Source organism: Lathyrus oleraceus, chromosome 7 (assembly GCF_024323335.1).
Source record: "Lathyrus oleraceus cultivar Zhongwan6 chromosome 7, CAAS_Psat_ZW6_1.0, whole genome shotgun sequence".
Taxonomy (NCBI): Eukaryota; Viridiplantae; Streptophyta; class Magnoliopsida; order Fabales; family Fabaceae; genus Lathyrus; species Lathyrus oleraceus.
This window is the reverse complement of record NC_066585.1, coordinates 39,589,170-39,661,258: the sequence shown is the minus strand read 5'-3', so window position 1 is coordinate 39,661,258 and position 72,089 is coordinate 39,589,170. Positions and strand designations below refer to the sequence as shown.

Sequence of the window (72,089 nt, the reverse complement as noted above, 5' to 3'; positions counted from 1 at the left end):
CGTGTCGCTTTACCGCCGTCGCTTGCGAATTTGCATGAGGTTTTTCATGTGTCTCAGTTGAGGAGGTATATTCATGATCCGTCGCATGTAATCCAAATAGATGATGTACAGGTGAGAGATAACCTGACTGTTGAAACATCACCTATGAGGATCGAGGATCGAGAGTTGAAGCAGTTGCGGGGTAAAGAGATTGCCTTGGTGAAGGTAGCTTGGGGAGGACCAGCAGGTGGCAACGTGACTTGGGAACTGGAGAGTAAGGTGAAGGAATCTTACCCAGAGTTGTTCGCTTGAGGTATGTTTTCGAGGACGAAAACTCTTTTAGTGGGGGAGAGTTGTAACACCCCGATAATAATAAAATAATTATTTAAAATTGAGTTAATAATTTATTTATTAATTTAATTAAATAATTGGGAATTTTATTATTATTATTATTTGTTGGATTATTATTATTATTATTATTATTTGGAAAATATATAAGTTGGAAATAAGAGAAAAGAGCCTCATTTGGAACAGAAGGGTTTTCACGTGAAAAGTTGAGAAGCTGCAGAGAAGAGGAAAAAGGGCAAGAGAAAAACTGAAGAGCACGGTTGAAGAACGGAAAAGCTAAAGCTTAGAATCGCCGGATTAACTCAGGTAAGGGGGGTTTATCGTCGATTAATGGGTATTATGGGATAATATGTAGTGGGTAGTGATAAGCCGTTAAGTTAGCCCTAATTGGAACTGTATATGCTGAAATTGATGTTGGTTAAACTGTGTAAAATCTGTAAATTGAATCGGTAGTTGTGTGAGTCTTGAATGTTAGACTAGGGCAAGAACCCCAACCAAAAACTTGAATCGGTACTACCAATTTACCAAAACAAATTGTTATGTTTAGAGATGGTTTCAGATGAGGAAACGGCCGGAAAACCGGATCTGCGTAAGCTGACAGAACCCTGGAATAATGCAGAAAATCTGAGTCTGCGCGCGAGCGGTCGACCATAGGGTCGGCGTGCGCTGACCCGTGAGGCATGCGCCGACTGCATGCGTCGACGCAAGGGATTTTGCGCTGACCCGTGAGGCATGCGCCGACTGCATGCGTCGACGCAAAGGAGTTTCGCGCTGACTCCCTCCAGTTGGGCAGAGTGGAAAAATTGGATATTTAATGTGGTGTACATAATTGAGAGCTGAACTATGTTGGTACATGATGTGATAGGGAATTATACCCCTCTGTTATGAGCAGTATAAGTATTAGTAGAAAGTGCTAATACTGTGTTTAATTGATTTGCATGATAATGATGTGTTGATGATGTATGATGGCATGCATAGTGAGGTGAATGTATATATTATGCCTGTGTTGTGAATGGACTGCTGTATGGCTTATATGTGTGAGCTTATGTCCGTTGTGAATTGTTGTTGATGCTGCATTGCTAGATGATTAGCGTGCATAGCATAGCCTTCGGGGCTGTAGCTAATTCCCATGGTGAGGAATTAGTGAGTGAATCATTGTGGAGTTGTTGTTGATGTTTGCATACTAGATGATTAGTGTGCATAGTCTAGCCTTCGGGGCTGTAGCTAATTCCCATGGTGAGGAATTAGTGAGTGAGTCATTAGATCTCAATGAGTGGAACTAATGAGCTTAGTAGCCGTATCCGGAGGGATCGGTGAGCTTGAACTATATGTTCAAGAATAGTCGGTACCGCACGTGTAGAGTCTCATTGCATAATGAATGTATGGCATATAATATGAATGGATGTATTCCAGTATTATATGTGGGTGGTGTGTTGTGTTGTTGATGTTGATTGTGGTCGAGAATCTACTGTTAAGTATGTTGTTGGAACGGATATTGCTGTTGCTGAATGCGTAGTATGATTAGGGTGATTTAATGCGTTAATTACTTAACATTACATAATGTTGTATAATGCTTATTTATAGATTGAGGAACTCACCCTTACACCTATTTTTCAGGTAACGAGAAATGAATCGAGTAGAAGCTAATGCTTGGAGTCTAGAGTAGTTCTTATGGGTCATGCTCTGATAGATGTAACATCGGGAGGGGGTGTTTTAACTAAGTTGTTATTGGTTGTTGAATGATTTACATGTATTGTGTTACATGTTTTACTTGATGTAGAATTTATTCCGCTGCGAATTATGCAAAGAATCTTATTTTAATTGAATAAATGAGCATGACATGATAATATGATGAACGTTGAAAAAAAATGATTGTGTGACACCCTTCGGGGCATAATTACTCTGATGAATATATTGTTATTTTAATTATAATAATTTGGGGTGTTTAGAAGGGTGTTACATAACACATGGCATGGATTAGAGAAAAAGGATAGTCGAAATCTTACTTGGCTGTGAAGAAAATCGAGGAACAGTGGTTATTTGGATGATGCAGCTCGAAACAGATGAACACAATGCTTTGGAATGAAGGAATCTTGAAGCTATTTGGCTCAGCAAAGCTTGGAACTCTTCAAATCTCGTTTCACCATTGTTGGAGCTTGAGGAAAACAGAACAAGAGGCTGCACTACAGTTGAGGTTTGATGATGCAAAATGCTTTCAAAGGTTGGCTAGAGCATGGAATGATGAAAGAGGGCTCGTGGTCTTTGAATGCTTTGGCAGAAAAATGCAAGGTGAGCAAGATGCAAAGATGAGAGAATGAAGGTTTTCTGGTCGTGTAAAGGCTGTGGCTAGGGTTACAAATCTGATGAAAATGACTTTAAATATGACTGTTTAAGGTTGCTTAATGACATGTTAAACTTGGTTAACTTAAATGAAGCTATTTGCAAATTACTAATTTTTTGACATATGGAAGTGGAGGTGCAAGTCCTGCACGAAATGGGCCTTGAAACATGTTGCAAATAGCCTTCCAAACAATTCCCAATTGGCCAAATGTGCTGAAAACCTTTAATTTGAAAAGTCAACTTTTGGTCAAACTTGAATTTTAAATGAAACAAGTCAAAAAATGCCATTTTGATTGGCAAGGTTTTGGTGAATGATGAATGAATTTTTGGAAAGAGGGGGTTAAATGGAGATTGTAGGAAAAAATCCCATCAAATTTGGCCAAAGGAATCATGAGATATGGCCATTTGAAGTTCATGAAAATGTGAAAATGAAATGATCATATCTTGCAAACCATTCATGGGATTTGGGAGTTCTTGGACTTTTTGAAAATGGGAGAACAAGATCTTCAACTTTCATGTTGGGCAAAAATCCATTTGAAGCTTGTATCATGATGCAAGCTGAGGATCAAGAAGTTTCCATTTTTGGCAGTTAAAATTACAGGTCCACTTTCTATTTTTGGAAATTTTCTGATTGGCTTCAAATTCTTCAATGATGTTGATTGCCATGCCATATGAGGCCTATTGGGACATGAATAAGCTCTCTCAAACCAAATCCATCCATCAAAACCATAAAATCAACCACAGTTGACCAACTTTGACTTTCTAGGGTTTTTGACTGATTGTGCAGGAACTGATGGCTTCTGAACATCCAACCCTTGATTTAAATACTTCAAATGGACCTCCAAGTCATGTGAACTTGTTGGACAAACCCTAGGGCCTTGGCTCCTTGAGAAACAACCTTGCTTGCTTGGTGGATTGATCTCCTGATCAGTTTGACCTAATTCTTGACTTGCTTGCACTTGAGGCAACTGGGGCAATGCAATGCTATGCAATGGACTATGATATGCTATGACTTAATATGAAATGGTATGCACAATGATAGGTGCAAATTTGAGGTGCTACAGCTACCTACGATCCTGACATTGATTCCATGGATACGATTGCCTTTTCGGCTACAAGAGTGGCGTATTCAACACACATAGCCCACTACCATGATAAAGACACTAAGACTGTCTCTGACATGGAGCATAAAGCTTTTCTGGACTTGTGGCTGTCACACTCCTTTTTGCATTAGGGTTCACACAAACAAAGACAAAACAAGCACAAAGCCACAATATATTTATATACAATAGTAAGCTCAAGTGAGCAAAAGGAAAATGGCATAAACATAAACATGAGCTCAAATGAGCAAAGGGAAAAGACAATATGAATAAATGAGCAAGAAATTAAATTACATTAAAGTAAATTGCAAGAATTAAATGCTTGAATTAAAGTTAGTGTTAATAGTTAATGTTAGTGTTCCATAAGGCAATTTAGTGCTATGTTAAGCAATCGTAAGTGGACTAATGTAGTAGTCACACCTATCTGAGGTCGGTCAATAAAACTATAGGCAAATAAACACAAGTTAGAGACCATGACTAGTAAGCCAAGCTCCTACAACTTGCCATGCCAAAAGAAAAGAAGAATGGCCTTGTATGGATTTTAGGTTTTTTGCTTGACCAAGAAGCAACCTATCTTGGACACAAAACAATTCACTTGATCTTTGATCAAATTGAATTTGATTTGGATCAGAGAAGGTTAAGCCTCTCATATGTCAAGGCTAACCACAAATCATTAACTCATTGGTCAAAAGAAAAAGATGAAGAAAAAAGATGAAGATGAAATGGACAAAATGAGAATCCAAATCACATAACCAAAACACAATGATCAAATATGAATGGAATCAACATCAATAAATGGTAAACAGAAATGAAATGAAGATTAGAAGTCAAGAAAGGTCAACCATTTTTTTTGGTATTTTTTGGAATTAAAATAATACATAAAATAAAATGAACAAAGTAAGGTCAAACTTCAAATCCAATTCAAATCAACTTGGATAAGTCCAATTGGATCATCATAAGTCTAACATGGTCAAACAAGGTTTGACAAATTTTCTCAACATTTTTTGAAAACAGAAACTATTTTTAAATAATTAAAAATCAAGAAAAATAACACAAATGAATTAAAATCTCCAATAAATCTCAAATCAATTAAGAAATTGATGAGAATATTTTTCATAGACTTATCATCATCCATATGTGTTAAAAAAATATTTTTGGAATTTTTGAATATCAAAAAGTATTTAAAATGAATTAAAAACTATCAAAAATAAAATAATTCACAAAAAATATTAAATGGAATCACAAAAATAATTAAAAATCAGATTATGAAACTAGATTTTAAAAGAAATTTTTTACAATTGGTCTCATATTTTTGTGATTCCAAATAAAAGAGTTATGAATTTTTAAAAATAAATGGAATAAAACAAAATAAAACAGAAATTAGAAAAATAGAAAAATCAGGAATCGCACGATCCATCTCATTAATTGACGTGGACAACATCAACGGATCAGAGGCGCGCGCGCATCATGTACATGAGTCAAGCGCGAAACATAATGGATTTTAAAAAGTCAAATATAACAAAGGCTGAGATTAGATCATAGGAGTCAGATCCAAGGGCCAAGGGAGTTCCACGTGGGGACGGTGGTGGAAACCACCGTCTTCTCCGGTGAGCAAATAGAAACCGGCCACCAGTTGCAGGTTTTGCAACCTCAACCAAATTGCACGATCTTTATACCAAATTAAAGCTGGGGTGATGTACATCACCCCTGTAACCTTGGATTTCTCTCAAGATCCCTATGTAGGAGAAATCTAAGATGGAAAATCCAGATGTTCAATCTGAAATGCATCAATTCATGGAATTAAAGCCACAATTGACTTGCCTCTCACACGAGGACTTCAGAGAACCAAACAAACACAAGCAGATCACAATATATGGTGAGATATGGATCAAAACAGTTGAGATGTAAACCTTTGAAGTGTAGCTTTGATGAGCACGATCCAACCAAATTCTTGCTTGCAGTTTGTTCTTAAGGTATGGTATGAGTGCAAGGCTAAGGAATAAGTGTTGAAGATCAACTGATTTTGTTGAAATTTAAACTTGAAAAGAGAAATGAAAATTCAAAATTCCTTTGGTGTGGTTGGGTTTCCAATTCTGCAGAGCTTCAGGTTGATTCAAGGATGGATATTGAATGAAGTAAGCATGCTATTTATAGATGGAGCTGATGCCAAGAGGTGAAGAACCCGTGTGCATGAAGCTTTGGGTCCTCCATGCATGGCCCTGTACAGGCGCATGTGAGGCCCAAAAGCTGATGGTTTTGCAAGCTGATAGCATAATGAATTGATTTGGACGTGTGGTTTGAGTGGCAAATGCTTGTGCATGAAGTTTCATCATGAATTCCATAATTAGGCCTAAATGTTCCCCTCTTTGAAAGTCACTCTTAGAAAATCCAAACATAGGCATGTGAGTAATGGTTGGAAAGGTCTTGACATAAGGAACAAAAGCTATGTTGGACAAAAATCCATTTGGCGTTTGGAAATTTATGAAAACTGGTCATGAAGTTTGATGTACAAAACATGCCTTTGAAAAATTTGTCAAAAGTGGCCAACTTCAAGCCCTTCTGTTTTAATGATGAAAGCCTCAAATGGAAAAACCTCAAACATCAGAGTTGTAGACATTTTCAAGATGATCTATTTGGACATAAATTTTGCATCATTTGGATTTGTTATGAGAAAGTTATGGGCACTTGAATTTGGACTTTTTCAAGATTCAATGGCTTTAGTCCAAAGTGACCTATAATGTTTTGTATTATAACATGTATTTATTTTAGGATTATGAAATTTTGTCAAACATAAAATTTGAATTAGACATCTCAAACTTTCCAGTGCAATTGGTCTCACCTCAAAATCATAAAAAATGAAGGAGTTCGGTCCTTGGGAAGTTGACCCAAAATTAGGGTTTCAGTCAAAATGACCTATAATGTTTTGAAATGAATGACGACCTTACGAGTTTCAAATGGATTTCTGATGAACATTAAAGTTGTTCATATGGTTCCTAATACGATTTTTTCTCTTGGTGTCATCTTCATTTGACAAACACATAAAATGTCAGGTCTCAGTGGATTTCAAAATAGTTAGATGACTTGACTGGTCAACTTCTCAAGTCTAAACTTCAAATTTTAATGAATAAATGATTGAGGATACTCACATAGGTTCATATATGCATAAAATGATGAATGAAAGAACTTCCCTTGATTGAATTTGATCATAGGTTGAGGTTGCTTCATGAGCAAGGCACAATCAATGCACAGATGAATTAGGGTTTCCTTGGGAAACAAGCCTCAAATCCTTGGTTTATCTTGATCAAATTAGTAAATTGAGATACTTGGGAGACATATATGATGATTTAGAGCTTTGGGAACCATTATCATGCTTGCTTTCATCTTCATTTGGCCATTTCATTGGGCATAAGAGCCTCCTAGGAGCCTTGGATGACATGACTGCTTAAGCTTCAAAACAAAATAAGTTAGTGACATATTTTTGTGCTTTTGGTTAGAAAAAAAAACGAGAAAAGCAATAATATGAAATTCAAGCATGCTTGGTGGTCTCAAACCAACTCACACAAGTCCCAACCTAGGGTTAAGGAGCCAAGATGCTATGATCCTTGAGGCAAATGCAATGAACAATGATATGATGCCATGAGTGATCTTAGGGTCAAAATTAGGGTCTTACAAAACCCTTCTTTGTTGATGGCGCTTTCGCTTCCATGATGCCTTTGGTTTTATTCTGGTTTATTTCGATCCCTTTTTTATGGACCACAAAACCTAGAAAATCCCCAGCCTGCACACAAAAAGCACATTTTAGAGGGTTCATTTTTAGACCATATTTTCTCATTCTTTCAAAAGATATCCGGAGGTGTTCTATATGAAGTTTCCCTGAAATAGACTTAACAACAATGTCGTCTATATAGATTTGTATAAAAGTTTCTATGAAATCATAGAAGATCGAATTCATCTCCCTTTGGTAAGGTACCCCTGCATTTTTCAAACCAAAAGGCATCACTACCCATTCATAGGTGCCTAAGGCTCCAAGGCAACAAAATTCCGTTTTTGGGACATCTTCTTCGGCAATGAATATTTGATTGTACCCAGAATACCCGTCGAGCATGCTTAGATATTCATAACATGTGGTAGAATCGACCAACATTTCCGCCATTGGCATTGAGTATTCATTTTTTGGGGTTGTAGTAATCAAATCTCTACAATCTATGCAAACCCTTTACGTACCATTCTTTTTCACAACTGGCACAATGTTATTTAACCAATCGACATACCTGGCAGTACGAATGAAGTTACAACAGATAAGTCTTTCAACTTCCTCCTTGATTTTTGACAATATTGTTGGGGCAAATCGTCTTGGATTCTGCTTCACCGGCTTCTTTCCAGGTTTGATCGGCAGTTTTAATTCGACCAGCTCCCTGCTTAAACCAGACATTTCATCATAGTCCCATGCGAAGCAGTCTTTAAACTCTCTCAGCAACTAGACCACTTCAATCTTGAGTTTAGGATGGATGTTGGCACTGACGTAAGTTGGCCTTTTCATGACCCCCTCTCCCAAGTCTACTTCTTCTAGGGGATCTTGAGCCAACATCTTAACATTGGTCTCTAGCAGGTCCTTCTCGAAACTCAATGGCTCGTCATCATAGATCGCGTCAAGCCTCTGGTCTTGCTCTTCGTCTTGACCTTCGTCAGGTGGTCTTGGGTCGAAGTCTTTTCCAGGACCTACTGATGGAGAAATTTCACTGGCTTCGACAACCATGTTTTTTATTTCGGCCTCTAAGGCCAATTGCTGCTTGTTTTCGGCTATGTAGGCTGAAATCCTCTTTAACGCTGCGAACTCAGTCATCATCACTGAATTCACTTCCCCACCCCATGGGGTCAATTCCGGCTACTCCTAAATATCCAAAGTTGTCTTCGCCCACTACCTCTCTGTCCCACCAGAAACCATATTGGGGGTGGAGTGATAAGGAACAATAGGCCTTGTCATCAGAGGTGAATGAAAACTCAGCCGAATCTCAAGGGGCTATAGTGGCTAAGTACTTGTAGAATTGGCGTCTGTCGACATGATTGATAGGGGTTTTGAAATACCCCTGATCCGCCTCTATATTTTCAACAATGCCATCTGGATGCCAAATTATAATCCTCTGGTGCATCGAAGATGGGACGACTCCGACTCCATGGATCCATTCTCTCCCTAGCAACATGTTGTAATTTGCCTTCGTTTCCATAATCATGAACGTTGTGGACCTAGTGACCGTTCCCACGGTCAATCCGACTTGGATAGCCCCCCATGATGGAGCCTACTTTGCCTTCATAATTGGTTAACACCATATTATGAGGTTTGGCATCAGTGTCATATTTGCCAATTTTCGCCAACATTTGATGGGGCATCAAATTCACAGTCGCTCCACAATCTACCAGTATTTTATTAATTAGGATATTTTCAACTTTTTTGGTGATGAAGAGGGGTTTCAAATGGCTCTTGATGGTGTGGTTGGGTCTCTCGAAAAAAGAATTATGCTCCTCGACACAACCATTGTTCATTATATAGTAACATACCGGTTTGTGAGCGGCCATTTCCCTTTCGGTGATACTGTCATTATCATCAACTTCGGTGATTCAATCGAATTCTCTGGGCACCACGAATACCACTCCGACCAAGATGTCTAAGGAATCCTCCGAACCAGAGTCGAAGTTGCCAGTTAATAACTCATCTTCGGCAACCGTCTGATTTTCTCCGACCGTCTTATTTGAAATCTTGGGATCTCTTTGGGTGAAGTTAGGGCCATCCTTTTTCTTCACCATCACGTTGGTACTTGATTCAGCCTGGTCCATTTCGCCAGCTTCTCTTATGGCTTTTTGCCTTCTCTGTTCTCTTCTCCACTGGGACATTGTCATGGGATTCTTTCCTTTATAGTTTTTGGACACATGTGCGGTCCTTTTGTCGGACCGGAATTCCTGGTGATAGGCTAGCGATGAACCTCCTTCAACCTCTAATTTCTTCCATTTACCGTGGCCATGTTTCCTCCCCTCAGCCTGCTTGACCCACTTCCCATCTGATCCTTTGATGCTTGGCTTAAAGGTCATGGGTTGGAAGTTTCATCCAACTTGCTTGGTTTCACTCAACTTCACCGTAGGGCGCCTAGGATCAGGATATATCCTAGGATCAAAGAACCTTTCTGGCTTACCCGCTTGATTATTGTGGATTGCTTTATGGCCATTTTTTTGATTCATTGTCCTAACCCCCTCCTGATTCTGAGCTGCCCTTTTGTCGAAGACAGCACTGCACCTAGGGCACAACATAACTTCCGTTTTCTTCTTTTGCCACCTTCGGAGATAGTCAGACAATGTTTCTTCTTCCCGAGGGAAGGAGACCTTGTTGTATTCCTCTTGTTTACTTTCATCATCAACTTCCATTAAGACATCTCAAGATACCTCCACCATATTAACTTCCATGTGGATATCCTCAGTAGTAGCAACTTTTGGAATTGTTTTTGAAGGCCGTCAGTAGCCTTGTCCAGCTGAATGAAATTATTAGTGGTTTCTTTTGTGATCATCACTAACTTTGAATTTCCAACATCCTCGACATCTTAGGCTCCAACATTTTATTTCTTTATGTCCTCTGTACCCCTTAGGGCCAAACCGTCAAGAGGTGCCTGCTCGAAGTACTCATGTACTTTAACCATGACAGGCCCATGGGCGAAATCTTCAGTATCTTCAGTCGTACATAAATCATCAGCAACTTCAATGAAATTTACTTCCTTTGGCTCAGTATAATGAGCTTCAGCGATTTGTAGAGGATTAGAGTCGATTTTCAGCTGGCTCCGTGGCTTATCACCGAACTTGAGTCTTCCCTCCTGGATTGCATTCTGCACCAGATCCCTGAAAAGAAAACATTGAGACGTTTTCTGACCCAAAAAACTATGGTATTTACAAAACCCTCGTTTCTTTCTTTGTTCTAAAGGGGGTACTTTAGCACTCAGAGGTACTATCATTTGACCATCTTTAACCAGTAAGTCGAAAATTTCGTCACATTTTGTAACGTTGAGTGTATATGTTTTCTTAGGAAACCTGTCATTCTTTTCAGGTTCGACAGGGTTTTTCCCGTTCGAAGGGGCCAAAACTTTGCACGCATATGGTGGCCCCTGTGTCAATTCAGCAAGATCGATCTCAGTATCATCAAAGTCTGGAACTTCATGGCCGAAATCTTCGTGATCTTTCCTAAAATCGACATAGGCTACCCTTTTACCTTTGTATGTCCTAACCTTTTCTTCTTTTAAACATTCTACTTGTCGAACTCTGTCAGCCAACTGGACCATATCTGGTCGCGACTTTATGAGTCTCTCGGGGTACTAACTGCAAGCGTACAATTTAATCGCGTAGTTTTAAAAGATATCGATCCCACAGGGACTTAATGAATCGATCTACCGTTTTCTAGGGTTACTGCGTTAAGCTAAGGCGAATGATACTTTAATGATTAGGGGGAAAAAATAAAACTAAATTTGGATCTAGATAAAATATCAAATAATATGGATATCAGTATGTAGTTCGTCGTATTTGGGGAATCAAATCTTCGTTGGTCTTTTTCTTAATTTTAAAATAAGTCTTTTTAGTAGACACTATTAATTAAAAGTCTTTTCCTCAAACTCTCGCTTTGTTGAATTAGACTATGACTTTATATTTTAATGTACGCTCTCACTATTTCGTTAAGTCTAAAATCACTTTTGAAAATAATAGAATCTATAAAAACTCCTTTTGAGAAAATACTAACCGTTTAAACGCCCTCGTCTCAAACTCTCGCTCTGTTGACTTAGATTATATGATTAAACTTAAATGCTTAACTCTCGTCCTCACATTTAACTTTTAAAAATAATTTTTGAAAATAATTAGGATTTAATTAATCTTAAAAATTGTTTTCGCCCTGATTTAAAGTTAATGTTCAATTTACACTGTCGAGTAAAAAACTCAAACCGTCGTTCTGTTGATTTTAACTTCTTTATGTCTTTTACTCTCGTACAAAAACCTTGGCATTAACTTTGTAAATTGAGACCAGAAAAAGAGTGACTATATTCTGAAATAAATTTAAACCAACTCAATTTGGATTCCTTTATTCCGCTTACTTTACATACCGATATCTAAATTAATTAGCCAGACATGATAAACATGCATAAACAATAATCATGCATAAATACGGCCATATCAAACAAACAACATATATAAACAGCGGAACAGAGCATATGTAAATTAAAACGATAAATCAATTAATTAATGAACCTGGAAAAATACTAGAAATCTGGATTTTATCTCCTACGCTTCGGTGCTCGAACACTCCACCACAAGTCGGTTGGATTTGTTCTTCACAATTCTTGATCAGATAGGAAAGTAAAAACAAGGAAATAAAATACTATGATCTAACGTAAGGTTAGATCCAGTAAAAATTACACAATAGTTTCCGGTGTAGGAACTATCGTGAGAAAGTAAATTGTATGCTTCAGAAATTAAACTAGAAAAAAAAAGAAATAAATTGCTTGAAAAATTAGAATGCTGGAGAAATTGTCCCGAGAAGAGAGAGAGCTCCCATTGGCTTTTGTGAGGTTTATTTATATTGACCTCCCAAGATAACTGTTTGCTAGAATGTGTCTTCAGTATGGTTCAAAGCGTCTCCGAGTGCATGAGAGAATTTAGGGGAAACCGTCCACTCAGTTACGCACGTAAAGCCCAAAATATAGGAGTGGAATGTGTGACGTCTGTCACACTATGTGTTACGGTCGTAACACTAGGTCTTAGGACGTGGCGATCGGCACGTGCTTGTTGCGGTTGTGACAGCAATTTATTTTGTTCCAAACGTGGGCATTCAAAAATAAAATATAAATATTAAAAGAGTAGAAATTTAAATTTTAAAATAAGTGAAGGTAAAAACATAACAAAAAGAAAAACTCTAAAAATATGGAAAATTCAATATGTCAAAATATTTTACATTTATGGTTTTTAATTGAAACAAAATTGTCCAAAATGAAATAAAGCATAAAAATTAAAATTAGCCCTTTTGAGTTTATATTTTTTTTTAACCTTTTTTTGGATTTATTTTGAATAAAAAGTGAAAAGAAAATGAGTTCATTTTATTTCTTTCTTAGGTGCCAAGCAAACGAATTTCCATGGATTCATGGATTATGTAAAATGTGACATCAAAATGATTTAATGAAATTAATTTTTTTAATTTTAGTAAATAATAATAATAGAAGTGTAATAATGGATTTTTTATTTTTATATTAAAATAATAATTAACTGAAGGTAAAAACATTATTGTTTGTCTGACTTCTTTATTCTGTATTCATGTTTAACATGACAGTATGAATTTACCGCTAAAGGAGAAGGAATTTGTGAAAACCTACTGTGGTTTTAGCTTTCAGTAAAAACCTCCGTTGGTAGATTTATGGAGAATTTGTTTCAAATTCTCGTTCACGTTTGCATTTCTCCCAAAATAGCTGATAGATTTATTTGGTGGCGGGACGACGTCGATTTCTCTGTCAGAAGCAGTTATGTTGTGAATCAGAAGCAGGTGGATGGCAATTCTGCAATGGATACAACGTGTCTTGATGATTTAGACTTGATTTGGAAATTGAAAATTCCTAGCAAGGTCTAAGTTTTCTGCTGGACAATGTTGATGAAAGAATATTCTCCTTGAGACTGATAGTTGTAGAGCTTGTCCTTTTTTGTTAAGTAATTGAGGAAGATGAATTACATCTTTTTAAGTACTATGTGATTAGAAAAGTTGTGTAGCTAGGAATTAAGGTGGAGGAGCGAAATAGCTGCCTAGCATATTACCTGTTATTAATTCGCTTAAAGTTGGACAATTGATTTTTTGACAAATTACTTAGATTGATTCTGGCAGCAACTTATTCGATTCTTTGATTGAACTGAAATGTTATTATTTTCAAGGAGGACAAGTTGGCTAACTTTTAGCTTGTAAATTCTTCTAATTCAAAAAAGTTATATGATAAAGAAATTTTACTTATCAATTCGATTAAACTTAAGTGTTCTGATAAATGATATGTAACACTTTTACAAACCAAAAAAACATGTATAGAGGTCAAAATTCCCAAAATCCCAAACGATTGAAAGTGAGGGTGAAAGAAAAAAAAATACCACTAATCATTTCCCCTTCTTTCACACTTAACCATTTTAAAGTCCAAATATAATGTAATAAAAGAAATACCATTTTTCAATATTTTTTTTATCTTCAATACAAAATTATTTTAAAATATTTATATATATTAAATAATTTTGTAATTGGCCCTAAGTGATATAAAACCCGATGAATAAAAACCCATTACATGTCTCCGAACCCTAGGTAGATAAACCCTATATAAATTATACGGCGCTTCTCCTTAACTTTTATCAAACCATCATATATATTCACGTAAGTTGGTAGCTTCAACTATTAATACCAAGTCATGAACTTGATTTAAATTCTATTGGCCTTCTGCTTTACCTTCCTCAAATATGTTCTTGTAGGTATGTGAATCAACGGTGTTACCATAGGTTTGATTTAAATACTGGTATGTATTTGCACCATTTCTTCAGATCTAATTCCCTATCAATTAAATTTCACTTAATTTCATTCATATGTGATATTCTATAATCTCCTCTAAATCTTGTTCTAAATTATGGAGCTTCATTCTAACAGTTGAAGATGAGGTTTATTCATTCAGCAGAAACCTCTATGATGCAATTTGATTGGTCTCTTGTCAGAGTTTATTTTTCTTTTCCTCGACCGTGATTTCCTTGATTAATTGAGGTCAGTCATGGTTTTTATATTCAATAATTATTCTTGTATTTGTTAAGAATTTGAAGTTTGTTTTCTGGATTTTTTGTTTGTGTGATGGAATTATGATAGAATTAAAATATATGCTTGCTAGGTATGTCTGTTCTCTTAATTATGTAGTTTGCAAGATTTGATGGAATATATTTTGTTGGATTCTTGCAGTTTTAATAGATTTAAGCTTATCAAAGTTACTGAATTATAGGATAATTTTTTCTTTTGTTGAGCTTCATGAGATTCAGTATGGAATTGTGATAACAATAAAATATATGCTTGTTAGGTACGTTTGGTCTCTTCAATATGTAGTTAGCGAGATTTCTATATATATTTTGTTGGATTCTTGCAATTATTATAGATTTTAGCTTATTAAAGCTACTGGATTATAGGGTAATTGTGTGTTTGGTGTTCATTTATTTATCTTTATATTCTCTGATAACTATTCTCATTTGTGCTGTTATATCACTTTACTAATGAATTTATGATTTATGCGCAAGCTAGATTGAAAATGGTAATGGATGCATATGTAAGTGTTGCACCTTCAGGTTGGTAATGGATGCATATGCAGGTGTTGGTCCTTCATGTCATTCTATCACATTGCCAATGGATTCATGTGTGTTTATTTTTGAAATGGTAATTGATGTATATGTAGACAAGAAAAATCATTGCTGCAAACATTTCCAAGCTTTACATTTGTAACACTTTTATATTAATTTCATTTTTAAATCATGCTAATTGTAAATGTTATTTTATAATATTCGGCTAGTGAAAGTTTTACTTTCATTCATTTTATGTTGAGATAGCTTCTCGAGCATCTTCCTCCTGAGAGACATTGAAAGACAAAATATCAACTCGAATGAAAGCACTATTGAGGATGGTACTAATGCAAACATTCAAAATTCTGAAACAAACTCAGATTTTGTAAACAATTTCAATTAATGATTTCATCCATTACATGTGAAGCAAATGATGAATTGATTTTCAAATAGGAAATAAAAACGGGTAGAATGAAATAAATAAAAAACATTCTTGTTTTATGTTTGGGATTCCATATTTTGAGATTATGTAAACAAGTCCAATTAATGGACCTCAAGCATTGCATGTGAAGCAAATGATGAAAGGGTAGAATGAAATAAATGAATAAATTTCTTATTTAATGTTAGGAATGTTTTTTCTCCCCATATTTACTTACATTTTTTATGTTATTTCATTTTTTTTACGTGTGTTATGTTAGACAACATTATAGATCTCGTGCTTGTGTTAATTTCGTTGTTCTGTTAGTTTTATAACAAGATAGATGTTTAATGAGACATTGTGACTTCTGAAAAGTTACTTTTTACCCCTTCAAACAAAAACTTTTATGTATGTAAGGCATGAACACAAAAACCTGTTACATACGGAATCAACCCTATTAGAAAGATTCTAATGTACACAAATTTAATGTTTGAAAGGAAAATTCAAATACTATATGTTCATAACTATTATTTTCAAATAAAAATATGTAAAATGATACTAAAGACTATTCATATGACACAACGTAAACGTCTTCATTGCTTTCGCGAACTCCATTCCTTTCAAGCCTTTAGGCACATCTTTAGCCTATCAAGTTTTTGTATTTTACAAAAATCATTTACATATCTCGACCATATAAAATCATCCATAATAAAAAAAATTATACGCTAGTTTGATAACACAAACTCATGACAGAAGAATCCGAGAAGAGGCCAAAATATGCATTGCCATTTCAATACACTTCTACCATTCTTGAATAAAACCTCATATTCTAATGGCATAACTCCTTCATGACAGGTTGGCATAATTTTCACTTCGCTGCAAATATACAATTCTCCTTATCTTCAAAATATGCATTGGGCCAAAGATACAAAAACCCAGTTGATATTTATAAACCCATCATTACATAATTTCAAACCCTAGCCAAACAAACCCTATGTATATATTCACGTAGCATCATCTGTTAATACCAACTCATGACGACACTACTACTGAGTTTGATTTCAATTCTACGGTGCTACTGCTGAGTTTGATTTAAGTACTGGTAATATGCTTTTTAACTACTTCTTTAGAACATGTTGAGTTTAGTACAGAACTATAAATAAAGATGATATACACAACATACAACAATATTTTATTTGATAAGAACACAAATGATATATACAAAAATAAGAAGACAACATTTGTTTGATAGAAACACAAATTGTATATACAACTATAACAAGAATTATTCCACTATTTTTGTTTAAATTCAGATGTATTTCATTTGTTTCGTAGGTGCCAAGCAAATGAATTTCGATGGATTCATGGCTTATGTAAAATATAACAGCAAAATGATTAAATGAAATTAATTTATATAATTTTAGTAAATAATAATAATAGTAGTGTAGTAAAGGTAATAATAAAAGGATTTTGATTTGTTTTATATTGATTTTCCTTTATTTTTCGACTCAGATACATGAACAATGAATAATATAATAATTATTTTAAAAGATTATAAAAAAAAAAAAAAAATAAAAAAAAAAAGTAGAATTTTTAATTTAAAATTATTTAAGTGACGCTAAAAACATTAAAAAAAACTCTAACAATAGGAAAAATTCAGTGTGTGAAAATGTTTCTACTATTTATATCAAGGTTAGGTTAAAACATTTAATTATAACATTAAAAGCTGAATCAACAATAAAAGAAAATTAATAATTAATGTAAATGGATCCTAACATAATATTTTTTATTTTATTTTATGCAACGAATCAAAATATTTGAGCTTTATGGTTTTTTATTAAAACAAAATTGTCAAAAATGAAATAAAGCATAAAAAACATTAATTAATAAAAATTAAAATTACCCTTTTGACTTTTTAATTTTTCTATAATAATCACAATGTATTTTTTTATCTTTTATTTTTATATATTTTGAATAAAAAGTGAAAAAAAGTATAAAAAAAAAACAATAATTTATTTTATTTATTTCTTAGGTGCCAAGCCATTGAATTTGGATGGTTTCATGGCTTATGTAAAATGTAACAGCAAAATGATTAAATGAAACTAATTTTTATAATTTTAGTAAATAATAATAATCGTAGTGTAATAAAGGTAATAAGAAAAGGATTTTTCTTTTTCTTTTTCTTTATTGATTTTTCTTTATTTTTTAAACTAAATTACATGAAAAATGAATAATATAATAATTATTTAAAAAGTTAATAAAAAATTCAAAAGTAAAATATAAATATTAAAAAAGTAGAAATTTAAATTTGAAAATAAGTGAAGGTAAAAACATAACAAAAAGAAAAACTCTAAAAATAGGGAAAATTCAATGTGTCAAAATATTTTACATTTATGGTTTTTAATTGAAACAAAATTGTCCAAAATGAAATAAAGCATAAAAATTAAAATTAACCCTTTTGAGTTTATATTTTTTTAAACCTTTTTTTGGATTTATTTTGAATAAAAAGTGAAAAGAAAATGAGTTCATTTTATTTCTTTCTTAGGTGCCAAGCAAATGAATTTCCATGGATTCATGGATTATGTAAAATGTGACATCAAAATGATTTAATGAAATTAATTTTTTTAATTTTAGTAAATAATAATAATAATAGAAGTGTAATAATGGTAATAATAAACGGATTTTGATTTTTCTTTTTTTTATATTGATTTTCCTTTATTTTTATACTAAAATACATGAAAAATAAATAATATACTAATTATTTAAAAATATTATAAAAAAATTGGAAAATTAAATATAAAAATTAAAAAAGTAGAAGTTTTAATATTAAAATAATTTAACTGAAGGTAAAAACATTATTGTTTGTCCGACTTCTTTATTCTGTATTCATGTTTAACATGAAAGTATGAATTTACCGCTAAAGGAGAAGGAATTTGTGAAAACCTACTGTGGTTTTAGCTTTCAGTAAAAACCTCCGTTGGTAGATTTATGGAGAATTTGCTTCAAATTCTCGATCACGTTTGCATTTCTCCCAAAATAGCTGATAGATTTATTTGGTGGCGGGACGACGTCGATTTCTCTGTCAGAAGCAGTTATGTTGTGAATCAGAAGTAGGTGGATGGCAATTCTGCAATGGATACAACATGTCTTGATGATTTATACTTGATTTGGAAATTGAAAATTCCTAGCAAGGTCTAAGTTTTCTGCTGGACAATGTTGATGAAAGAATATTCTCCTTGAGACTGATAGTTGTAGAGCTTGTCCTTTTTTGTTAAGTAATTGAGGAAGATGAATTACATCTTTTTAAGTACTATGTGATTAGAAAAGTTGTGTAGCTAGGAATTAAGGTGGAGGAGCGAAATAGCTGCCTAGCATATTACCTGTTATTAATTCGCTTAAAGTTGGACAATTGATTTTTTGACAAATTACTTAGATTGATTCTGGCAGCAACTTATTCGATTCTTTGATTGAACTGAAATGTTATTATTTTCAAGGAGGACAAGTTGGCTAACTTTTAGCTTGTAAATTCTTCTAATTCAAAAAAGTTATATGATAAAGAAATTTTACTTATCAATTCGATTAAACTTAAGTGTTCTGATAAATGATATGTGACACTTTTACAAACCAAAAAAACATGTATAGAGGTCAAAATTCCCAAAATCCCAAACGATTGAAAGTGAGGGTGAAAGAAAAAAAAATACCACTAATCATTTCCCCTTCTTTCACACTTAACCATTTTAAAGTCCAAATATAATGTAATAAAAGAAATACCATTTTTCAATATTTTTTTATCTTCAATACAAAATTATTTTAAAATATTTATATATATTAAATAATTTTGTAATTGGCCCTAAGTGATATAAAACCCGATGAATAAAAACCCATTACATGTCTCCGAACCCTAGGTAGATAAACCCTATATAAATTATACGGCGCTTCTCCTTAACTTTTATCAAACCATCATATATATTCACGTAAGTTGGTAGCTTCAACTATTAATACCAACTCATGAACTTGATTTAAATTCTATTGGCCTTCTGCTTTACCTTCCTCAAATATGTTCTTGTAGGTATGTGAATCAACGGTGTTACCATAGGTTTGATTTAAATACTGGTATGTATTTGCACCATTTCTTCAGATCTAATTCCCTATCAATTAAATTTCACTTAATTTCATTCATATGTGATATTCTATAATCTCCTCTAAATCTTGTTCTAAATTATGGAGCTTCATTCTAACAGTTGAAGATGAGGTTTATTCATTCAGCAGAAACCTCTATGATGCAATTTGATTGGTCTCTTGTCAGAGTTTATTTTTCTTTTCCTCGACCGTGATTTCCTTGATTAATTGAGGTCAGTCATGGTTTTTATATTCAATAATTATTCTTGTATTTGTTAAGAATTTGAAGTTTGTTTTCTGGATTTTTTGTTTGTGTGATGGAATTATGATAGAATTAAAATATATGCTTGCTAGGTATGTCTGTTCTCTTAATTATGTAGTTTGCAAGATTTGATGGAATATATTTTGTTGGATTCTTGCAGTTTTAATAGATTTAAGCTTATCAAAGTTACTGAATTATAGGATAATTTTTTCTTTTGTTGAGCTTCATGAGATTCAGTATGGAATTGTGATAACAATAAAATATATGCTTGTTAGGTACGTTTGGTCTCTTCAATATGTAGTTAGCGAGATTTCTATATATATTTTGTTGGATTCTTGCAATTATTATAGATTTTAGCTTATTAAAGCTACTGGATTATAGGGTAATTGTGTGTTTGGTGTTCATTTATTTATCTTTATATTCTCTGATAGCTATTCTCATTTGTGCTGTTATATCACTTTACTAATGAATTTATGATTTATGCGCAAGCTAGATTGAAAATGGTAATGGATGCATATGTAAGTGTTGCACCTTCAGGTTGGTAATGGATGCATATGCAGGTGTTGGTCCTTCATGTCATTCTATCACATTGCCAATGGATTCATGTGTGTTTATTTTTGAAATGGTAATTGATGTATATGTAGACAAGAAAAATCATTGCTGCAAACATTTCCAAGCTTTACATTTGTAACACTTTTATATTAATTTCATTTTTAAATCATGCTAATTGTAAATGTTATTTTATAATATTCGGCTAGTGAAAGTTTTACTTTCATTCATTTTATGTTGAGCTAGCTTCTCGAGCATCTTCCTCCTGAGAGACATTGAAAGACAAAATATCAACTCGAATGAAAGCACTATTGAGGATGGTACTAATGCAAACATTCAAAATTCTGAAACAAACTCAGATTTTGTAAACAATTTCAATTAATGATTTCATCCATTACATGTGAAGCAAATGATGAATTGATTTTCAAATAGGAAATAAAAACGGGTAGAATGAAATAAATGAAAAACATTCTTGTTTTATGTTTGGGATTCCATATTTTGAGATTATGTAAACAAGTCCAATTAATGGACCTCAAGCATTGCATGTGAAGCAAATGATGAAAGGGTAGAATGAAATAAATGAATAAATTTCTTATTTAATGTTAGGAATGTTTTTTCTCCCCATATTTACTTACATTTTTTATGTTATTTCATTTTTTTTACGTGTGTTATGTTAGACAACATTATAGATCTCGTGCTTGTGTTAATTTCGTTGTTCTGTTAGTTTTATAACAAGATAGATGTTTAATGAGACATTGTGACTTCTGAAAAGTTACTTTTTACCCCTTCAAACAAAAACTTTTATGTATGTAAGGCATGAACACAAAAACCTGTTACATAAGGAATCAACCCTATTAGAAAGATTCTAATGTACACAAATTTAATGTTTGAAAGGAAAAACCAAATACTATATGTTCATAACTATTATTTTCAAATAAAAATATGTAAAATGATACTAAAGACTATTCATATGACACAACGTAAACGTCTTCATTGCTTTCGCGAACTCCATTCCTTTCAAGCCTTTAGGCACATCTTTAGCCTATCAAGTTTTTGTATTTTACAAAAATCATTTACATATCTCGACCATATAAAATCATCCATAATAAAAAAAATTATACGCTAGTTTGATAACACAAACTCATGACAGAAGAATCCGAGAAGAGGCCAAAATATGCATTGCCATTTCAATACACTTCTACCATTCTTGAATAAAACCTCATATTCTAATGGCATAACTCCTTCATGACAGGTTGGCATAATTTTCACTTCGCTGCAAATATACAATTCTCCTTATCTTCAAAATATGCATTGGGCCAAAGATACAAAAACCCAGTTGATATTTATAAACCCATCATTACATAATTTCAAACCCTAGCCAAACAAACCCTATGTATATATTCACGTAGCATCATCTGTTAATACCAACTCATGACGACACTACTACTGAGTTTGATTTCAATTCTACGGTGCTACTGCTGAGTTTGATTTAAGTACTGGTAATATGCTTTTTAACTACTTCTTTAGAACATGTTGAGTTTAGTACAGAACTATAAATAAAGATGATATACACAACATACAACAATATTTTATTTGATAAGAACATAAATGATATATACAAAAATAAGAAGACAACATTTGTTTGATAGAAACACAAATTGTATATACAACTATAACAAGAATTATTCCACTATTTTTGTTTAAATTCAGATGTATTTCATTTGTTTCGTAGGTGCCAAGCAAATGAATTTCGATGGATTCATGGCTTATGTAAAATATAACAGCAAAATGATTAAATGAAATTAATTTATATAATTTTAGTAAATAATAATAATAGTAGTGTAGTAAAGGTAATAATAAAAGGATTTTGATTTGTTTTATATTGATTTTCCTTTATTTTTCGACTCAGATACATGAACAATGAATAATATAATAATTATTTTAAAAGATTATAAAAAATAAAAAAAATAAAAAATAAAAAAAAAGTAGAATTTTTAATTTTAAAATTATTTAAGTGACGCTAAAAACATTAAAAAAAACTCTAACAATAGGAAAAATTCAGTGTGTGAAAATGTTTCTACTATTTATATCAAGGTTAGGTTAAAACATTTAATTATAACATTAAAAGCTGAATCAACAATAAAAGAAAATTAATAATTAATGTAAATGGATCCTAACATAATATTTTTTATTTTATTTTATGCAACGAATCAAAATATTTGAGCTTTATGGTTTTTTATTAAAACAAAATTGTCAAAAATGAAATAAAGCATAAAAAACATTAATTAATAAAAATTAAAATTACCCTTTTGACTTTTTAATTTTTCTATAATAATCACAATGTATTTTTTTATCTTTTATTTTTATATATTTTGAATAAAAAGTGAAAAAAAGTATAAAAAAAACAATAATTTATTTTATTTATTTCTTAGGTGCCAAGCCATTGAATTTGGATGGTTTCATGGCTTATGTAAAATGTAACAGCAAAATGATTAAATGAAACTAATTTTTATAATTTTAGTAAATAATAATAATCGTAGTGTAATAAAGGTAATAAGAAAAGGATTTTTCTTTTTCTTTTTCTTTATTGATTTTTCTTTATTTTTTAAACTAAATTACATGAAAAATGAATAATATAATAATTATTTAAAAAATTAATAAAAAATTCAAAAGTAAAATATAAATATTAAAAAAGTAGAAATTTAAATTTGAAATAAGTGAAGGTAAAAACATAACAAAAAGAAAAACTCTAAAAATAGGGAAAATTCAATGTGTCAAAATATTTTACATTTATGGTTTTTAATTGAAACAAAATTGTCCAAAATGAAATAAAGCATAAAAATTAAAATTAGCCCTTTTGAGTTTATATTTTTTTTAACCTTTTTTTGGATTTATTTTGAATAAAAAGTGAAAAGAAAATGAGTTCATTTTATTTCTTTCTTAGGTGCCAAGCAAATGAATTTCCATGGATTCATGGATTATGTAAAATGTGACATCAAAATGATTTAATGAAATTAATTTTTTTAATTTTAGTAAATAATAATAATAATAGAAGTGTAATAATGGTAATAATAAACGGATTTTGATTTTTCTTTTTTTTATATTGATTTTCCTTTATTTTTATACTAAAATACATGAAAAATAAATAATATACTAATTATTTAAAAATATTATAAAAAAATTGGAAAATTAAATATAAAAATTAAAAAAGTAGAAGTTTTAATATTAAAATAATTTAACTGAAGGTAAAAACATTATTGTTTGTCCGACTTCTTTATTCTGTATTCATGTTTAACATGAAAGTATGAATTTACCGCTAAAGGAGAAGGAATTTGTGAAAACCTACTGTGGTTTTAGCTTTCAGTAAAAACCTCCGTTGGTAGATTTATGGAGAATTTGCTTCAAATTCTCGATCACGTTTGCATTTCTCCCAAAATAGCTGATAGATTTATTTGGTGGCGGGACGACGTCGATTTCTCTGTCAGAAGCAGTTATGTTGTGAATCAGAAGTAGGTGGATGGCAATTCTGCAATGGATACAACATGTCTTGATGATTTATACTTGATTTGGAAATTGAAAATTCCTAGCAAGGTCTAAGTTTTCTGCTGGACAATGTTGATGAAAGAATATTCTCCTTGAGACTGATAGTTGTAGAGCTTGTCCTTTTTTGTTAAGTAATTGAGGAAGATGAATTACATCTTTTTAAGTACTATGTGATTAGAAAAGTTGTGTAGCTAGGAATTAAGGTGGAGGAGCGAAATAGCTGCCTAGCATATTACCTGTTATTAATTCGCTTAAAGTTGGACAATTGATTTTTTGACAAATTACTTAGATTGATTCTGGCAGCAACTTATTCGATTCTTTGATTGAACTGAAATGTTATTATTTTCAAGGAGGACAAGTTGGCTAACTTTTAGCTTGTAAATTCTTCTAATTCAAAAAAGTTATATGATAAAGAAATTTTACTTATCAATTCGATTAAACTTAAGTGTTCTGATAAATGATATGTGACACTTTTACAAACCAAAAAAACATGTATAGAGGTCAAAATTCCCAAAATCCCAAACGATTGAAAGTGAGGGTGAAAGAAAAAAAAATACCACTAATCATTTCCCCTTCTTTCACACTTAACCATTTTAAAGTCCAAATATAATGTAATAAAAGAAATACCATTTTTCAATATTTTTTTTATCTTCAATACAAAATTATTTTAAAATATTTATATATATTAAATAATTTTGTAATTGGCCCTAAGTGATATAAAACCCGATGAATAAAAACCCATTACATGTCTCCGAACCCTAGGTAGATAAACCCTATATAAATTATACGGCGCTTCTCCTTAACTTTTATCAAACCATCATATATATTCACGTAAGTTGGTAGCTTCAACTATTAATACCAACTCATGAACTTGATTTAAATTCTATTGGCCTTCTGCTTTACCTTCCTCAAATATGTTCTTGTAGGTATGTGAATCAACGGTGTTACCATAGGTTTGATTTAAATACTGGTATGTATTTGCACCATTTCTTCAGATCTAATTCCCTATCAATTAAATTTCACTTAATTTCATTCATATGTGATATTCTATAATCTCCTCTAAATCTTGTTCTAAATTATGGAGCTTCATTCTAACAGTTGAAGATGAGGTTTATTCATTCAGCAGAAACCTCTATGATGCAATTTGATTGGTCTCTTGTCAGAGTTTATTTTTCTTTTCCTCGACCGTGATTTCCTTGATTAATTGAGGTCAGTCATGGTTTTTATATTCAATAATTATTCTTGTATTTGTTAAGAATTTGAAGTTTGTTTTCTGGATTTTTTGTTTGTGTGATGGAATTATGATAGAATTAAAATATATGCTTGCTAGGTATGTCTGTTCTCTTAATTATGTAGTTTGCAAGATTTGATGGAATATATTTTGTTGGATTCTTGCAGTTTTAATAGATTTAAGCTTATCAAAGTTACTGAATTATAGGATAATTTTTTCTTTTGTTGAGCTTCATGAGATTCAGTATGGAATTGTGATAACAATAAAATATATGCTTGTTAGGTACGTTTGGTCTCTTCAATATGTAGTTAGCGAGATTTCTATATATATTTTGTTGGATTCTTGCAATTATTATAGATTTTAGCTTATTAAAGCTACTGGATTATAGGGTAATTGTGTGTTTGGTGTTCATTTATTTATCTTTATATTCTCTGATAGCTATTCTCATTTGTGCTGTTATATCACTTTACTAATGAATTTATGATTTATGCGCAAGCTAGATTGAAAATGGTAATGGATGCATATGTAAGTGTTGCACCTTCAGGTTGGTAATGGATGCATATGCAGGTGTTGGTCCTTCATGTCATTCTATCACATTGCCAATGGATTCATGTGTGTTTATTTTTGAAATGGTAATTGATGTATATGTAGACAAGAAAAATCATTGCTGCAAACATTTCCAAGCTTTACATTTGTAACACTTTTATATTAATTTCATTTTTAAATCATGCTAATTGTAAATGTTATTTTATAATATTCGGCTAGTGAAAGTTTTACTTTCATTCATTTTATGTTGAGCTAGCTTCTCGAGCATCTTCCTCCTGAGAGACATTGAAAGACAAAATATCAACTCGAATGAAAGCACTATTGAGGATGGTACTAATGCAAACATTCAAAATTCTGAAACAAACTCAGATTTTGTAAACAATTTCAATTAATGATTTCATCCATTACATGTGAAGCAAATGATGAATTGATTTTCAAATAGGAAATAAAAACGGGTAGAATGAAATAAATGAAAAACATTCTTGTTTTATGTTTGGGATTCCATATTTTGAGATTATGTAAACAAGTCCAATTAATGGACCTCAAGCATTGCATGTGAAGCAAATGATGAAAGGGTAGAATGAAATAAATGAATAAATTTCTTATTTAATGTTAGGAATGTTTTTTCTCCCCATATTTACTTACATTTTTTATGTTATTTCATTTTTTTTACGTGTGTTATGTTAGACAACATTATAGATCTCGTGCTTGTGTTAATTTCGTTGTTCTGTTAGTTTTATAACAAGATAGATGTTTAATGAGACATTGTGACTTCTGAAAAGTTACTTTTTACCCCTTCAAACAAAAACTTTTATGTATGTAAGGCATGAACACAAAAACCTGTTACATAAGGAATCAACCCTATTAGAAAGATTCTAATGTACACAAATTTAATGTTTGAAAGGAAAAACCAAATACTATATGTTCATAACTATTATTTTCAAATAAAAATATGTAAAATGATACTAAAGACTATTCATATGACACAACGTAAACGTCTTCATTGCTTTCGCGAACTCCATTCCTTTCAAGCCTTTAGGCACATCTTTAGCCTATCAAGTTTTTGTATTTTACAAAAATCATTTACATATCTCGACCATATAAAATCATCCATAATAAAAAAAATTATACGCTAGTTTGATAACACAAACTCATGACAGAAGAATCCGAGAAGAGGCCAAAATATGCATTGCCATTTCAATACACTTCTACCATTCTTGAATAAAACCTCATATTCTAATGGCATAACTCCTTCATGACAGGTTGGCATAATTTTCACTTCGCTGCAAATATACAATTCTCCTTATCTTCAAAATATGCATTGGGCCAAAGATACAAAAACCCAGTTGATATTTATAAACCCATCATTACATAATTTCAAACCCTAGCCAAACAAACCCTATGTATATATTCACGTAGCATCATCTGTTAATACCAACTCATGACGACACTACTACTGAGTTTGATTTCAATTCTACGGTGCTACTGCTGAGTTTGATTTAAGTACTGGTAATATGCTTTTTAACTACTTCTTTAGAACATGTTGAGTTTAGTACAGAACTATAAATAAAGATGATATACACAACATACAACAATATTTTATTTGATAAGAACATAAATGATATATACAAAAATAAGAAGACAACATTTGTTTGATAGAAACACAAATTGTATATACAACTATAACAAGAATTATTCCACTATTTTTGTTTAAATTCAGATGTATTTCATTTGTTTCGTAGGTGCCAAGCAAATGAATTTCGATGGATTCATGGCTTATGTAAAATATAACAGCAAAATGATTAAATGAAATTAATTTATATAATTTTAGTAAATAATAATAATAGTAGTGTAGTAAAGGTAATAATAAAAGGATTTTGATTTGTTTTATATTGATTTTCCTTTATTTTTCGACTCAGATACATGAACAATGAATAATATAATAATTATTTTAAAAGATTATAAAAAAATAAAAAAAATAAAAAAAAAAAAAAGTAGAATTTTTAATTTTAAAATTATTTAAGTGACGCTAAAAACATTAAAAAAAACTCTAACAATAGGAAAAATTCAGTGTGTGAAAATGTTTCTACTATTTATATCAAGGTTAGGTTAAAACATTTAATTATAACATTAAAAGCTGAATCAACAATAAAAGAAAATTAATAATTAATGTAAATGGATCCTAACATAATATTTTTTATTTTATTTTATGCAACGAATCAAAATATTTGAGCTTTATGGTTTTTTATTAAAACAAAATTGTCAAAAATGAAATAAAGCATAAAAAACATTAATTAATAAAAATTAAAATTACCCTTTTGACTTTTTAATTTTTCTATAATAATCACAATGTATTTTTTTATCTTTTATTTTTATATATTTTGAATAAAAAGTGAAAAAAAGTATAAAAAAAACAATAATTTATTTTATTTATTTCTTAGGTGCCAAGCCATTGAATTTGGATGGTTTCATGGCTTATGTAAAATGTAACAGCAAAATGATTAAATGAAACTAATTTTTATAATTTTAGTAAATAATAATAATCGTAGTGTAATAAAGGTAATAAGAAAAGGATTTTTCTTTTTCTTTTTCTTTATTGATTTTTCTTTATTTTTTAAACTAAATTACATGAAAAATGAATAATATAATAATTATTTAAAAAATTAATAAAAAATTCAAAAGTAAAATATAAATATTAAAAAAGTAGAAATTTAAATTTGAAATAAGTGAAGGTAAAAACATAACAAAAAGAAAAACTCTAAAAATAGGGAAAATTCAATGTGTCAAAATATTTTACATTTATGGTTTTTAATTGAAACAAAATTGTCCAAAATGAAATAAAGCATAAAAATTAAAATTAGCCCTTTTGAGTTTATATTTTTTTTAACCTTTTTTTGGATTTATTTTGAATAAAAAGTGAAAAGAAAATGAGTTCATTTTATTTCTTTCTTAGGTGCCAAGCAAATGAATTTCCATGGATTCATGGATTATGTAAAATGTGACATCAAAATGATTTAATGAAATTAATTTTTTTAATTTTAGTAAATAATAATAATAATAGAAGTGTAATAATGGTAATAATAAACGGATTTTGATTTTTCTTTTTTTTATATTGATTTTCCTTTATTTTTATACTAAAATACATGAAAAATAAATAATATACTAATTATTTAAAAATATTATAAAAAAATTGGAAAATTAAATATAAAAATTAAAAAAGTAGAAGTTTTAATATTAAAATAATTTAACTGAAGGTAAAAACATTATTGTTTGTCCGACTTCTTTATTCTGTATTCATGTTTAACATGAAAGTATGAATTTACCGCTAAAGGAGAAGGAATTTGTGAAAACCTACTGTGGTTTTAGCTTTCAGTAAAAACCTCCGTTGGTAGATTTATGGAGAATTTGCTTCAAATTCTCGATCACGTTTGCATTTCTCCCAAAATAGCTGATAGATTTATTTGGTGGCGGGACGACGTCGATTTCTCTGTCAGAAGCAGTTATGTTGTGAATCAGAAGTAGGTGGATGGCAATTCTGCAATGGATACAACATGTCTTGATGATTTATACTTGATTTGGAAATTGAAAATTCCTAGCAAGGTCTAAGTTTTCTGCTGGACAATGTTGATGAAAGAATATTCTCCTTGAGACTGATAGTTGTAGAGCTTGTCCTTTTTTGTTAAGTAATTGAGGAAGATGAATTACATCTTTTTAAGTACTATGTGATTAGAAAAGTTGTGTAGCTAGGAATTAAGGTGGAGGAGCGAAATAGCTGCCTAGCATATTACCTGTTATTAATTCGCTTAAAGTTGGACAATTGATTTTTTGACAAATTACTTAGATTGATTCTGGCAGCAACTTATTCGATTCTTTGATTGAACTGAAATGTTATTATTTTCAAGGAGGACAAGTTGGCTAACTTTTAGCTTGTAAATTCTTCTAATTCAAAAAAGTTATATGATAAAGAAATTTTACTTATCAATTCGATTAAACTTAAGTGTTCTGATAAATGATATGTGACACTTTTACAAACCAAAAAAACATGTATAGAGGTCAAAATTCCCAAAATCCCAAACGATTGAAAGTGAGGGTGAAAGAAAAAAAAATACCACTAATCATTTCCCCTTCTTTCACACTTAACCATTTTAAAGTCCAAATATAATGTAATAAAAGAAATACCATTTTTCAATATTTTTTTTATCTTCAATACAAAATTATTTTAAAATATTTATATATATTAAATAATTTTGTAATTGGCCCTAAGTGATATAAAACCCGATGAATAAAAACCCATTACATGTCTCCGAACCCTAGGTAGATAAACCCTATATAAATTATACGGCGCTTCTCCTTAACTTTTATCAAACCATCATATATATTCACGTAAGTTGGTAGCTTCAACTATTAATACCAACTCATGAACTTGATTTAAATTCTATTGGCCTTCTGCTTTACCTTCCTCAAATATGTTCTTGTAGGTATGTGAATCAACGGTGTTACCATAGGTTTGATTTAAATACTGGTATGTATTTGCACCATTTCTTCAGATCTAATTCCCTATCAATTAAATTTCACTTAATTTCATTCATATGTGATATTCTATAATCTCCTCTAAATCTTGTTCTAAATTATGGAGCTTCATTCTAACAGTTGAAGATGAGGTTTATTCATTCAGCAGAAACCTCTATGATGCAATTTGATTGGTCTCTTGTCAGAGTTTATTTTTCTTTTCCTCGACCGTGATTTCCTTGATTAATTGAGGTCAGTCATGGTTTTTATATTCAATAATTATTCTTGTATTTGTTAAGAATTTGAAGTTTGTTTTCTGGATTTTTTGTTTGTGTGATGGAATTATGATAGAATTAAAATATATGCTTGCTAGGTATGTCTGTTCTCTTAATTATGTAGTTTGCAAGATTTGATGGAATATATTTTGTTGGATTCTTGCAGTTTTAATAGATTTAAGCTTATCAAAGTTACTGAATTATAGGATAATTTTTTCTTTTGTTGAGCTTCATGAGATTCAGTATGGAATTGTGATAACAATAAAATATATGCTTGTTAGGTACGTTTGGTCTCTTCAATATGTAGTTAGCGAGATTTCTATATATATTTTGTTGGATTCTTGCAATTATTATAGATTTTAGCTTATTAAAGCTACTGGATTATAGGGTAATTGTGTGTTTGGTGTTCATTTATTTATCTTTATATTCTCTGATAGCTATTCTCATTTGTGCTGTTATATCACTTTACTAATGAATTTATGATTTATGCGCAAGCTAGATTGAAAATGGTAATGGATGCATATGTAAGTGTTGCACCTTCAGGTTGGTAATGGATGCATATGCAGGTGTTGGTCCTTCATGTCATTCTATCACATTGCCAATGGATTCATGTGTGTTTATTTTTGAAATGGTAATTGATGTATATGTAGACAAGAAAAATCATTGCTGCAAACATTTCCAAGCTTTACATTTGTAACACTTTTATATTAATTTCATTTTTAAATCATGCTAATTGTAAATGTTATTTTATAATATTCGGCTAGTGAAAGTTTTACTTTCATTCATTTTATGTTGAGCTAGCTTCTCGAGCATCTTCCTCCTGAGAGACATTGAAAGACAAAATATCAACTCGAATGAAAGCACTATTGAGGATGGTACTAATGCAAACATTCAAAATTCTGAAACAAACTCAGATTTTGTAAACAATTTCAATTAATGATTTCATCCATTACATGTGAAGCAAATGATGAATTGATTTTCAAATAGGAAATAAAAACGGGTAGAATGAAATAAATGAAAAACATTCTTGTTTTATGTTTGGGATTCCATATTTTGAGATTATGTAAACAAGTCCAATTAATGGACCTCAAGCATTGCATGTGAAGCAAATGATGAAAGGGTAGAATGAAATAAATGAATAAATTTCTTATTTAATGTTAGGAATGTTTTTTCTCCCCATATTTACTTACATTTTTTATGTTATTTCATTTTTTTTACGTGTGTTATGTTAGACAACATTATAGATCTCGTGCTTGTGTTAATTTCGTTGTTCTGTTAGTTTTATAACAAGATAGATGTTTAATGAGACATTGTGACTTCTGAAAAGTTACTTTTTACCCCTTCAAACAAAAACTTTTATGTATGTAAGGCATGAACACAAAAACCTGTTACATAAGGAATCAACCCTATTAGAAAGATTCTAATGTACACAAATTTAATGTTTGAAAGGAAAAACCAAATACTATATGTTCATAACTATTATTTTCAAATAAAAATATGTAAAATGATACTAAAGACTATTCATATGACACAACGTAAACGTCTTCATTGCTTTCGCGAACTCCATTCCTTTCAAGCCTTTAGGCACATCTTTAGCCTATCAAGTTTTTGTATTTTACAAAAATCATTTACATATCTCGACCATATAAAATCATCCATAATAAAAAAAATTATACGCTAGTTTGATAACACAAACTCATGACAGAAGAATCCGAGAAGAGGCCAAAATATGCATTGCCATTTCAATACACTTCTACCATTCTTGAATAAAACCTCATATTCTAATGGCATAACTCCTTCATGACAGGTTGGCATAATTTTCACTTCGCTGCAAATATACAATTCTCCTTATCTTCAAAATATGCATTGGGCCAAAGATACAAAAACCCAGTTGATATTTATAAACCCATCATTACATAATTTCAAACCCTAGCCAAACAAACCCTATGTATATATTCACGTAGCATCATCTGTTAATACCAACTCATGACGACACTACTACTGAGTTTGATTTCAATTCTACGGTGCTACTGCTGAGTTTGATTTAAGTACTGGTAATATGCTTTTTAACTACTTCTTTAGAACATGTTGAGTTTAGTACAGAACTATAAATAAAGATGATATACACAACATACAACAATATTTTATTTGATAAGAACATAAATGATATATACAAAAATAAGAAGACAACATTTGTTTGATAGAAACACAAATTGTATATACAACTATAACAAGAATTATTCCACTATTTTTGTTTAAATTCAGATGTATTTCATTTGTTTCGTAGGTGCCAAGCAAATGAATTTCGATGGATTCATGGCTTATGTAAAATATAACAGCAAAATGATTAAATGAAATTAATTTATATAATTTTATTAAATAATAATAATAGTAGTGTAGTAAAGGTAATAATAAAAGGATTTTGATTTGTTTTATATTGATTTTCCTTTATTTTTCGACTCAGATACATGAACAATGAATAATATAATAATTATTTTAAAAGATTATAAAAAAATAAAAAAAATAAAAAATAAAAAAAAAGTAGAATTTTTAATTTTAAAATTATTTAAGTGACGCTAAAAACATTAAAAAAAACTCTAAAAATAGGAAAAATTCAGTGTGTAAAAATGGTTCTACTATTTATATCAAGGTTAGGTTAAAACATTTAATTATAACATTAAAAGCTGAATCAACAATAAAAGAAAATTAATAATTAATGTAAATGGATCCTAACATCATATTTTTTATTTTATTTTATGCAACGAATCAAAATATTTGAGCTTTATGGTTTTTTATTAAAACAAAATTGTCAAAAATGAAATAAAGCATAAAAAACATTAATTAATAAAAATTAAAATTACCCTTTTGACTTTTTAATTTTTCTATAATAATCACAATGTATTTTTTTATCTTTTATTTTTATATATTTTGAATAAAAAGTGAAAAAAAGTATAAAAAAAACAATAATTTATTTTATTTATTTCTTAGGTGCCAAGCCATTGAATTTGGATGGTTTCATGGCTTATGTAAAATGTAACAGCAAAATGATTAAATGAAACTAATTTTTATAATTTTAGTAAATAATAATAATCGTAGTGTAATAAAGGTAATAAGAAAAGGATTTTTCTTTTTCTTTTTCTTTATTGATTTTTCTTTATTTTTTAACTAAATTACATGAAAAATGAATAATATAATAATTATTTAAAAAATTAATAAAAAATTCAAAAGTAAAATATAAATATTAAAAAAGTAGAAATTTAAATTTGAAATAAGTGAAGGTAAAAACATAACAAAAAGAAAAACTCTAAAAATAGGGAAAATTCAATGTGTCAAAATATTTTACATTTATGGTTTTTAATTGAAACAAAATTGTCCAAAATGAAATAAAGCATAAAAATTAAAATTAGCCCTTTTGAGTTTATATTTTTTTTTAACCTTTTTTTGGATTTATTTTGAATAAAAAGTGAAAAGAAAATGAGTTCATTTTATTTCTTTCTTAGGTGCCAAGCAAACGAATTTCCATGGATTCATGGATTATGTAAAATGTGACATCAAAATGATTTAATGAAATTAATTTTTTTAATTTTAGTAAATAATAATAATAGAAGTGTAATAATGGTAATAATAAACGGATTTTGATTTTTCTTTTTTTTATATTGATTTTCCTTTATTTTTATACTAAAATACATGAAAAATAAATAATATACTAATTATTTAAAAATATTATAAAAAAATTGGAAAACTAAATATAAAAATTAAAAAAGTAGAAGTTTTAATATTAAAATAATTTAACTGAAGGTAAAAACATTATTGTTTGTCTGACTTCTTTATTCTGTATTCATGTTTAACATGACAGTATGAATTTACCGCTAAAGGAGAAGGAATTTGTGAAAACCTACTGTGGTTTTAGCTTTCAGTAAAAACCTCCGTTGGTAGATTTATGGAGAATTTGCTTCAAATTCTCGATCACGTTTGCATTTCTCCCAAAATAGCTGATAGATTTATTTGGTGGCGGGACGACGTCGATTTCTCTGTCAGAAGCAGTTATGTTGTGAATCAGAAGTAGGTGGATGGCAATTCTGCAATGGATACAACATGTCTTGATGATTTATACTTGATTTGGAAATTGAAAATTCCTAGCAAGGTCTAAGTTTTCTGCTGGACAATGTTGATGAAAGAATATTCTCCTTGAGACTGATAGTTGTAGAGCTTGTCCTTTTTTGTTAAGTAATTGAGGAAGATGAATTACATCTTTTTAAGTACTATGTGATTAGAAAAGTTGTGTAGCTAGGAATTAAGGTGGAGGAGCGAAATAGCTGCCTAGCATATTACCTGTTATTAATTCGCTTAAAGTTGGACAATTGATTTTTTGACAAATTACTTAGATTGATTCTGGCAGCAACTTATTCGATTCTTTGATTGAACTGAAATGTTATTATTTTCAAGGAGGACAAGTTGGCTAACTTTTAGCTTGTAAATTCTTCTAATTCAAAAAAGTTATATGATAAAGAAATTTTACTTATCAATTCGATTAAACTTAAGTGTTCTGATAAATGATATGTGACACTTTTACAAACCAAAAAAACATGTATAGAGGTCAAAATTCCCAAAATCCCAAACGATTGAAAGTGAGGGTGAAAGAAAAAAAAATACCACTAATCATTTCCCCTTCTTTCACACTTAACCATTTTAAAGTCCAAATATAATGTAATAAAAGAAATACCATTTTTCAATATTTTTTTTATCTTCAATACAAAATTATTTTAAAATATTTATATATATTAAATAATTTTGTAATTGGCCCTAAGTGATATAAAACCCGATGAATAAAAACCCATTACATGTCTCCGACCCTAGGTAGATAAACCCTATATAAATTATACGGCGCTTCTCCTTAACTTTTATCAAACCATCATATATATTCACGTAAGTTGGTAGCTTCAACTATTAATACCAACTCATGAACTTGATTTAAATTCTATTGGCCTTCTGCTTTACCTTCCTCAAATATGTTCTTGTAGGTATGTGAATCAACGGTGTTACCATAGGTTTGATTTAAATACTGGTATGTATTTGCACCATTTCTTCAGATCTAATTCCCTATCAATTAAATTTCACTTAATTTCATTCATATGTGATATTCTATAATCTCCTCTAAATCTTGTTCTAAATTATGGAGCTTCATTCTAACAGTTGAAGATGAGGTTTATTCATTCAGCAGAAACCTCTATGATGCAATTTGATTGGTCTCTTGTCAGAGTTTATTTTTCTTTTCCTCGACCGTGATTTCCTTGATTAATTGAGGTCAGTCATGGTTTTTATATTCAATAATTATTCTTGTATTTGTTAAGAATTTGAAGTTTGTTTTCTGGATTTTTTGTTTGTGTGATGGAATTATGATAGAATTAAAATATATGCTTGCTAGGTATGTCTGTTCTCTTAATTATGTAGTTTGCAAGATTTGATGGAATATATTTTGTTGGATTCTTGCAGTTTTAATAGATTTAAGCTTATCAAAGTTACTGAATTATAGGATAATTTTTTCTTTTGTTGAGCTTCATGAGATTCAGTATGGAATTGTGATAACAATAAAATATATGCTTGTTAGGTACGTTTGGTCTCTTCAATATGTAGTTAGCGAGATTTCTATATATATTTTGTTGGATTCTTGCAATTATTATAGATTTTAGCTTATTAAAGCTACTGGATTATAGGGTAATTGTGTGTTTGGTGTTCATTTATTTATCTTTATATTCTCTGATAGCTATTCTCATTTGTGCTGTTATATCACTTTACTAATGAATTTATGATTTATGCGCAAGCTAGATTGAAAATGGTAATGGATGCATATGTAAGTGTTGCACCTTCAGGTTGGTAATGGATGCATATGCAGGTGTTGGTCCTTCATGTCATTCTATCACATTGCCAATGGATTCATGTGTGTTTATTTTTGAAATGGTAATTGATGTATATGTAGACAAGAAAAATCATTGCTGCAAACATTTCCAAGCTTTACATTTGTAACACTTTTATATTAATTTCATTTTTAAATCATGCTAATTGTAAATGTTATTTTATAATATTCGGCTAGTGAAAGTTTTACTTTCATTCATTTTATGTTGAGCTAGCTTCTCGAGCATCTTCCTCCTGAGAGACATTGAAAGACAAAATATCAACTCGAATGAAAGCACTATTGAGGATGGTACTAATGCAAACATTCAAAATTCTGAAACAAACTCAGATTTTGTAAACAATTTCAATTAATGATTTCATCCATTACATGTGAAGCAAATGATGAATTGATTTTCAAATAGGAAATAAAAACGGGTAGAATGAAATAAATGAAAAACATTCTTGTTTTATGTTTGGGATTCCATATTTTGAGATTATGTAAACAAGTCCAATTAATGGACCTCAAGCATTGCATGTGAAGCAAATGATGAAAGGGTAGAATGAAATAAATGAATAAATTTCTTATTTAATGTTAGGAATGTTTTTTCTCCCCATATTTACTTACATTTTTTATGTTATTTCATTTTTTTTACGTGTGTTATGTTAGACAACATTATAGATCTCGTGCTTGTGTTAATTTCGTTGTTCTGTTAGTTTTATAACAAGATAGATGTTTAATGAGACATTGTGACTTCTGAAAAGTTACTTTTTACCCCTTCAAACAAAAACTTTTATGTATGTAAGGCATGAACACAAAAACCTGTTACATAAGGAATCAACCCTATTAGAAAGATTCTAATGTACACAAATTTAATGTTTGAAAGGAAAAACCAAATACTATATGTTCATAACTATTATTTTCAAATAAAAATATGTAAAATGATACTAAAGACTATTCATATGACACAACGTAAACGTCTTCATTGCTTTCGCGAACTCCATTCCTTTCAAGCCTTTAGGCACATCTTTAGCCTATCAAGTTTTTGTATTTTACAAAAATCATTTACATATCTCGACCATATAAAATCATCCATAATAAAAAAAATTATACGCTAGTTTGATAACACAAACTCATGACAGAAGAATCCGAGAAGAGGCCAAAATATGCATTGCCATTTCAATACACTTCTACCATTCTTGAATAAAACCTCATATTCTAATGGCATAACTCCTTCATGACAGGTTGGCATAATTTTCACTTCGCTGCAAATATACAATTCTCCTTATCTTCAAAATATGCATTGGGCCAAAGATACAAAAACCCAGTTGATATTTATAAACCCATCATTACATAATTTCAAACCCTAGCCAAACAAACCCTATGTATATATTCACGTAGCATCATCTGTTAATACCAACTCATGACGACACTACTACTGAGTTTGATTTCAATTCTACGGTGCTACTGCTGAGTTTGATTTAAGTACTGGTAATATGCTTTTTAACTACTTCTTTAGAACATGTTGAGTTTAGTACAGAACTATAAATAAAGATGATATACACAACATACAACAATATTTTATTTGATAAGAACATAAATGATATATACAAAAATAAGAAGACAACATTTGTTTGATAGAAACACAAATTGTATATACAACTATAACAAGAATTATTCCACTATTTTTGTTTAAATTCAGATGTATTTCATTTGTTTCGTAGGTGCCAAGCAAATGAATTTCGATGGATTCATGGCTTATGTAAAATATAACAGCAAAATGATTAAATGAAATTAATTTATATAATTTTAGTAAATAATAATAATAGTAGTGTAGTAAAGGTAATAATAAAAGGATTTTGATTTGTTTTATATTGATTTTCCTTTATTTTTCGACTCAGATACATGAACAATGAATAATATAATAATTATTTTAAAAGATTATAAAAAAAAAAAAAAAAAAAAAAAAAAAAAAAGTAGAATTTTTAATTTTAAAATTATTTAAGTGACGCTAAAAACATTAAAAAAAACTCTAACAATAGGAAAAATTCAGTGTGTGAAAATGTTTCTACTATTTATATCAAGGTTAGGTTAAAACATTTAATTATAACATTAAAAGCTGAATCAACAATAAAAGAAAATTAATAATTAATGTAAATGGATCCTAACATAATATTTTTTATTTTATTTTATGCAACGAATCAAAATATTTGAGCTTTATGGTTTTTTATTAAAACAAAATTGTCAAAAATGAAATAAAGCATAAAAAACATTAATTAATAAAAATTAAAATTACCCTTTTGACTTTTTAATTTTTCTATAATAATCACAATGTATTTTTTTATCTTTTATTTTTATATATTTTGAATAAAAAGTGAAAAAAAGTATAAAAAAAAACAATAATTTATTTTATTTATTTCTTAGGTGCCAAGCCATTGAATTTGGATGGTTTCATGGCTTATGTAAAATGTAACAGCAAAATGATTAAATGAAACTAATTTTTATAATTTTAGTAAATAATAATAATCGTAGTGTAATAAAGGTAATAAGAAAAGGATTTTTCTTTATTTTTTAAACTAAATTACATGAAAAATGAATAATATAATAATTATTTAAAAAATTAATAAAAAATTCAAAAGTAAAATATAAATATTAAAAAAGTAGAAATTTAAATTTGAAATAAGTGAAGGTAAAAACATAACAAAAAGAAAAACTCTAAAAATAGGGAAAATTCAATGTGTCAAAATATTTTACATTTATGGTTTTTAATTGAAACAAAATTGTCCAAAATGAAATAAAGCATAAAAATTAAAATTAGCCCTTTTGAGTTTATATTTTTTTTAACCTTTTTTTGGATTTATTTTGAATAAAAAGTGAAAAGAAAATGAGTTCATTTTATTTCTTTCTTAGGTGCCAAGCAAATGAATTTCCATGGATTCATGGATTATGTAAAATGTGACATCAAAATGATTTAATGAAATTAATTTTTTTAATTTTAGTAAATAATAATAATAATAGAAGTGTAATAATGGTAATAATAAACGGATTTTGATTTTTCTTTTTTTTATATTGATTTTCCTTTATTTTTATACTAAAATACATGAAAAATAAATAATATACTAATTATTTAAAAATATTATAAAAAAATTGGAAAATTAAATATAAAAATTAAAAAAGTAGAAGTTTTAATATTAAAATAATTTAACTGAAGGTAAAAACATTATTGTTTGTCCGACTTCTTTATTCTGTATTCATGTTTAACATGAAAGTATGAATTTACCGCTAAAGGAGAAGGAATTTGTGAAAACCTACTGTGGTTTTAGCTTTCAGTAAAAACCTCCGTTGGTAGATTTATGGAGAATTTGCTTCAAATTCTCGATCACGTTTGCATTTCTCCCAAAATAGCTGATAGATTTATTTGGTGGCGGGACGACGTCGATTTCTCTGTCAGAAGCAGTTATGTTGTGAATCAGAAGTAGGTGGATGGCAATTCTGCAATGGATACAACATGTCTTGATGATTTATACTTGATTTGGAAATTGAAAATTCCTAGCAAGGTCTAAGTTTTCTGCTGGACAATGTTGATGAAAGAATATTCTCCTTGAGACTGATAGTTGTAGAGCTTGTCCTTTTTTGTTAAGTAATTGAGGAAGATGAATTACATCTTTTTAAGTACTATGTGATTAGAAAAGTTGTGTAGCTAGGAATTAAGGTGGAGGAGCGAAATAGCTGCCTAGCATATTACCTGTTATTAATTCGCTTAAAGTTGGACAATTGATTTTTTGACAAATTACTTAGATTGATTCTGGCAGCAACTTATTCGATTCTTTGATTGAACTGAAATGTTATTATTTTCAAGGAGGACAAGTTGGCTAACTTTTAGCTTGTAAATTCTTCTAATTCAAAAAAGTTATATGATAAAGAAATTTTACTTATCAATTCGATTAAACTTAAGTGTTCTGATAAATGATATGTGACACTTTTACAAACCAAAAAAACATGTATAGAGGTCAAAATTCCCAAAATCCCAAACGATTGAAAGTGAGGGTGAAAGAAAAAAAAACCACTAATCATTTCCCCTTCTTTCACACTTAACCATTTTAAAGTCCAAATATAATGTAATAAAAGAAATACCATTTTTCAATATTTTTTTATCTTCAATACAAAATTATTTTAAAATATTTATATATATTAAATAATTTTGTAATTGGCCCTAAGTGATATAAAACCCGATGAATAAAAACCCATTACATGTCTCCGACCCTAGGTAGATAAACCCTATATAAATTATACGGCGCTTCTCCTTAACTTTTATCAAACCATCATATATATTCACGTAAGTTGGTAGCTTCAACTATTAATACCAACTCATGAACTTGATTTAAATTCTATTGGCCTTCTGCTTTACCTTCCTCAAATATGTTCTTGTAGGTATGTGAATCAACGGTGTTACCATAGGTTTGATTTAAATACTGGTATGTATTTGCACCATTTCTTCAGATCTAATTCCCTATCAATTAAATTTCACTTAATTTCATTCATATGTGATATTCTATAATCTCCTCTAAATCTTGTTCTAAATTATGGAGCTTCATTCTAACAGTTGAAGATGAGGTTTATTCATTCAGCAGAAACCTCTATGATGCAATTTGATTGGTCTCTTGTCAGAGTTTATTTTTCTTTTCCTCGACCGTGATTTCCTTGATTAATTGAGGTCAGTCATGGTTTTTATATTCAATAATTATTCTTGTATTTGTTAAGAATTTGAAGTTTGTTTTCTGGATTTTTTGTTTGTGTGATGGAATTATGATAGAATTAAAATATATGCTTGCTAGGTATGTCTGTTCTCTTAATTATGTAGTTTGCAAGATTTGATGGAATATATTTTGTTGGATTCTTGCAGTTTTAATAGATTTAAGCTTATCAAAGTTACTGAATTATAGGATAATTTTTTCTTTTGTTGAGCTTCATGAGATTCAGTATGGAATTGTGATAACAATAAAATATATGCTTGTTAGGTACGTTTGGTCTCTTCAATATGTAGTTAGCGAGATTTCTATATATATTTTGTTGGATTCTTGCAATTATTATAGATTTTAGCTTATTAAAGCTACTGGATTATAGGGTAATTGTGTGTTTGGTGTTCATTTATTTATCTTTATATTCTCTGATAGCTATTCTCATGTTTATTAGTTGTTGACTTAATTTTTTTGCGTGAAGGCTGACAACTATTTCAGTGATACTAATCATCTGTGCTGTTATGTAACTTTACTAATGAATTTATGATTTATGTGCAGTCTAGATTGAAAATGGTAATGGATGTATATGTAAGTGTTGCACCTTCAGGTTGGTAATGGATGCATCTGCAGGTGTTGGTCCTTCATGTCATTCTATCACATTGCCAATGGATTCATGTGTGTTTATTTTTGAAATGGTAATTGATGTATATGTAGACAAGAGGAAAACAAGAAAAATCTTTGCTGCAAACATCTCCAAGTTTTACATTTGTAACACTTTTATATTAATTTCATTTTTAAATCATGCAAATTGTAAATGTTATTTTATAATATTAGGCTAGTGAAAGTTTTACTTTCATTTATTTTATGTTGAGCTAGCTTCTCGAGCATCTTCCTCCTGAAGACATTGAAAGATAAAATATCAACTCGAATGAAAGCACTATTGAGGATGGTACTAATGCAAACATTCAAAATTCTGAAACAAACTCAGATTTTGTAAACAATTTCAATTAATGATTTCATCCATTACATGTGAAGCAAATGATGAATGGATTTTCAAATAGGAAATAAATAAGGGTAGAATGAAATAAATGAAAAACATTCTGTTTTATGTTTGGGATTCCATATTCTGAGATTATGTAAACAAGTCCAATTAATGGACCTCAAGCATTGCATGTGAAGCAAATGATGAAAGGGTAGAATGAAATAAATGAATAAATTTCTTATTTAATGTTAGGAATTTTTTTTCTCCCCATATTTACTTACATTTTTTGTGCTATTTCATTTTTTTTACATGTGTTATGTTAGACAACATTATAGATCTCGTGCTTGTGTTAATTTCCTTGTTCTGTTAGTTTTATAACAAGATAGATGTTTAATGAGACATTGTGACTTTTGAAAAGTTACTTTTTACCCCTTCAAACAAAAACTTTTATGTATGTAAGGCATGAACACAAAAACCTGTTACATAAGGAATCAACCCTATTAAAAAGATTCTAATGTACACAAATTTAATGTTTGAAAGGAAAAACCAAATACTATATGTTCATAACTATTATTTTCAAATAAAAATAAGACTATTCATATGACACAACGTAAACGTCTTCATTGCTTTCACGAACTCCATTCCTTTCAAGCCTTTAGGCACATCTTTAGCCTATCAAGTTTTTGTATTTTACAAAAATCATTTACATATCTAGACCATATAAAATCATCCATAATAAAAAAAATTATACGCTAGTTTGATAACACAAACTCATGAAAGAAGAATTCAAGAAGAGGCCAAAATATGCATTGCCATTTCAATACACTTCTACCATTCTTGAATAAAACCTCATATTCTAATGGCATAGCTCCTTCATGACAGGTTGGCATCATTTTCACTTCGCTGCAAATATACAATTCTCCTTATCTTCAAAATATGCATTGGGCCAAAGATACAAAAACCCAGTTGATATTTATAAACCCATCATTACATAATTTCAAACCCTAGCCAAACAAACCCTATGTATATATTCACGTAGCATCATCTGTTAATACCAACTCATGACGACACTACTGCTTAGTTTGATTTCAATTCTACGGTGCTACTGCTGAGTTTGATTTAAGTACTGGTAATATGCTTTTTAACTACTTCTTTAGAACATGTTGAGTTTAGTACAGAACTATAAATAAAGATGATATACACAACATACAACAATATTTTATTTGATAAGAACACAAATGATATATACAAAAATAAGAAGACAACATTTGTTTGATAGAAACACAAATTGTATATACAACTATAACAAGAATTATTCCACTATTTTTGTTTAAATTCAGATGTATTTCATTTGTTTCGTAGGTGCCAAGCAAATGAATTTCGATGGATTCATGGCTTATGTAAAATATAACAGCAAAATGATTAAATGAAATTAATTTAAATAATTTTAGTAAATAATAATAATAGTAGTGTAGTAAAGGTAATAATAAAAGGATTTTGATTTGTTTTATATTGATTTTCCTTTATTTTTCGACTCAGATACATGAACAATGAATAATATAATAATTATTTTCAAAGATTATAAAAAATTAAAAAATTAAAAATAAAAATTAAAAAAGTAGAATTTTTAATTTTAAAATTATTTAAGTGACGGTAAAAAGATTAAAAAAAACTCTAAAAATAGGAAAAATTCAGTGTGTGTGAAAATGTTTCTACTATTTATATCAAGTTTAGGTTAAAACATTTAATTATAACATTAAAAGCTGAATCAACAATAAAAGAAAATTAATAATTAATGTAAATGGATCCTAACATAATATTTTTTATTTTATTTTATGCAATGAATCAAAATATTTGAGCTTTATGGTTTTTTATTAAAACAAAATTGTCAAAAATGAAATAAAGCATAAAAAACATTAATTGATAAAAATTATAAATACCCTTTTGAATTTTTTAATTTTTCTATAATAATCACAATGTATTTTTTTATCTTTTTTTTATATATATTTTGAATAAAAACTGAAAAAAAGTATAAAAAAAAACTATAATTTATTTTATTTATTTCTTAGGTGCCAAGCCATTGAATTTGGATGGTTTCATAGCTTATGTAAAATGTAACAGCAAAATGATTAAATGAAAATAATTTTTATAATTTTAGTAAATAATAATAATCGTAGTGTAATAAAGGTAATAAGAAAAGGATTTTTCTTTTTCTTTTTTTTATTGATTTTTCTTTATTTTTTAGACTAAATTACATGAAAAATGAATAATATAATAATTATTTAAAAAATTAATAAAAAATTCAAAAATAAAATATAAATATTAAAAAAGTAGAAATTTAAATTTTAAAATAAGTGAAGGTAAAAAAATAACAAAAAGAAAAACTCTAAAAATAGGGAAAATTCAATGTGTCAAAATATTTTACTTTTTTGGTTTTTATATGAAACAAAATTGTCCAAAATGAAATAAAGCATAAAAATTAAAATCAGCCCTTTTGAGTTTATATTTTTTTTAATCTTTTTTTACATTTATTTTGAATAAAAAGTGAAAAGCAAATGAGTTTATTTTATTTCTTTCTTAGGTGCCAAGCAAATGAATTTCCATGGATTCATGGATTATGTAAAATCTGACATCAAAATGATTAAATGAAATTAATTTTTTTAATTTTAGTAAATAATAATAATAGAAGTGTAATAAAGGTAATAATAAACAGATTTTGATTTTTCTTTTTTTTTTTATATTGATTTTCCTTTATTTTTATACTATTATACATGAAAAATAAATAATATACTAATTATTTAAAAATATTATAAAAAAATTCGAAAATTTAATATAAAAATTAAAAAAGTAGAAGTTTTAATTTTAAAATAATTTAACTGAAGGTAAAAACATTATTGTTTGTCCGACTTCTTTATTCTGTATTCATGTTTAACATGAAAGTATGAATTTACCGCTAAAGGAGAAGGAATTTGTGAAAACCTACTGTGGTTTTAGCTTTCAGTAAAAACCTCCGTTGGTAGATTTATGGAGAATTTGTTTCAAATTCTCGATCACGTTTACATTTCTCCCAAAATAGCTGATAGATTTATTTGGTGGCAGGACGACGTCGATTTCTCTGTCAGAAGCAGTTATGTTGTGAATCAGAAGTAGGTGGATGGCAATTCTGCAATGGATACAACGTGTCTTGATGATTTAGACTTGATTTGGAAATTGAAAATTCCTAGCAAGGTCTAAGTTTTCGTCTGGACAATGTTGATGAAAGAATATTCTCCTTGAGACTGATAGTTGTAGAGCTTGTCCTTTTTTGTTAAGTAATTGAGGAAGATGAGTTGCATCTTTTTAAGTACTATGTGATTAGAAAAGTTGTGTAGCTAGGAATTGAGGTGGAGGAGCCAAATAGCTGCCTAGCATATTACCTGTTATTAATTCGCTCAAAGTTGGACAATTGATTTTTTGACAAATTACTTAGATTGATTCTGGCAGCAACTTATTCGATTCTTTGATTGAACTGAAATGTTAATATTTTCAAGGAGGACAAGTTGGCTAACTTTTAGCTTGTAGATTCTTCTAATTCAAAAAAGTTATATGATAAAGAAATTTTACTTATCAATTCGATTAAACTTAAGTGTTCTGATAAATGATATGTAACACTTTTACAAACCAAAAAAATATGTATAGAGGTCAATATTCCCAAAATCCCAAAAGATTGAAAGTGAGGGTGACAGAAAAAAAAACATCACTAATCATTTCCCCTTCTTTCACACTTAACCATTTTAAAGTCCAAATATAATGTAATAAAAGAAATACCATTTTTCAATATTTTTTTATCTTCAATACAAAATTATTTTAAAATATTTATATATATTAAATAATTTTGTAATTGGCCCTAAGTGATATAAAACCCGATGAATAAAAACCCATTACATGTCTCCGAACCCTAGGTAGAAAAACCCTATATAAATTATACGGCGCTTCTCCTTAACTTTTATCAAACCATCATATATATTCACGTAAGTTGGTAGCTTCAACTCTTAATACCAACTCATGAATTTGATTTAAATTCTACTGGCCTTCTGCTTACCTTCCTCAAATATATTCTCGTAGGTATGTGAATCAACGGTGTTACCATAGGTTTGATTTAAATACTGGTATATATTTGCACCATTTCTTCAGATCTAATTCCCTATCAATTAAATTTCACTTAATTTCATTCATATGTGATATTCTATAATCTCTTCTAAATCTTGTTCTAAATTATGGAGCTTCATTCTAACAGTTAAAGATGAAGTTTATTCATTCAGTAGAAATCTCTATGATGCAATTTGATTGGTCTCTTGTCAGAGTTTATTTTTCTTTTCCTCGACTGTGATTTCCTTGATTAATTGAGGTGAGTCATGACTTTTATATTGAATAATTATTCTTGTATTTGTTAAGAATTTGAAGTTTGTTTTCTGGAGTTTTTGTGTGTGTGATGGAATTATGATAGAATTAAAATCTTTGCTTGCTAGGTATGTCTGTTCTCTTAATTATGTAGTTTGCAAGATTTGATGGAATATATTTTGTTGGATTCTTGCAGTTTTAATAGATTTAAGCTTATTAAGGTTACTGAATTATAGGATAATTTTTTCGTTTGTTGAGCTTAATGAGATTCTGTATGGAATTGTGATAACAATAAAATATATGCTTGTTAGGCACGTTTGGTCTCTTCAATATGTAGTTAGAAAGATTTCTATATATATTTTGTTGGATACTTGCGATTTTTATAGATTTTAGCTTATTAAAGCTACTGGATTATAGGGTAATTGTGTGTTTGGTGTTCATTTATTTATCTTTATATTCTCTGATAGTTATTCTCATGTTTATTAGTTGTTGACTTAATTTTTTTGCGTGAAGGCTGACAACTATTTTAGTGATATTAACCATATGTGCTGTTATATCACTTTACTAATGAATTTATGATTTATGTGCAGTCTAGATTGAAAATGGTAATGGATGCATATGTAAGTGTTGCACCTTCAGGTTGGTAATGGATGCATATGTAAGTGTTGCACCTTCAGGTTGGTAATGGATGCATATGCAGGTGTTGGTCCTTCATGTCATTCTATCACATTGCCAATGGATTCATGTGTGTTTATTTTTGAAATGGTAATTGATGTATATGTAGACAAGAGGAAGACAAGAAATATCTTTGTTGCAAATATCTCCAAGTTTTACATTTGTAACACTTTTATATTAATTTCATTTTTAAATCATGCTAATTGTAAATGTTATTTTATAATATTAGGCTAGTGAAAGTTTTACTTTCATTCATTTTATGTTGAGTTAGCTTCTCGAGCATCTTTCTCCTGAAGACATTGAAAGACAAAATATCAACTCGAATGAAAGCACTATTGAGGACAAAGTTAGATTTTGTAAACAATTCCAATTAATGGATTTCATCCATTGCATGTGAATCAAATGATGAATGTATTTTCAAATAAGAAATAAATAAGGGTAGAATGAAATAAATGAATTTTTTTCTAATTTAATGTTAATGATGTGTTTTCTCCCCATGTTTACTTATATTTTTTGTGCTATTTGATTTTCTTTACATGTGCTATGTTAGACAACTTTATAGATCGCGTACTTGTCTTAATTTCATTGGTCTGTTAGTTTTATAACAAGATAGATGTTTAACGAGACATTGTGACTTCTGAAAAGTTACTTCTTACCCCTTCAAACAAAAACTTTTATCTATGAAAGGCATGAACACAAAAACCATTTACATAAGGAACCAACCCTATTAGAAAGATTCTAATGTACACAAATTAAATTTTGATAGAAAAAAGAAAATACTATAAATTCATAACTATTATTTTCAAATAAAAATATGCAACATGATACTAAAGACTATTCATATGACACAACATAAACTTCTTCATTGCTTTCCCTAACTCCATTCCTTTCAAGCCTTTAGGCACATCTTCAGCTTATCAAGTATTTGTTTTCTACAAAAAAATCATTTACAGATATAGACCATATAAAATCATCCATGACAAAAAAATAAGATAAAACTTATATGCTAGGTTGATAACACAATCTCATGAAAGTAGAAATTTTAATTTTAAAATAATTTAAGCGAAGGCAAAAACCTAAAAAAAAAAAAAAACTCTAAAAATAGGGAAAATTCAGTGTGTGAAAATGTTCTATTTATATCAAGTTTAGGTTAAAATATTTAATTATAACATTAAAAGTTGAATCAACAATAAAATAAAATAAATAATTAATGTAAATGGATTCTAACCTAATATATTTTTTTGATTTTATGCAATGAATCAAAATATTTGAGTTTTATGGTTTTTTATTAAAACGAAATTATCAAAAAGGAAATAAAGCATAAAAAAATTAATTAATAAAAATTAAAATTAGCCCTTTTGACTTTTTAATTTTTCTATAATAATCACAATATAATTTTTTATTTAATTTTTATATATTTTAAATAAAAAGTGAAAAAAACAATGAATTTATTTTATTTATTTCTTAGGTGTCAAGCAAATGAATTTGGATGGATTAATGGTTTATGTAAAATGTAACAGCAAAATGATTAAATGAAATTAATTTTTATAATTTTAGTAAATAGTAATAATCATAGTGTAATAAAGTTAATAATAAAAGGATTTTTATTTTTACTTTTTTTTAATATTCATTTTTCTTTTTTTTTAGACTAAAATACATGAAAAATGAATACTATAATAATTTTTTAAAAAATTAATATAAAATTTTAAAATTAAATATAAAAATTAAAAAAGTAGAAGTTTTAATTTTAAAATAATTTAAGTGAAGGTACAAACATAACAAAAAAAACTCTAAAAATAGGAAAAATTCAATGTGTGAAAATGTTTCTACTATTTATATCACAGTTAGGTTAAAACATTTAATTATAACATTAAAAGTTGATTCAACAATAAAATAAAATAAATAATTAATGTAAATGGATTCTAACCTAATATATATTTTTGATTTTATTCAATGAATAAAATATTTGAGTTTCATGGTTTTTAATTAAAACCAAATTGTCAAAAATGAAATAAAGCATAAAAATAAAAATTAATTAATAAAAATTAAATTAGCCCTTTTGACTTTTTATTTTTTTATCCTTTTTTTGGATTTATTTTGAATAAAAAGTGAAAAAAGGAAAAGCAAATGAGTTTATTTTATTTCTTTCTTAGGTGCCAAGCATATGAATTTCGATGGATTCGTGGATTATGTTAAATGTAACAGCAAAATTATTATTTCTTTGATAACAATAAAATATATGCTTGTTAGGTACGTTAGGTCTCTTCATTATGTACTTAGCAAGATTTCTACATATATTTTGTTGGATTCTTGCAATTTTTATAGATTTTAGTTTATTAAAGCTACTGGATTATAGGGTAATTGTGTATTTGGTGTCCATTTATTTATCTTTATGATCTCTTGTAGCTCTTCTCATGTTTTTCAGTTGACTTAATTTTTTTTTTGTGAAGACTGAAAACTATTTCAATGATATTAATCCTCTGTGCTGTTATATCACTTTAGTAATGAATTTATGATTTATGTGCTGTCTATATTCAAAATGGTAATGGATACATATGTAAGTGTTGCACCTTCATGTTGGTAATGGATGCATATGCAAGTGTTGGTCCTTCATGTCATTCTATTACATTGCCAATGGATTCATGTGTGTTTATTTTTGGAATGGTAATTGATGTATATGTAGACAAGAGGAAGACAAGAAAAATATTTGCTGCAAACATCTCCAAGTTTTACATTTGTAACACTTTTATATTACTTTCATTTTTAAATCATGCTAATTGTAAATGTTATTTTATAATATTAGGCTAGTGAAAGTTTTACTGTCATTCATTTTATGTTGAGCTAGCTTCTCGAGCATCTTCCTCCTGAAAATATTGAAAGACAAAATATCAACTCAAATGAAAGCACTATTGAGGATGGCATAATGCAAACATTCAAAATTCTGAAACAAACTCTGATTTTGTAAACAATTTCAATTAATGATTTATCCGTTGCATGTGAAGCAAATGATTTCAAAATTGTCAAAAATGAAATAAAGCATAAAAGAAGTTAATTAATAAAAATTAAAATTAGCCCTTTAGACTTTTTAATTTTTCTATAATAATCACAATGTATTTTTTTATCCTTTTTTTATATATATTTTGAATAAAAAGTGAAAAAAAGTGAAAAAAACATTGAATTTATTTTATTTATTTCTTCAAATGAATTTGGATGGATTCATGGCTTATGTAAAATGTCACAGCAAAATGATTAAATAAAATTAATTTTTATAATTTTAGTAAATAATAATAATCGTAGTGTAATAAAGGTAATAATATAATGATTTTTATTTTTCTTTTTTTATATTGATTTTTCTTTATTTTTAGACTAAAATACATGAAAAATGAAAAATATAATAATTATTTTAAAAAATTATAAAAAATTTGAAAATTAAATATAAAAATTATAAAAGTAGAAGTTTTAATTTTAAAATAATTTATGTGAAGGTAAAAAAAATTACTGTTTGTCCGGCTTCTTTATTCTGTATTCATGTTTAGTTGTTAGTAAAAACCTCAGTTGGTAGATTTATGGAGAATTTGTTTCAAATTCTCGACCACGTTTACATTTCTCCCAAAATAGCTGATAGATTTATTTGGTGGAGGGACAACGTCGGTTTCTCGGTCAGATGCAGTTATGTTGTGAATCAGAAGTAGGTGGATGACAATTCTGCCATGGATACAATGTGTCTTGATGGTTTAGACTTGATCTGGAAATTGAAAGTTCCTAGCAAGGTCCAAGTTTTCAGCTGGACAATGTTAATGATAGTGGAGCTTGTCCTTTTTAGTCATGTAATGGAGGAAGATGAGTTGCATCTTTTCAAGAACTGTGTGATTAGCAAAGTTGTTTGGCTAGTGTAAGACCCTAATTTTGACCCTAAGATCCCTCATGGCATCATAACATTACTCTTTGCATTTTCCTCAAGGATCATTAGCATCTTGGCTCCTTTCCCTTGGGTTGGGACTTGTGTGAGTGGTTTGAGACCACCAAGCATGCTTGAATTGTATATTATTGCTTTTCTTATTTTGTTTACTAACCAAAAGCACAAAAATATGTCACTAACATCTTTTGTTTTAAAGCTTGAGCAATCATGTGATCCAAGGCTCCTAGGAGGCCCCTATGCTCAAAGAATGGCCATATGAAAGTGAAAGTAAGCATGACAATGGTTCACAAAGCTCTCAATCATCATATATGCCTCCCAAGTGTCTCAATTTGTCAATTTGATCAAGATAAACCAAAGGGGCTTGAGGTTTGTTTCCCAAGGACACCTTAATTCAACTGTGCATTGACTGTGCCTTGCTCATGAAGCAACCTCAACCCATGATCAAATTCAATCAAGGGAAGTTATTTCATTCATCATTTTATGCATATATGAGCTCATGTGAGTGTCCTCTATCATCAATTCATCAAGGTTTGAAGTTTGGACTTGAGAAGTTGATCAGCCAATTCATCTGACTATTTTGAAATCCACTGAGACCTAACTTTTAATGTGTTTGTAAAACGAAGATGACCGCAAGAGAAACAATTTTCTTAAGAGCCATATGAACAACTTTAATGTTCATCAAAAATTAATTTGAAACTTGGAAGGTCATCATTCATTTCAAAACATTATAGGTCATTTTGACTGAAACCCTAATTTTGGGTCAACTTCCCAAGGACCTAACTCACTCCTTTTTTAATGATTTTGAGGTGGGAGAAAATGAATTGGAAATTTTAAGATGTCTATTTCAATTATTATTTTGGACAAAATTTCATAGTCCTACAAGAAACACATGTGATAATACAAAACATTATAGGTCACTTTGGACCAAAGTCATTGAAATGTGAAAAAGTACAACTTCAAGTGCCCATAACTTTCTCATCAAAAATCCAAATGATGCAAAATTTAAGTCCAAATTGATTTTCTGGAAAAGATCTACAACTTTTACTTTTAAGGTTTTGTCATTTAAGGCTTGCATCATTTAAACAGAAGGGCTTGAAGTTCGTCCATTTTGGCTAAATTTCCATATACATGTTTTGCACCTAGAACTTCATGACCAGTTTTCAATATTTTCCCAACTCCAAATGGATTTTTGTTCAACATAACATTTGTTCCTCATGTCAAGACCTTTCCAACCATTACCCACATGGCTATGTTTCAATTTGGAAAATGGTATTTTCAAAGAGGGGAATTTTGGTTCCAATTATGCATAACATGTGAAAACTTCTTGCACACCATATTTCCTTGCCATGTACACGTCCAAATTCATTTGTTTCATCATCAACATGTTAAACCAATCAAGTTTGGGCCTCCCATGCGCCTGTACAGGCCCATGCATGGAGGAACCAACTTCACATGCACATGAGTTTTCACCTTGCTTGCATCAGCCTTGCCTATAAATAGAGTCCTGGATTCTCTTCAAAATCCAACCTAAAGGCGCCTAAAGTGCTGCACAAGTGAAATCCCAACCTCCATTAAAAGGAATTCTGAGTTTTCTTTTCCAATTTTCATGTTCAATTTTCAACTTCATTGGTTGATCTTTGAACTTCAATTCCTAAACCTTGCTTCCTTGCCATCTCAAGAACACACTGCATCAAAGAATTGGAGTAGATCAGGCCTTGGAAAGCTGCACTTCAAAGGTTGTTATTCAAACTGTTTTCATTCGAAACTACTTGGATATTGATCATTTATTGCATTGCTTGGTACCTCTGAAGTCCTCATGTGAGAGGAAATTGATTTGAGCTTTTAATTTCATGAATTGAATAAGTTCAGTTTGAACACCACAAATTTCCATCTCAAATTTCTCTCTCTATAGATATCTTGAGTGGAAACCAAGGGTACATGGGTGATGTACATCACCCCAGCTTTCTAAAGATATATAGATCGTGCATTTTGGTGAAGGTTTGAAAACCTACAAATTTTGGCCGGAACTGTGAGTCTCGCCGGAGAAGACGGTGGTTGAAACCACCGTCCCCACGTGGACGAGTTCCTAGCCCTTGGATCTGGACCCTGGGATCTAATCTCAGCGCTTCATTTCATTGACCTATTTTAATGCCATGTGTGATGTTGTTGACTCAAGTACACCATGCGCGCGCGTCTCCCAGTCACTTGATGCGCCACGTCAATTAATGAATCAAGATCAGACGCTCCCTGATTTTTTGCAATTTCTGAATTTCATTTTATTTTCTTTTATTTCATTTTATTTCAAAAATTCATAACTTCTTCATTTTTAATCATAAAAATATGGGACCAATTGCAATATTGTCTTTTTAATTCTAGTTTCTAAAAATGATTTTTAATATTTTTTATGATTTCATTTAATATTTTTTGTGAATTTTCTCTTTTCTGGTTATTTTTAATTCATTTAAAATACTTTCCAATATTCACAAATGCCAAAAATATTTTCTTAACATCTTTGAATGATGATAAATATATGAAAAATATTCTCATCAATTTCTTAATTGATTTGAGATTTATTTGAGATTTTAGTTCAATTATATTATTTTTCTTAATTTTTAATTGTTTAAAATTAGTTTCTGTTTTCAAAAAATGAAGAAATATTTTGTCAAACCTTGTTTGACTATGTTGAACTTATGATGATCCAATTGGACTTTTCCTAGTTGATTTGAATTGGATTTGAAGTTTGACCTTTATTTGTTTATTTTAATTCAAGTATTATTTTAATTCCAAAAAATACCAAAAATATTTTTATTGTTTCTTGACTTCTAAGCTTCATCTTACTTCTGTTTACCATTGATTGAGGTTGATTCCATTCATATTTGGTCAATGTGTTTTGCTTATGTCATTTAAACTTCAATTATGTACATTCCAATTCTTCTTCTTCTTCTTCTTCTTCTTCTTTTTTCTTTTTGACCAATGAGTTAAAGATTAGTGGTTAACCTTGACATATTAGGGGCTTAACCTTCCTTGATTCAAATCAAATCCATCTTGATCAAAGATCAAGTGAATTGCTTTGCATTAAGGATCGGTTGCTTCTTGGTCAAGCAAAAAACCTTAATCAATACAAGGTCATTCTTCTTTTATTTTGGCATGGCAAGTTGTAGGAACTTGGCTTATTAGTCATGGTCTCTAACTTGTGTTTTTTGCCTATAGTTTTATTGACCGACCTCAGATAGGTGTGACTACTACATTAGTCCACTTACGATTGCTTAACATAGCGTTAAATTGCCTTATGGCACACTAACACTAACTACTAATCACTAACTTTTAATTCAAGCATTTAATTCTTGCAATTTACTTTAATGCAATTTAATTTCTTGCTCATTAATTCATTTGTCTTTTCCCTTTTCTCACTTGAGCTCATGTTTATGTTAATGCAATTTTCCTTTTGCTCACTTGAGCACATTATTGTGTATATACTATTGTCTTGTGCTTATTTTGTTTCTGTTTGTGTGAACCCAATGCAAATGGAGAAAGGACTTAGATTTAGGACCTTACCTATGCTAATGGAGTTTGAAGAGCAACTAGGCCTCATGCCTTTAGAATGCTAAATTGTCAAAGAGCAACTAGGCCTCATGCCTTTAAAATGCTTAATCTTGAAGATGAAATGAAAGGACCCTAATTCTAAACTCAGTCTTGTCCATTCTTTTATTGCATTGTTGAACTTTTTGATTTGTGTGTTCTTGAGGGATCCCAAACTTGAGATACTTAGAGGAACCATTGTCATGGACATCCAAGATAAGAGATACAAAAGCCAATTGGAAGATTCCTAGGAGCTTGATTGATTATTTGCTTGATTGCTTGAGTTATTTGCTTATTGCTTGCTAAGTCCAAAGGAATGGAGCAACTTGGATCATCTTTATGATCTCAAGAAGGGAACTCCAAGTGGTTTTATTTCTCTTCCCTCATCTTTTGCATGTTTAGGACCTAGCCCTTCTCTTCTTCTCTACACTCTAACCCAAGCCAACTTTTTGTGCAAACATTAACATTGTTTTCAAAATTAGAAACCTAGGCACTATGCCTTTGATTTTTCAAACTCTTTTCATAACACTTATTTTGAATTAAATTCTAAGTCAACTTTGACCTTAATTTGTGAATACTTTTCATTTGTAAATACAACTCACTCAATTGTTTTTATGGTTCCAACGACCATTTGTGTTAAAGCTTTTCATAAACATTAGCTATTAGGTTTGAGTTATCCTAGAGGTTGATATAATAGTCACCTTTATCCTTAGTGATGGACTATAAGTCTTCCATGCTTATTATAGGGTTAACCCCTCACTAGCATGTTGAAGCTCTCCTCACATGGTGGATTTGTGGTTTTAGGTTGAGTTTTCTCCCTTTGATAACAAAAGACCTTAAGGATTTTGACCAATCAATTCACCAACTTATTTTGAGATTTTTACCCCGAACTACGAGGTTTTGATCCTACCTTTTTTAAGATGGTACGTAGGCAATAGGTTTATCCATTCAAACACAAAATTGTAAATAACTTGCATATTATTTTCTCATCTCCCCAATCATGTTTGCATAAATAATTTTCACAAATACCAACCTACCTTACAACATTTGTAAAAAGGGCTCCCTTAGAGTACTAAGGATGTTTTGGGTGCTTAAAACCTTCACATTGCATAACCAACCCCCTTACCCAGATCTCTGACATTTTTATTAGTTTTTGATTTGATAAAACTTCTCGGTTTTTGTTCGTTTTCTAAGCTTTCCTTTGGATAAATAGAAGTGCGGTGGCGACTCGAATTGTATGATTTACTTTTGATTTAGTCAATAAATCTAAAGGTAACGAATACCCCGCTATAGCTAGGAATTAAAGGTAACGAATACTCCTGATGCTAATGGCTAATTCAATCTCAAAAACTTGTTACATTTTTAAAGCTAACACATCTCATCTCATGCATTAGGGTAAGTTTATTTAGAATACATTCATCCTTTTCTCAAAGTCTATGCTCCTACGGATATTGGTCTCTACTGACTAGTTAATATATTTTTTTTATTGTGAATATTCTAAAAGTAAATTGCAAGAATTAAATGCTTGAATTAAAAGTAAATTGCATTAAAAGTAAATTGCAAGAATTAAATGCTTGAATTAAAAGTTAGTCATTAGTAGTTAGTGTTAGTCGGCCATAAGGCAATTTAGCGCTATGTTAAGCAATCGTAAGTGGACTAATGTAGTAGTCACACCTATCTGAGGCCGGTCAATAAAACTATAGGCAAACAAACACAAGTTAGAGACCATGACTAGTAAGCCAAGCTCCTACAACTTGCCATGCCAAAAGAAAAGAAGAATGATCTTGTATGGATTTATTTTTGCTTGACCAAGAAGCAACCTATCTCTAATGCAAAGCAGTTCACTTGATCTTTGATCAAGATGAATTTGATTTGGATCAAAGAAGGTTAAGCCCCCTCACATGTCAAGGCTAACCACCAATCATTAACTCATTGATCAAAAAAGAAAAAGAAGAAGAAGAAGAAGAAATGGAATGTACATAATTGAAATTCAAATCACATAACCAACACACATTTATCAAACATGAATGGAATCAACATCAATCAATGGTAAACAGAAGTGAGATGAAGCTTAGAAGTCAAGAAACAATAAAAATATTTTTGGTAATGTTTTGGAATTAAAATAATACTTGAATTAAAAGAAACAAATAAAGGTCAAACATCAAATCCAATTCAAATCAACTTGGAAAAGTCCAATTGGATTATCATAAGTTCAACATGGTCAAACAAGGTTTGACAAAAAATTTCATCATTTTTTGAAAACAGAAACTAATTTTAAACAATTAAAAAATGAAGAAAAATAACATAATTAAATTAAAATCTCAACTAAATCTCAAATCAATTAAGAAATTGATGAGAATATTTTTCATAGATTCATCATCATTCAAAGATGTTAAGAAAATATTTTTGGCACTTTTGAATATTGGAAAGCATTTTAAATGACTTAAAAACAAACAGAAATGAAATAATTCACAAAAAATATTAAATGGAATCAAAAAAATAATTAAAAATCATTTTTAGAAACTAGAATTTAAGAGAATTTTTTTTGCAATTGGTCCCATATTTTTGTGATTCCAAATAAAGAAGTTATGAATTTTTGAAAATAATTGGAATAAAAGAAAATTAAAACTGAAATTAAAAATGACGAAAATCCAGAGGCGTCAGATCTTGATTCATTAGTTGACGTGGCGCATCAAGTGGCTGATAAGCGCGCGTTCATGGTGTGGATTAATCAAATGCGAAGCACCAAGCATTAAAACAAGTCATAACGTTCAAGGGCTAAGATTGGATTCCCAGAGCTAGATCCAAGGGCCATGAACTCGTCCACATGGGGACAGTGGTGGAAACCACCGTCTTCTTCGGTGAGACTAACTGTTCTGGCCAGAATTGCAGGTTTTCAAACCTTCATTATAATACACTATCCATACATCATTCGAAAGCTAGGGTGATGTACATCATCCCCTGTAACCTTAGTTTCTACTCTAGACTTTCATAGAAGGAGAAATCTGAGATAGAAAAATGAGGTGTTCAATCTGAGTTTGCTCAATTCGTAAAATTAAAAGCACAAATCAATTGCCTCTCACATGAGGACTTCAGAGGTACCAACCAACACAAAAAATGATCAATATCCAAGGAGACTCGAATGAAAACAGTTTGAATAACAACCTTTGAAGTGAAGCTTTTCAACGCTTGATCTACTCTAGTTCTTTGATGCAACTTGCTCTTGAGGTAACAAAGAAGCTAGGCTAATGAATTGAAGTTCAAAGATCAACCAATGAAGTTGAAAATTGAACTTGAAAAATTGAGAGGGAAATCAAAATTCCTTTGAGTGAAGGTTAGGGATTCAATTGTGCAGAACTTCAGGCGCCTTTAGGTTGAAGTTTGAAGTGAATGGAGCCTTCTATTTATAGCCAAGAGTGATGTATTGCCATGAAGAATCCGTGTGCATGTGAAGTTGGGTCCTCCATGCATGGGCCTGTACAGGCGCATGGGAGGCCCAAAATCCATTGCAAATGCAAGCTGAGTTGAGTGTGAGGTGGTTTGGACATGCAGATTTCATTGTATTAGCTTGTGCACAAAGATCCAACATGGTTTCCATAAATTATCACAAAACTTCACCTCTTCGAAAATGCCATTCTCCAAATTGAAACATAGGCATGTGGGGAATGGTTGGAAAGGTCTTGACATGAGGAACAAATTTATGTTGAACAAAAATCCAATTGGAATTGGGAAAATATTGAAAACAGGCCATGAAGTTCAATGCACAAAACATGTATATGGAAATTTTGCCAAAATGGACCAACTTCAAGCCCTTCTGTTTCAATGATGCAAGCCTCAAATGACAAAACCTTCAACATAAAAGTTGTATATATTCTCAATACAATCAATTTGGACTGAAATTTGGCATCAATTGGATTTTTGATGAGAAATGTATGGGCACTTAAAGTTGGACTTTTTCACATTTCAATGACTTTGGTCCAAAGTGACCTATAATATTTTGTATTATCACTTGTTTTTCTTTTAGGATTATGAAATTTTGTCCAACATAAAAATTGAAGTAGACATCTTAAAATTTCCAATTAATTTGGCCCCACATCAAAATCATGAAAAATGAAGGAGTTAGGTCCTTGGGAAGTTGACCCAAAATTAGGGTTTAAGTCAAAATGACCTATAATATTTTGAAATGAATGATGACCTTCCAAGTTTCAAATGGATTTTTGATGAACATGAAAGTTTTTCATATGGTTCTTAAGAACATTGTTTCTCTTAGGGTCATCTTCATTTGACAAACACATAAAAAGTTAGGTCTTAGTGGATTTCAAAATAGTCAGATGAATTGACTGATCAACTTCTCAAGTCCAAACTTCAAATATTAATGAATGAACGATTGAGGACACTCACATAAGCTCAAATATGCATAAAATTATGAATGGAAGAACTTACCTTGATTTAATTTGATCATAGGTTGAGGTTGCTTCATGAGCAAGGCACAGTCAATGCACAACTAAATTAGGGTTTCCTTGGGAAACAATCCTCAAGCCCCTTGGTTTATCTTGATCAAATTGACAAATTGAGACACTTGGGAGGTATATATGATGATTGAGAGCTTTGGGAACCATTGTCATGCTTGCTTTCTGTTGGTGTAAGCCATAGAGGCCAATACATTTGGTACTTGTATCGAATTATTTATTAATTAATAAAAAGGCTTTTTCTTTATTATGGTTGATTAATAAAGTCCCTGGAACAGATAGTCCGTTTAATGTATTAAGTGAGACTGATGATCACATCTCATGGATCATGGATAAAGAGTTATCAAGTCTTAAACATAGGTATGAATATTAAGAGTAATATTTATACCGGATTGACCCGCTATGAGACTACTATATAGAAAGTTATGCAAAGTGTCATAAGTTATTCTCATGGTGATAATGGTGTATACCACTCTTCGACCTGAAACCAATATGGATCCTAGATGTAGGGTCGAGTGCTTTATTACTGATCCAACGTTGTCCGTAACTGGATAACCATAAAGACAGTTGATGGGTACTCCACAAAGCATGCTGAGGGACATGAGTGTCCTAGATGGAATTTTCCCATCCTACGTAACAGGATAAATGTCTATGGGCCCAATATTAAACTGGACAAGGATGACACGGTCTATACCTTGTGTTCAATATAGACATAAGGGCAAAGGGATAATTATACACATAATTATTATCACAGGAGGTTTTGTCAGATCACATGACATTTTTGTGTCTTGGGTAGCAGTGATGTGTTGCTAGATACCGCTCACTGTTTATTATGTTAAATGCGTGATTTAATATAATTACCAACGCCACGAAAACCTATAGGGTCACGCACAAAGGACGGATTGATGAGAGATAGAGTAACTAAGGAACATCGTAAGGTACGGTGTACTTAAGTAGAATACGAAATATGGTAAGGTACCAAATACTTAAGTGATTTTGGCATATTATGAGATATGAGCCAAAATACACTTAAGTGGGCTTTTTGGCCTGAAGCCCACACAAGTGGTTCTATAAATAGAACTCTTGTGAAGAAGCATTGTATGGGCATACAACACAACTGAAGAATTGGAATTTCGTATCTCTCTTTCTCTCAATCAAAGCCTTCATTCGTACCAGCTAGCATTGAGATTGAAGGAATTCATTCGTGTGGACTGAGTAGAGACGTTGTCATCGTTCAACGTTCGTGATCGCCACAAGAGGTAACGATTCTATCACTGATCATGCCCATTCGTATGGATCACTAAATGGAGAAATTTTTAAATTCCGCTGCGCCTTGGATGGTAATTCTCCTTCACTTTCAACTTCATCTGGCCACATCAATGAGTATGGGGGCCTCCTAGGAGCCTTAGATCACATGACTGGTTGAGCTTCAAAACAAACAAAGTTAGTGACATATTTTTGTGCTTTTGGTTAGTAAACAAAAATAAGAAAAACAATAATATACAAATCAAGCATGCTTGGTGGTCTCCAACCACTCACACAAGTCCCAACCCTAAGGTAAAGGAGCCAAGATGCTATGATCCTTGAGGCAAATGCAATGTGCAATGATATGATGCCATGAGGGATCTTATGGTCAAAATTAGGGTCTTACAGATGCCTCTATTTAAGGTCATTCTAGCCGGAGAAGTGAAGGTTAAAATCTTCATCTCGACGAGGTAGAATGGGCTTAAATAATAACAAAGGGACGAATTTGGGTCCCTAAGAGACCTCGTGATGCCAATGTATGTATGCCAAAGTTAATGCTCTGTGGGGGACGCAAAGAGATTCCATGAAAATAAATCAATGGAAAGACTCGATCTGACGCAAAGATGCATGTATTAGGGAATATGCCAATACAACAAACTATCCACTAAGGATACTTCGGATAAAAATCCGGACTCGGATGGGGAAAATCCGTTAAAGGACCCAGGCCGGGATATCCATAAAGGAATCAACTGAGGAAGAAACAAATGAGGTATTACCGGTTACTGGGTAATAAGCTCAAAGAGACATGTGATCAAGACACCAGTATAAGGGTGAGAGAACACGCTCGGGGAGAATGAATATCTAAGACCAGTATAAAGGTGAGAGATATCAATCATCCAAAACATCTGAGGAAGACCTAAAAAGGTATATTTCACTACTTGAAAAATCTGACTCAACGGGGGACAAAAGTCATAATAGAGAGCAAAAAGGAATGAACGCCATGGATATCGATTACTGGGCATATAATAGGTGACCAATCAGGCGTGCATTGGGGAATATTTCCAAGACACTCATCATCCGAAAGGAGGGCTGAAAAAAGCAAACTCGATTACAGGATGGGCATTCAATTCCATAAGGAAATACAGATCTTACTCGACTGGGGAAGAAAAAGACTTCGACTGAAGAGCGCATGAGGTACATTATCTATTACCGTCAGAACATAGATAACATACGAATGGAAGATTATCCACAACCGGTTACTGGGTTAATAAAGGATAAATCGACCGAAAAGAAAGGACATCGGGATACCGGCTATTGGGTATAAAATGATGACCAATCAAGGGGAGAAACAAACATTACCAAACAAGGGTAAATGAAAGATGACTTGATGGGGATAAATTGCTTGATCAAAGCAATTATCCAAGAGATATATCACCGGTTACTGGGAGATATACTCAAATCTGAAGGAATATCAATATCGAATATTGGATAAAGATAACCAACAAAGAGGGGATTACATCTACCGGTTACTGGGTAGAAAACCACAGAAGAGAGTACCCGTCATCGGTTAGGATGAATAAAATCAAAGGTTAACTCTGCAAGGGGACAAAATGGGGTTTACAACCACCAGTTACTGGGTAGAAAACCACATAAATAGGGCTTACAACTACCGATTACTGGGTAGAAGGCCACAAAGACCCACTGGGGAGAGAATGAAGAATGACTGTTTACTGAGAAATTGATCACCCGAACCACAGGGAACTGCAGGGGAAATAACACGAGTAGTCAATCTAGGAACAAACTAGAGAGACACAATGAAACAAGACTCAACCCAATGAGGATACAAACTCAGGGGAGAAATTCCATTCCAATATATACTTAGGGAGGAAACTGAAATAATAATCATCCACGAGGACATAGCTCGGTGGGGAATATGGAAGAGAGGATAGACCTTTTCTGCCTATGGGGCTGACTCTATATGGAGAAATCAGACACAATCATCTGCTTGGGGAAATATTTCACCACTAGCAGGAGATAACAAACACAAATATATGGCAAAGAATGCAACATGAATATCTGAATGTTATAATTATGCATGTATATGCATGGTTTATGTATGGTTAATGCTGACAAACAGACATATCTAACACAAACAGGTCCAAGAATCAATGGACACACATCCGGTACTACATCTCAAAAGAGAAAGCCAAGCCCCCAGAGGAACATCCAATCTGGTGGGGGCAACAAATACCAGGAAACCAATCATCGCTAAGGATCAAACAGAGTCACTGCTAGGGACAAAGACCATTGCTAGGGGAACAAGCAGGATCACCGGGGATCAGATACCGATGTTAGGAATAAGCAAGGGATCACAATCACCAAAGCCGGGGATCTTCCAACATTACGCGGAGACATGGATAAGATCGATCATAGAAGAACTTTATCGGGGATCTTATCAGGGGGTGATGTGGAATTTTGTGGGGAACAACCATCAAACAGAAACACATCAAATAACATTCAATTCTAACCACGGAAGGAATGTCTCTGCTTCGGAGACAGCACCAAACACTCCGTTGGGGAAGAACCAAGGAAATATAAGAAACCCTGCGGGGAATAACCACCGAACAAAAGTTCTAATAACCATCACATTTCCTCAAACTGTTGGAGAAACAATCTCTGCCGAGGAGAAGAGAAACACTGCTCTGCTGGGGATAAAAAATAAACATTTTCATCACCCACTCCGCTAGGAGGAAAACTATCCAAGAAGGAGGAAGCAACAAACATCATCCTCCGATCAGGGAACTCCACTAGGGAAACAACTGCTGATGACTGAACCGGGGATAACCTGCGGGCAATCAGCTGGGAATAACCTGCTGGTAACCAAACTGGGGAAATCTAATGTGAGCAATCCTGCTGAGGATGAACGGTAGGTAAACCTGTTGGATATCAATTTGGGCGAATCCACCGGGGATAAGCTACAAACCGACTTGTTGAAAATTCCTCTCACACTTGGATTTCTTGCTCACTATGCGGGGGATTTCTAATCTGAATAAGGGAAGACCAACTTCCTCGAAAGAAGATAGCATGTCAATTTATCAATCTATAAGGGATTTTAGGTCAATCCACACAAGGGATGACAACCATATAAATTAATAAAACACCTATGCTAGATCTAGGCTCATCGGGGAGCTAAAAGACTAAGACCAAACTCCAGACTCTCTAGTGATTTTGGTGGTGTATCATCCTTCTCTGCGCTCACTGAGGAGACAAACCTGAAAGATGATGAAGAGGATACAAATATGCGAGGAATATGAACCAATGCCTTACCCTTTTGGAGACCATATTATCCTTGGGAGAGCACGAAAGACATTCCATTTATCCTTTCAGTCATTGTGAATGTTCACTTTGTTTAAAAACGGTTTATAAAAAACTTTATTTATTTAAAACAATGATATTTATCAATTAAAACATGCAAACATTTGTTAAACAAAAACAAAATAAGAGTGCAAGGAATTGGATAAAGGCTCAAATTTATTTGATGGAATGGTAGTCTGCAAATGGCAAGACTCCATGGATCTTTACAAATTTGAAATTGGTGATATATATTGGAAAAAGGCTACATTGAACATAATGACCATTTCTCCACCAACTCTGAATCCAATGTATTTGAAGCTTCAGTTGACGATGACTGAGCGAGAATCTTTGACAGAAGACGGTTTATAGAACAAAGTCTTGTCAGGATGCAGTTACTTGCCAAATCCCTAATTTTTGCCTAGATTTCCCCAGGGTGAGGTACTCAATTTGGCTGGATATATATATATATATATATATATATATATATATATATATATATATATATTCATTTTTTATGTCTCTAACTTTTGCCTGGATCGCCCTTTCGGGTTTCAATCCACCGAGACGCTCATTTTTGCCTAAGCCGCCGTTTCGGGTTTTCAACTTAGCGAGCTATTCTAATTTTATTTTTTAGGCGAAGTATTTCTTGACTGCATTTGAATTCACAAGACGAGTGAAATCCTCCCCATCCATAGTTGTAAGTATCAAAGCACCGCCTGAAAAGGCTCTCTTAACAACATATGGACCTTCATAGTTTGGAGTCCACTTGCCCCTGGAATCGGGTGCGAAAGACAAGACTTTCTTGAGCACAAGGTCACCTTCTCGGAACATAGGAGGCTTGACCTTCTTATCAAAGGCTTTCTTCATCCTTTGCTGATATAACTGACCATGGCAAATGGCAGTTAATCTCTTCTCTTCAATCAAATTTAGTTGGTCATAACGACTCTGAAACCCCTCAGCCTCAGCCAACTTGGCTTCCATCAAGACTCTCATTGATGGGATCTCAATATCCATGGGGAGCACAACCTCCATGCCATATACAAGGGAGAAATGGGTTGCCCCTGTTGAAGTGCGGACAAATGTACGATAGCCATGCAAGGAAAACGACAGCATCTCATGCCAATCTTTGTATGTAACAACATATTCTGGATATTCTTCTTGATGTTCTTATTAGCAGCTTCAACAACCCCATTCATCTTGGGTCTATAAGGAGAAGAATTATGATGTGCAATCTTGAACTCGCTACATAGCTCTTTCATCATCTTGTTGTTGAAGTTAGAGTCATTATCAGTAATGATCTTGTTTGGCACACCATAACGGAATATGAGTTGATTCTTGATAAACTTCACAACCACCTGCCTGGTCACGTTTGCATATGACGTGGCTTCAACCCACTTGGTGAAGTAATCAATTGCTACGAGAATAAACCAGTGACCGTTGGACGCTTTTGGTTCTATCATGCCAATCATGTCAATCCCCCACATAGAGAAAGGCCATGGTGATGAAATAACATTCAGAAGTGTCGGGGGAATATGAATCTTATCCACATAAATCTGATACTTATGGCATTTCTTCACATATTTGCAGCAGTCAGACTCCATTGTCAGCCAATAGTAGCTTGCTCTCAACATCTTCTTCGCCATGGCATGTCCATTGGAATGAGTACCAAATGAACCCTCGTGGACTTCAGTCATTAACAAGTCTGCTTTGTGTCTATCCACGCATCTGAGCAGAACCATGTCAAAATTCCTCTTATACAGCACATCGACATTAAGGTAGAAACTGCCAGATAATCCCCTCAAAGTCTTCCTATCTTTAACAGATGCCCTAGGCGGACAAATCTGACTCTAGAGAAAACATTTGATATCATAATACCATGGCTTGTCATCTTTCACTTCTTCAACTGCAAATACATGAGTTGGTCTATCCAAGCGCATCACAGTAATATTGGGGACTTCATTCCAGAATTTCACCATAATCACTGAAGCAAGTGTAGCAAGCGCATCTGCCATCCGATTCTCATCTCGAGGAATATGATGGAAGTCAACCTCAGTAAAGAACGTTTAAATCCTCCTCGCATAATCTTTATATGGGATGAGGTCAGGCTGATCCGTTTCCCATTCACCCTTAATCTGATTAACAATAAGGTCCGAAACACCATAAACATCAAGATGCTTGATCCTAAGACAATACACTCCTCCAAATCCATAATACAAGCCTCATATTCCGCCATATTATTCGTGCATTTGAAAGTTAGCCTTGCTGTAAAAGGAAAATGTGTGCCCTGTGGGGTAATAATCACTGCCCCAATACCATTTCCATATTGATTTACAACGACATTAAACACCATGCTCCATCGGGAACCAGGCTCTGGCCCTTCATCGAGTGTAGGCTCATCGCAATCTTTCATTTTCAAATACATAATCTCCTCATCTGGGAAGTCATACTGAACAGACTGATAATCCTCAATTGTTTGATGTGCCAAGTGGTCAGCCAAGATACTACCTTTAATAGCTTTCTGAGCTTGATACTCAATATCATACTCAGACAACAGCATCTGCCAACGGGAAATCCTCCCAGTTAAAGCAGGATTTTCAAAGATATACTTGATTGGATCCATTTTGGAGATCATCCAAGTCGTATGATTCAACATATACTGGCATAAGCGCTTAGAAGCCCAAGCCAAAGCACATCATGTTTTCTCAAGCATTGAGTATCGAGACTCACAATCAGTGAACTTCTTACTCATATAGTATATGGCATATTCTTTCTTCCCTGATTCATCTTGCTGACCCAGGACACAACCCATAGAGTCTTCAAGAACAGTCAGATACATTATAAAGGGTCTCCCTTCCACAGGCGGAGACATAATCGGCGGCTCAGACAGATACTCTTTGATACTGTCAAAGGCCTTCTGGCAATTCTCGGTCCAATCATGACGCTGATCTTTCCGGAGGAGCTTGAATATTGGTGCGCATGTGGCAGTCATGTGGGATATAAATCTGGAAATATAATTCAAGCGGCCAAGAAAACCTCGGACTTGCTTCTCAGTTTTGGGCGCAGGAATCTCTTGTATTGCTTTGACCTTGGCAGGATCAACTTCAATACCTCTTTCACTGACAATAAAGCCCAATAACTTGCCGGAACGGACTCGAAATGTACACTTGTTCAGATTCAGGCGGAGTTTGTACTTCCTCAAACGCTGAAAAAGCTTCAACAAGTGCTCTACATGTTCAACTTCCGTTCTCGACTTTGCAATCATATCATCAACATATACCTCGATCTCCTTGTACACCATATCATGAAACAAGGTATTCATAGCTCGTTGATACGTGGCTCTGACGTCCTTCAAACCGAAGGGCATCACTCGATAACAGAATGTTCCCCAAGGTGTGATGAATGTTGTCTTCTCCATATCCTCGGGTGCCATTTTGATCTTATTATATCCGGAAAATCCATCCATAAATGAGAAGACATTGAATTTGGCTGTATTATCTACCAGCATATCAATATGTGGTATAGGAAAATCATCTTTTGAACTAGCTTTATTCAAGTCTCTATAGTCCACACACATTCGGACTTTCCGTCTTTCTTAGGCACAGGCACAATATTGGCCACCCATTAAGGATATGTAGAGTCACCAGAAACCCTGCATCAATTTGTTTCTGAACTTCTTCTTTAATCTTCACTGCCATATCAGGATGAGTTCTTCTGAGCTTTTGCTTCACAGGCACACACTCAGGCTTCAAAGGCAGGAAATATTGCACGATATCAGTATCCAGACCAGGCAAAGACGTCGACATATTCTCGTAAAAACTCAATCAACCCCTTCTTCACATACTTTTCTAGGAGTGCCCCAATCTTCACCTCACGAACACACTCCTCAGACCCCAAGTTGACTGTTTCCAGATTCTCAAGATGTGGCTGAATGATCTTCTCTTCGTGCTCAAGCAGACGGGTAATCTCGTCAGGAATCTCTTCAACATCATCTTCTTCTGCCTCAAATACAGGGAGCTCAAAGTTGGGAGATGGTGTTGGATCATTATGTTCAATGGGTTTGATCAACCTGCATAATGATTTTGGATATAAAAGAGATTTTAGAACTCAAATAAAACAAATCATTATGCAGATGAAATGATTGATTTTATTCTCTTTTTTAGGGTTTTTTGTGATCACCAATTTCATGCGAAAAGTGAAAAGTGAAAATAATTTGGGAAAAACAAACATTTAACATGTAATTATTGAATGAATATCATTGTATTTATGTGCCAACAATGTCATCACTTCTCCTTTTGGCATGGGAGAAGGGTTTTTAAACAAAAATGAACATTACGTGGACTTATGGACAACTGTTGGAATATCAACAGCGACCCAATTATTACAGACTCCTACAGGGATGACAAAGTTGCCAGAATCTTCCTCTGCATCATCTTCCACTACAGCGGCAGCTTCTTGGTCTTCGACCGTGTGGATGAAACCACCACTCTGAAACAGACCGTTCTTGTTGAAAATGCCTGAAGAGTACCCTATGCCAGCCCGGGATTTATTGTCTTCCAGCTTAATCATTTGTCCTAAACCAGTAGTTGCGCCATGCTCAATGGCCAACTTCACATCATTGTAGAACGCAAATGAAGAAGTTCCTTTCTTAGAAGGTTCAACAATAGACAAGGCTTGGAACGGCGTCCCAACCTCATCCTCAACATCGATGTAAGAAAAGGAAGACATATGGCTTACCAAGAGAGCCTTGTCCCCCCTACCACCACCAACTTCTTGTTCTTGACGAACTTCAACTTTTGGTGTAGGATGGATGTCACGGCGCCTTCCTCGTGAATCCATGGTCTGCCCAACAAACAACTATATGATGCGTGGATATCTATGACCTGAAGAGTGATCTGGAAATCACTAGGTCCTATCTTGATCGGGAGTTCAACCTCACCAATCACTGTCTTTCGAGATCTATCAAAAGCTTTCACAACCACTCCACTCTGCCTCATGGGAGACCCGTGATAAGAAAGTTTCGCCAGAGTGGATTTTGGAAACACATTCAGCGATGATCCTGTGTCTACCAGCACATTAGACAAGGCATCATCCTTGCAGTTCATAGAGATGTGAAGTGCCAAATTGTGGTCTTTTCCCTCCTCGGGAAGATCATCCTCGCAAAAACTCAGGTTGTTACAAGCAGTAATGTTTGCAACAATGCTATCAAACTGTTCTATGGTGACATCGTGATCCATGTACGCCACGTCCAACACCTTTTGCAAAGCTTCACGGTGTGGGTCGGAGTTCATCAACAAAGACAGTACAAATATCTTTGAAAGCGTTTGTAGCAGGTGATCTACAACATTATATTCGCTCCTCTTGATGAGCCTCAGCATCTCATCACAGTCCTCTTTCAACATGCCATTATGGCCAGAAGGGACAAGAGCTCTAGCAGTCACGGCGGGTCTATCAACAGCAAGTGCCGGATTCGGAGAAGAATTTCCCACAAGACGGGTAGCACTATCAACAACAGCATCAACTCTTCTGGTGTCAACCTGGGGTTTCGGCGGCGCCGAGAAAACACGACCATTGCGGGTCAAACCACTGACATCAGAAATATTCACAACAGAAGTGGAGGGCAGAGGCACCTCCTTCCCATCTTCTAATGCAACTGCATTATATCGATAGGGAACAGCCTTGTCAGAAGAGTATGGAACAAGGCCAGCTGGCTTAATAATGAGAGCAGGAGAGGCCTTCTGCTTGCTGGCATCATATCTGACAACAACAGGCTCATGTATTCTAAATACAGGGGATATAACATTAACTTCATCCTCATCACGATTTTGAAGTATCTCGATCACACCCTGATCCAGCATTTCTTGGATGTCTTTTCTGACTTGACGACATCCTCTCTCATTGACAGTGCATACACGACAGTTGTCATGGTCATGCTCATAGTGGGTGTTGATGCGGTCAATAACTTGATGCGGTGTTTGCAAGTATACGAACGCGTCAGAGTAATATAAAAGATTGTCGAATCCACAGAGACCAAGTGTCAATCTATCATTATCTATTGTTATGGTGTTTATCAAAGGCAATCTAAATAGGTGTTTTTGTAGTGTGCAATGAAAAGTAAAGTTTCGGATATAATTAATAAAGATAGGGTCGAAAGTAACTCACGTAATCAATTGATAATCCAAGTACTTGCTAGTAGAGCTACTTATGGGCAATTTTCCTACTTTGAAATGAATTAATTTAACGGGAACTTTCGCTTTCGCGTGTTCAGAACCGAGTTGTACTCCCTAATCAAACCCTCTTATTGTCACTTATAAAAAGGCGCGCATTGCGTTAGAGTAGTAAACCTATTTTTAAGAAATATAGTATCTTGACTAAGTTGAAAAGTATTATAACCTGGATTTCTTAACCAAAAGAGGTTCTTACGAACCAGACTCTAAACTTATAAACGCGTCCGAAAATAGTTTTAAAATATCTTTTCTTCTTAATGTTAAATTCTCCTAATGAACTAAACAAAGCGCTTTCGCTGTTTTTGAAATAGTTAAAAACAATTAAGTTTAAAAAGACGTTGGACGGCTTTCGATCTTGCCCAACGGAATTGAAGTGCGGGAAAACTTAAGTTGAAAGTTAAAATATCCCTTAAGTGTTTCTACGAAAAATTGTACGGACTATCGGTTCAATCACAATCCTTACATTCTAACCTTATAAATTTAGCTAGACATGGTAAAGTAAAAGTGCATTAAAGTAAATAAAAGTAGTGCGAGTGCGGAAAGTAAATAAAAGTAGTGCGAGTGCAAGGAAATAAATAATTTAAAGCGAGTGCGAGGAAATAAATAATTTAAAGCGAGTGCAAGGAAATAAATAAAAGTAAAGCGAGTGCGAGAAATAAATAAAAGTAAAGCGAGTGCGAGAAATAAATAAAGTAAAGCGAGTGCGGGAAATAAATAAAGTAAAGCGAGTGCGGGAAATAAATAAAGTAAAGCGAGTGCGAGAAATAAATAAAGTAAAGACAAGTAATAAAAACCTGCTCCAATCGGAGGGTTGAGTAAATTGCAAATGCGGAAATAAAAATGGCGGCAGGATTAACTTCCTTCCAAAGTGCTCTAAACTCGATTACAGACTCTATCACAGACTCGATTACACAATTGTGGTAACACTTCAATGCGAAGCGATTACCACTTTATAAAACTGAATATATACCTAAGTGAAACAAAGTTGCTTTGAGTTTGCCTCTGCTCTAAGTTTGGATCTTCGTCTGCTCTAAGTTTGGATGATTGTAAAAGTGAATTCGAGTTTCTATTTATAAGCAAGTAAAAAGATCGAAATGACTTGGATGCCCTTCAACTTGAAAATGGAGGGAAACTGTTTTCCTCTTGTGGCACCCGCCACAAGGCCAAAGTGAGGCGCCTTAGTGGATGTAGTGGAGAACGTGGGAGTTGAGGGAAGTTGAGCTTGGACACGTCATGGCAGGGTCTGTGGAGCCCGCCATGGGGTAGGCCATAAGCATAAAATGCTGATTTTTAGGGTTTTTGGCTCTTTTCCGCTCCTTTTCTCGATCGGGGCTCCGATTAAAGTAAAAACCTGAAAATAAAGGAAAACATAGCAATAAAACAACAAAATAATAATAAAACAACTAGAATTCATGTGAAATCGGAGTCGAAAACACGGTAAATTTTAGTGTTATCAGGTGTACCCACATAACAGTCTGTGCATTTCGACCAAAGATTGTCTGATATGGCTGACATATTTGACCTTGTATTTTCCAGGGCAACCCTAAACCATATTAACAGCAGATTTCCCATGCTCGGGTAATGGGTTCTTCTTCACATTAGTACCTACGTCCTCGAAAAATAGAATACCACTTCTAACAACGTCTTGAACCTTGGTCTTGAGAGGGTAACTGTTCTCCACATCATGTCCGGGAGCATCGGAATGATAAACACAATGAAGCTCGGGCTTATACCACCACTGAGGGTTGGTCGGTATAACAGGTGGGTCACGTGGAGTAATCAGCTTCCTTTCAATTAGTGAAGGATATAGCTCTGCATAAGTCATCGGAATAGGATCAAAAGTAACCCTCTTCCTATCATAGCTAGTGTTGGTTTGATTGTTGTTTCGAGGCTGGTAGGACTGCTGTTGAAGACGATGTTGTTGTTGCTGATACTGTTGATGTTGTTGTTGCTGGTTCTGATGCTGATAATGTTGGGTCTCTCTGAATGCAGGTGCTATATGAGCCACCTGGTGCTGGTTACTGGCTGGACGCACAGTCTTCCTCTTCATAGAAGGTCTTCT

At 31.7% G+C, this 72,089-nt stretch overlaps 1 long non-coding RNA gene across 8 annotated transcripts; it reads left to right on the top strand.

Moving 5' to 3' along the window:
- The first annotated feature begins 19,466 nt into the window (after nucleotides 1–19,466).
- Nucleotides 19,467–47,382, top strand: LOC127106382 (uncharacterized). 8 transcript variants are annotated; one of them, XR_007795369.1, is made up of 4 exons: nucleotides 19,467–19,650; nucleotides 35,765–35,875; nucleotides 47,153–47,201; nucleotides 47,240–47,382. It is a non-coding gene; the product is annotated as an uncharacterized LOC127106382 (long non-coding RNA). The 8 variants fall into 8 exon arrangements; XR_007795364.1 differs by lacking the exons at nucleotides 19,467–19,650; nucleotides 35,765–35,875 and adding exons at nucleotides 24,797–24,980; nucleotides 41,065–41,175; XR_007795368.1 differs by lacking the exon at nucleotides 19,467–19,650 and adding an exon at nucleotides 24,797–24,980.
- Nucleotides 47,383–72,089: the final 24,707 nt, after the last annotated feature.